The sequence below is a fragment of the Phascolarctos cinereus genome, unplaced genomic scaffold (genome assembly GCF_003287225.1).
Source record: "Phascolarctos cinereus isolate Bilbo 61053 unplaced genomic scaffold, phaCin_HiC Scaffold_726;HRSCAF=1367, whole genome shotgun sequence".
NCBI classification, from domain to species: Eukaryota; Metazoa; Chordata; class Mammalia; order Diprotodontia; family Phascolarctidae; genus Phascolarctos; species Phascolarctos cinereus.
Genome location: NW_027556098.1, coordinates 293140630 through 293196850, shown reverse-complemented (window position 1 = coordinate 293196850; position 56221 = coordinate 293140630). Strand labels below are relative to the sequence as shown.

Sequence of the window (56221 nt, the reverse complement as noted above, 5' to 3'; positions counted from 1 at the left end):
TGACAAGAAATCAAAGAAAGAATGGAATGAGATACTCTAAATAGCAAAAATGTTCAGTCTTTAACCCAAAATGATGTTCTGCAAAGCTAAGTGTAAATCATCGGAGAAAAATTGAACCTTCAACTAAAAAGAGGCATATGAGGTCATACTTTAAAAAAATGAGCAGAATATTTAACTTATAAACATTCCAGATACCTGATAAGTGACAACACAAAAAAGGCAAGTATGTAGTTACAAAGGGAAAAAAAAAACTAATCAATTCTGCTATCTTTAAGCTATCATTTTTTTTAAGAAAAAAATTAAAAATAGGAACAAACAAAAAGAACATAAATTTCCTAAGGGACTAAAAATTTAAGGAAACCTTAAAGAATTAGTTGATGATTTGAAATTAATCAATGGACTAAATTGTTCTCCCCCTAAAACAAATCCATATCTTGGGGGGCCAGGAATAGAACAAAGTAGGAAGATATGTGAGTGGGGAAATGGAAGGCAACAAACAAAAGGGAGCTGAAAATGTACCTACATCTATTCCACAGTGAAAAGATACAGTAATTTCCTTAGTCTTTTCACAAATGGGGAGGCATTATAGAACTGGATAAAAACAATGATGGGGAATGGAAGGTTAGGTCTCACCCCTGAAGAGGAAATGAAAGGTTGCCTCTAAAGAACATTTCTTAGGGGCCTGGGGGTGACATAGTTAAACCTGCACTTTAGTCTCTTTTGACAGCTGAGTGGAGAACCAAATAATACAAAGCAATGTGAAACTACACTTTTTTTAAAAAAGTGATCAAAATGCCCATGCTCTTTGACCCAGAGATCTCACTGTTACATACATACATCAGGAATGTCAAAGTCAGAATTCTAAGTTCCATACATACCACAATCTTAATTATAATAGCAAAGAATTAGAAACAAAGTCAGGTATCAGTGAGTGGAATGTGCAAAGAAGAATGTTAAGCTTGATGTAAGGAAAAATTCCCTAATAATTTTTTTCAGTCATGTCCTACTTCTTTGTGACCCCCATGGACCAAAGCATGCAGGTCATCCTATTCTCTACTATCTCCCAGTCTATGCTCTTCCTGACTCTGGGCCCCGTGCTTTATCCACTGAGCTACCCAGCTGCCTTTCCCTAACAATTAGAGCTGTCCAAAAATGGAACAGGCTACCTTAAGAGATAGTACCTAGTAGCACATACTAAGCAATTAATAAATGCTGATTGATAGTGGTTACCTCTCCACTAATAGTCTTCAAGCAAAGGCTGGATGATTACATTTATGTTGTAGAGGGATTTTTGTCCAGGTGAGGGTTAGATAAAGCCAACTGAGATTTTGTGATCTCTTTCATCTTGCCTTCCACATACTCTGAAAGACCTGTTAGATTAACAATGTAAGAAACACCTCAAGTGAGAACTCCTCTTACCAACTTAGCAATTGTCTTTGACTTAGAGTTACCTGAAGTACACAGAGGTTAAATTACTTGTCTGGGGTTTGGAATCTAGTAAGGGTCAGCAATAGGGCACCATACTACCTCTAAGCCTTATCCACTACAGATGCTTAATGAATTTATTCATTTGAATAAAGGAGATAGTGTGGGCCCATGGTGAGAGTCACTGGATTCAGATAACCCAAATTCAAATTTCACAATTGCTACTTAATACCTTGTGTCCTGTGGTATCACTTAATTTTCCTGTGCCTCAATTTCTTCATCTGTAAAATGAGAAAGCTGGTCTAGATGAATTCTGATGTCCTTTCTAGCACTAAATCTACAATTCTGTGAAGGAATATTTTATAAGATTGAATCCTTCAGGGCAGAAACTGTCATTTATCTTTCAACTCCACCAATACCCAGTACATAAGAGGAACTCAATATTTAATTGAGTTAAAGTTCTTAACTTCTCTTAGGTTGTAGCATACAATAATTATTGAGAAAATATTTTTTGAAGTTATGTTTTGGTGTTTTAACATTTTGGTAATTCCAAACTAACTGGAAACAGATTATATCAGAAGTTTCTGTCAAATAGTTTTTACAAAAGTGTAGATGCTGCAGGGCTGCTAAGGGAAATAAATAGTAGGAAAAGCATCAGGTTCAATTCCGGCTTTATTGTTCCTCTGAGCAAGTCAGTTTATTCAACTCTAACATAAGGAGTTTGGATTACATTCTCTATCAAGTCATAAGATCACAGTTTTAGAGCTAGAAGGCACACAGGTTATCTAATCCGACTGCCTCATAGTACATATGAAGAATTTGACCCTAGGAGAGAAGTGACTACCTTACATTCAAATAGATATTAATAATAGTATCAAATAAGATTTACCTAGAAATGAGGATAAACTGAAAAGAAAGAGAGTCTGGCCAAGTATCACCTTTGGCAAAAGGTCCCTGAAACTACACACAAATCAGTCCTAAAAGAGAATCACTTAGATTAACAGATAATAATGTCCTTAGGCAATTCTGCCCTGACTGATTTTCAAGACAGTATTAATAAATTCTACTTGTAGAGTATAGTAGAAAAAACACTGACTCTGGATTCAAATCACAACACTGATACTACCTGTATGACCTTGAGCAAGCCACTTCAGTGTGGTATAGTGGATAGAGTGCCATGCCTGAAGGCAGGAAGACTTCATCTTCCCGAATTCAAATCTGGGCTCAGACACTACTGTGGAACTTGGGGAAGTCACAAATGGGAAATCACTCCAGTATCTTTGCCAAGAAAATCCCAAACTGGGTCATGGAGAGTCGGACATGACTGAAACAACTGAACAGTAAAAAAGTGAGAGAATCAGATTAGACCTCTAAGATTCCTTCCAGCTCACAAATTTATAGAAGATAATGCCTGAAACCTATAAAATTCAGGAGGGACAAGGTTTCCCTCTCTTTGGAGGTCTTCAATTAAAGAGTGAACAATCACTTGTCAGATTTGTTATAATGAGAATTCCTTTTGTGTATTATTTGAACTAGAGGACAACTGAGTAAGGTCCTTTCCAACTCTCAATTCTGTTATTCTGTGATTCAAAGATAGTAATAACAATCCTTTGCTCTGTGGAATAAATGGAAATTAACAAAGTTAACCTAAAGTGGAACCACACACAACAACTGATTTGCTCTACCACATATGCTATTTTCTTAGCACTAAGGAACTGAATTCTACGAGGCAGGTGGCCTACGATATAACCTATGGCATGTAAAAAATAAATATATATTCTTCCATTTGTTCAACAAGCACTTATTGAGCACCTACGATGTGTAACATATTGTGCTAAGTGCTGGGGATACAAAGACAAAATTAAAAGTCCCTGTTCTTGTTTCTTTCCACTCAGAACACAATATACATATTGTGAATGTACACACAAAATACACATAGACATACATACAATTCTAAAACTGTGACAAATTTTTTTATATAATCCTTTTTCTTTGTAAATTGAAATGTTTGTATTTTTTGATGAATAATAAGTTTATAATATTTTTTAAAAAATATTCCAGGATCCTAGTTCTTGCCCTAAACACATATACCAGGAAAAAAAAAAACAATAAGGTTTCAAGGTTAATTATATTTTTTAATTGTAATTTTCTTACAATATGAAAAGAACTACCAGAGAACGAGGCACATAAGGAGGCTTCTACACTGACAACTCCACAGGTAAACTATCAAAGCAGAGGACTCACTATTTCATTGTATTTGTTTGTTCTTTAATTAAGAAAAATTTATTGAGTGACTATGATGTGCAAGGCACTGTAGGAAACACAAAGATGACAACCAGATAGTTGTAGATATCTTCACACTAGGTGGCATCATATGCAAACATTTATTAAAATTATTAACACACTACAAAGAATACATAAAAACAAATAATTACAATAGACACACATTATAAAAAGGGACATTATTACTTAAGTTTCACAAAACAAATATAATTTAGCTTATAAAGAATATGGTATTAAGATTCTATCACATCAGCATTAGTTTTTTACAATGAACACATACAATAGCTACACTCCTGAAATAGAATCACTTTACATACACTACAGATCACTAAAGAAACCCTTTTGTAAATCACATTATTATAATGTAAAATGCTACTTTCTAATCTTATCTGTCCTAAATTCAGATACTCACTTTTTAGGAGTTTTGAGAAAATGAGATGTAATCTGAAATCTCTTTAAAGACAAGAAAACACCACACTAAATATATATACACGTGCGCGCGCGTGTGTGTGTATATATTCAACTGAGTTACAACATTTAGATTAAGTCTCTCTCTTTTAAATATTATGCTATTAATCTATTCCTCCTGTTAGGGAAATTTTTCACCTCAGCTCATCAGACATAGTCTCTACTTTACAACAAAATTGTAAGAAGCACCCAAAAAAAGTGGCACCATAGTTATGATAAGTTTGGGGGCTCCTGGTTCCCACAGCTGTGACTACACTTACACAGTATTCAAAGCTTCTAGTAAAATAATCACGTTCAATAATCCAAAAATGCTACATAATAGCAGTATGTCTATACACTATCCTTATACTTTCAAGCATATAGAATCATATCCTGTTCTTCCAACACAAAAACATGCACACAAACATATACTCACAAACTTTCAAGGAGTTATGACTATAGTATATGAACACCACGTACTTTAAGAAAATCAAGTTAACTAATACCAAGGCAGAATTGTACATTAATCTGCTACTAAAAAGCCTAATAACACTTTCCTTTCTTCCAAAAGGCTTCAGTGGCTCATGACTGACCATTCTGAAGTCTGTTCCACACAAATTTGGATGTATGGATTCTTTTCATGAAAGAAATGTACGAACTGTACCTTTGATTATACCTCTGCAAATGGGGCATTTTCTTAGAGAAGGAGCACATTCTTTGCATACTACCAGATGACCACAAGGAATAAATACAATAGAAACTTCTTTGTCCATACAAACTTTACATGTTCTTTCTTCTTGTAACCTCCTAAGCTGTTCTTCCATAGGAAGACCTAGAAAGAAAAGAAATAATTTTAAACTAATTACAGTTCTTTTCTTCATCATATAATTCTAATTTCTGGTGTAAGTGAGTCATGAAGAATAAATGTAGAGAAAAGAAAATTAACAGCACCTAGAGTCCCTTTTAAGTATTATAACAGATGCTTGATTGATTTTAACAGCTTTACCTGAAACATCTTCTGTTGGAATATACTTCATGTTCTTTTCCACTAGAAAAAAATATACAGGCATCACCATACGAAATGTCTTTTCCTCACAATAAGAATATTTTGTCAGAGTAATATATAACAACTGGAATAAACTAGACTCTGAGGGAATGTTATATTCATTATAATCATTTATAAGTCAATTTTTTTTTAATCACTTAAGCCTGTTCTATGAGTAATGAAGTATCCTAGGTATGGAGGATACAGGTATTGATATGGCACAAACCCTGGTCTCAAGGAACTTGAGATCTAATTAGGAAATAAATATGATGCAAAGGGAAATATTATGTATGCATAGAAGAGTTTGCACAAAACGCAATGATAAATTTGAGGATGGTGAGATGACTTTCAGCTGTTAGATGAGGGATAGTAGGGGTTTTCAAAGATGGAAAACAATGATTTTACTCTTCTTCCCTGATATTTAGAAATGGATGAAAGCATGAGCAGGGTGACAACACGAGATAGAATAGTCAAAATCAACTAGAATGCAAAGTACAAGAAGACATAGGGCACCAGATTGTGAAGAACCACTATTACAACGGGCTAAGTTTACACTTCTAAGAGATAGTGAATGAAAATTTTTTGGAACAGGGAAGTAAGAGTGTAGTATTAAGAAGATTATATGACAAGTAGATTGGGTTAAAAAAGGAACAAACTGGACATAGGAAGACCAGTTAGGTAGCTATTAAAACAATCCATTCTAGAGGAACAAAGAGTTGGAAACAGTGCCAAGGTACAACAAAATTTGGCAGCTGTGGTGTGGGCAAGGGAAGAGGCAAATGGAGGCTACAGATTCAAGGCTGGTGAGCCTCACTCCAATTCCAAAAAAAATTCTAGAATATATTTTGAAAGGAACAGTTAATGAATATCTAGATAGATAATGATCTCAAAAGCTAACACTAGTAAGCGGTAAACTAGGGTAAAGATATGTGTGTGTGTGTGTGTGTATACATGTATGAACACACTTTTTAATTTATCTGTATCTAGATGCATACACATGAATGTGTGTATATGTATATGTACGTGTGTATATGTATATAAACATACGTAAAAGAAATATAGTTTATCTAGATCTCGGCAAAGTCTCAAACTATTCTTATGGGAAAAATGGAAAGATATGGGCTAAATGACAGCAAAATTAGATGGATATGGATGTGGCTAAATGACCGAATTCATAATCATTAGTAGTTCAAGGCCAACATGGAAAGTATCTTCAGTGGAATGATCCAAAAGTCATGTGCTAACAATTAACATTTTTATCAATGACTTGTATGACCCAGAGGTAGAAGGGATTCAGAACAGAATTCAAACAGCTCTTGGAACACTAGAATACTGAGTTGAATCTAATAAAGTAGCACATAATGAGGATAAATGCTAAGTCTTATTTTTGGATTTTTTCAAATTAACCTCACAAAAGGGAGATTTAGCTGAGAAAAATGACTGTTTTAGTCTATTACAAGCTCAACATAAATCGACAGTGTACTATGCTAGCCTTGAAAACTAAAAACAAATCTTAATTTTAATGTCTAGAATGAAGGAAAAGATAGCTCTTAATTCTGGCCTGATTAAACCACATTTGGATGATCATATCCAGTACTGGACAACACAGTTTAGTAAAGACAATAAAGTCAAAGAACATGTGAAAAAAGGATAATCAGAATGATGAACAGTTTTCAGATAAAGGAACCAGGGATGTTTAGCCTGGAAAAAAGGCCAGAGGTGAGGGACAAGGGGAGGTGAGGGACGGGGGGAGTGGGGTGAGAGGGAGAACAGGGGATGGGGAACAGGAACGTGGTAGCTATCTTCAGAAATTAAAGACTGTCATGGAAGATGTATTAGACTTGTTCTACTTGGCCCCAAACAGTAAAATTAAGCAAGAAAACAGAAAATTTAGTCTTCATACAAGGAAAGCTTTCCTGATAATTAAGAGTTCTCCAGAAGTGGAACAGGTCTCCTTGGGACATAGTGAATTCCCCCTAAATGGAGGTTTACTAACCAACAATCTCTTACTGAATATGTAGTAGCAAGATTCTTGTTGAACTGGATAAACTACGAGACTACTTCCAACTCAAGATTCTGTGATTCAGACTTCAAGATTAAACTGAGGTGACTGTGATAATGATCAGTCTGAGGCATTTGGACTGGATGGCCTCTAAAGTTCCTTTCAAATCAAAAGGCATTATCCTACAGTGTCATCAACAGAAATCCAAAACAATTCAACAAATACTAAGAGCCTACTATTACCTGCAATGTACTATGGACACAAAGATCAGGAAAAAAAGGCAATCTTTACCTTCAAAGAATTTTTATTAAGAGTTGACATGAGAGATATACAAATATACCAAAATGTAAAGAGCATTAGAGGGCAAAGGAAAGACTTAGCCAAATTATTCTAGGAAATTTTGGAGGAAGCAAGAAATTTTAATTAGGGGTAGACTGAGCCAGGCCTTATCGAGGTGCCATCACTTGAGCCAGGCCCTTGAAGGTAAAGATTAGGAAGGAGGCATTATTCTAGGCATGGGGCACACTCCCATGAATACAGAGACCCAGGAGAGATTATAAGGCAAGTTCAGGGAATAGCCAGTAATTCAGTTTAACTGGAAAGAAGTGTCTGAATGGTAGTAATGTAAAATTAAGATAGTAAGGTAAGACTAGAGCCAGGTTGATGAGGACCTTAAAGGTTAGGTTGAGGAGTTTGAATTTTATCCTATAAGCAATAAGGAGACACTAAAGTTGTTGAATAGGGGAGTCAAGGAATCAGTACTGTGCATCAAACAGATGATTTTCAGAGTTCTATGAGGGACAAACTAGAGATGTGGAAAACTCTAGTAGCAGGGAAATTAAAACTATTAGAATAGTACAGTTGAGAACAGCAAATAGAAGAATTAGAAGGGGTGAGGATGAAGATGAATACTGTGGTTTTGGATATATTAAGGTCATCCAGTTAGAACTATCTTGTAGGAAGCTGGAAATGTCTTCTGCACAGTCAGAGAAACGAATAAGATGAGCAATAGTGGGAGTGTAGAAAAAGAACAGAGCCAAAGTCAAAACTGGAGAGAGTCACATTTTAGAAAGAGAATGACGAGATAGGTCAGTCAAAAAATTATGAGAACAAAACAAGCCAACAGAAGAAAAGCTATCCAAAAAAGGGGTGAAGAAATCAACAGGCTACAGAGATCAAGGAAGGTGAAAACTAAGATAAAAAACCACACATGCATTAATTTGATGAAGTGGTCATTAATAACTTCAGAAAAAGCCATTTCAGTTGAGAGGAAGGAGCTAAACTTTAGGAGTCTGATGAGTAAGTAGTGAGGAAATATAGTAAGTATAGATTAAAACTCAGCAATGAAAGAGAGAAGAAAAGCTTGAAGAAATAAGCAGTTATCCATATATAATTTTTTAATTCTAATTCAAAGGAAAGAGGGAGAGATTCTATGTTAGCGAGGAAGAGAATAAAATGCATAAAACAAGTGAGGGTAACTGATGAAGGTCCTAGAGAATATATCAAAAAGGGCTAGCTTTAGTAAGGTATCAATTTCTTTTAATTCTTCATCTTTAAGAAGTATTAGTTAGTTATATATGGGATGGCTCTTTGGGAGAAGAAAGGTGAAAAGGACCAGGGAAAATTTTGGTGATATAAAAGAAAACCCAAAATATGTCAATAAAACTTGTTTTTTAAAAAAAGGCAAGGAACAAAGTTGCCTTTTCTTCTAACACTAGAAAGGAAGAAGTGGTGATGGGTAAAGAGATTTAAAAGAGGATGAGAAGAGGTCTATACACATTGGATAGCTTTAATCTTTTCAGTAAAGAGGGTGAGGCCATTTCTTAAAGCTAAGGTAGAACTGGGGACTTATTTGGAAACTGCACTAGTCAATGTGATAAAGAATATAATTTGTAGTGGACCCAATCAGAATTTCATGATTTCTTCAAACAGTGTTCATCTGTTTGGGAATAAGAACAGGAAATGGATGCTGGGAAGGGATGAAGATTAATAAGTAGACAGGAGAGTCAAGAGTAGAAAAGGAAGTTTACTGAAATGACTTCTTAATGACAGAGAAAAACTAAGGCCGCAAGCAAATTGATGGATTGCAAGAATAGCAATAAATACAGAAAATATTAATATTAATATAGGAATATATAGCATATATATAAATATATAGCATATATATAAATATATAGAATATAATATTAATATAGAAAATAAAGAAAACAATAAATATAGAATAAGTACAAGAAGAGACATAGAAAATAAGAGATTGTTGTCTAAGAGTAAAAATTCCAAGTTTAAGATCTTAGACATGGGTTGGTTTTAAGGTTATGATGAGGTCTAAGCTATAACCACCCAAGTAGGTACATTAGGCAGAAGGATTTTGTCAGAATATGAGAAACTGAAGGACTTGTATAGGTATTAGATCCATCATTAGCTGGGACACTGAGGCCTATAAGGATAGTGCTTGGGGAAGAGGTGGATGGGAAGGGAAATTAAGACTGCCAGCCAGGTAACAGAGGCATGGAGAATGGTAGAAAATTATTCTGGAAATCAAGAAACAGAAGCATACAAGCTCATTAGACAGCAAACTTTGAAAGACGATTGTGTGATGGTGGCAGAACAACAATTTAGAAATGGCAGTGTAGAACAAAGACTATACTAATTCTACCTTTAGGAACTTTGAGGTGGAGCAGTGGAAAAGGCAGCAACCAGCACAGTAAAGGAAGGATGACTGAGATGAAGGGCAACTTAGTAATAGAATAGGGGTTTCAAGGGCATAGCAAGAAAGTACTAGCAGGTGAAGAATAGAGACGGGGGAAGGGTACTGTTGTGACAACAAAGGTGTCCTTTGTTTGACAAAAGAATGAAATCTTTCTTACATTATTCGTATTAATTGATATTCGTCAATGAAAATACCTCTCAACTGATCCACTGTGTTCCTAAAATAATTTTCCTACAAACTTACCAAATAAGTTATTATATAACACAGAATCAATTTCTTTGAGACAGTTTTTAAAAATATTTGCTGCAGCATTTCCTTTGACTAAAACGGTATCAATCAGTTCTCTTGCTTGTAGAGACGTCTGTGTTTTTTGTTTAATAACATCATGTTCCTGCTCATTAATCACACCCGATGTTAAGAGACTATCCAGGATAGGAAGTACACAGGTCAAATGCTGAAACAGAGCCATTCTATTCTTCCGAATTAATGTCAGGTCATCTTTATTGAAAAGAGAAAAAAATCACATCAGACTTAAAACCATATAAATGATATGATTCCAAAGTGTGGAACTCCCAGTGTAGGAATTCCTTCCACCAAGACAGTCGCAACCTGTGACCTGAGGCACAAAAAAATTAAATGACTTGTCCAGCATCACAGAACTTGTATCAGGGGGCAAACTTGAACCTTAAGCTCTGCTTTACTCTGCTGCCTTTGTTTCCCTCTATATACCTTTTTAAGTCTAAACCAGGGTGGGGAACCTGTGGGCTCGAGATCACAGGTTCCTCTCCCTGGTCTAAACCTATGATATCATCAATGTAAAAAACTCTTGGTGGAGAAACTCCCTCTCAAATACAGAGTAGCACTCATCTGTAATTTAAATATGAATACAATAGGCACTCAAAAAAAACACGTTATGATTTTATTTTAAGGTCTTTACCATATACTTCTTTCACAAATTAAGGTTAACAGAACATAGGACTTTTTAAATTTTAAAAAATCACACATATTAGTATTCTGCTTTTATATTTTGCTGATGTTACAACAATATTATGTCTGTTATTATGCCATTTTCTATTTCCATTCAACTGCTAAAAAAATTTTTTTAAGTTACTTCTCAAACTTGACAGGAAAAGGAAATCTTTTTCATACTCCTCAAAAACACTACAAAAACATTTATCTGGAATTTCTCTGCTTTGTGTGGTATAGGTATGAAATTATAGCAATCTATCATTTATATTTAATTGAAATTTCTACTCTTACCTTCTCAATATATTCTATCATCCATTCCCTTAAGAAGCATACTCTCCCCAACCAGAACAATTTATCAATCTCATTTTTGTAATGACAAATATTTGCAAAAAGTTTAAAAAACAAAAATCATGAAAAGAATACAAGATCCTAAGAAAAAGAAGCTTCATAGTGCAGAAATATCATATGAAAAAAATGATGCTGAGTTCAATAAAATTATTATTTTTTAGTTCAATAAAATTATAAGAAATCATAGAATGTCAAGAGTTAGAAGGAACTTCAGAATTTATCTTGTCCAACCCATATTTGAACAAGAATTCCCTCTACAACAAGCTCAAATGGTCATTTCACCTTTGCTTAAAGATCTTTATGAAGAAAACACTACCCCTTTTCCAAGGCAACCCATAACACTTAAGAACTGCTTTTAATTGTTAGTCAGTCAATAAAACATTTATTAAGCACCTACTACGTTCCAGGCATTGGGTGAGGTGTTAAGGATACCAAAAAAAAAAGCAAAATAAAGTCCCTGCTCCCAAGGAGTTCACAGTCTAAAATTGTAATAAAATTTTTTCCTAATATCAAGACTAAATTTATCACTCTTCAACTTTCCTTCATTGTTCCTGGTTCTGTCTTCTGGGGGTAAACAAAACAAGTCTAATCTCTGCCACAGGACAGCCTTTCAAATACTTGGAAAACCACTACCATATCCTCCACAGTCTTCTTTTCTCTAGGCTAAATCCTTCAGCTGATTGTCATAAAGCATGAACTCATCATCCTAGTTGTCCTCAGGATGTTCTCCAGCTTTTCAATGTCATTCCTGAAAATTGGCTACCAGAACTGAACACAGTATCACAAATGTAGCCTGACTAAGGCAAAGTAGTGTAACTATCACCTCTCTAGTCTTGGAACATGATGCCTCTAATGAGGCCTAACAAAGCATTACATAGGGAAATAAGCAGTAAAAGCTGAGATTTGAACCAAGATCATGTATGACTGGGAAATAAATCTGTGAAAGTTAAAATAACTTCCATTTTTATTTAAAGGAAGTACTATGTAGCCATGTCACTTTAAAGTGTGATTTTTTTTTTTGGTTCTCTCAAATTAAGGCAGAAGTTATTATTTTTTCAGTTAATACTTCCTAGGGGAAAAGTACTAAGTGCCATTAGCAACCCTCTGAAATAATATACTTAGTCCTTTTAAATTACTGTGCCAGCATGAGATGATCAAATGAGACACATATAAGTATAACTTGAAAAGCACAATGCAGTAAACCTGTGTGTGTGTGTGTGTGTGTGTATGTGTGTGTGTACACACAAATACATACTTAGTCATTCTAGGTGTTGCTTAAAAAGTCCCTCTCCCTCCATTAGGAAAACCTTACTAACCTTATCCTATATTCTAATTACTATAAATTCTCTATATAACATTTCTTGTGTTATTTTGTGTTTGTTTTAATACTCTTTTGTAGCATTCTTGTTTGTCTGTACGACATTTGTTTTTTCTTCCCAACTATGTTGTAGGCTCTCAAAGACAGGTACTCTGTCTTTAATGTTCTCTTTGTCTCTTTAGGAACAGTGTGGGATAGATAAAATAGCCATTAGATCTGGAGATCAGAAGACCCGCTAAAATATGAGCTCTGTTACTTATGACTAGTTATGTAACCTTGAGTAAGTCAATCAAACCTCTCTAACCTTCAGTTTCCTTATCTGTAAAATAATATCTCTAGTTCATGGTCCCATTCTCTATCTCTATGCCATGAGAAAATATTTATACATTTGTAATATTTCTTTCTCCAATTTCAAATCTGGCCTCAGACTCTTACTAGCTATGTGACCCTGGGCAAGTCATTTAACCTGTTTGTCTCAGTTCCATCATTAAAATGTGAATAACCATCACCACCTCCCAGAGTTACTGTGAGGCCCAAATGAGATAATAATCGTAAAGAGTTCATCACAGTGCCTGGGGCACACAGTAAATGTTTTTCGTGTGTGTGTGTGTGTGTGTACATATATACGTGTCTATATTTTACACACACATACATATATGTGTATGTGTGTCTATATTTTTATTTTCCACACACACACACACACACACACACACACACACACACACACACCCTAGTAACATGGAGGTCTGGTTCTTCATGAGATAAAGGAGAAGGCTTACCAGAGCTGGAGGGAATAACACTGATAATGATGATAATAATACCTAACACACATATACATACACATACACATGTATACATATCTACATACATATACGTGTGTTAGTGATTACCATCATCATTACCATTATTATTCTCTCCAGGTCTGATAAGCCTTCTTTATCTTACAAAGAACCAGATCTCCATATCACTGCCACTTTCTGCAGTCTCGATACTATATCCCCTCTCTCCCACTTTTCAGTATCCCTTTATGTGATATGTTTACCCATTAGAATACAATCTCCATCAGTGAAAACACAACCTTACATGCTTTTCTGGGTATCTTTGGAACTTAGCACAATGGCTAGCACAAAGTAAATGCTTAATGTATATAGGTACCATCCATCCATCTCCAAAGGTCCCTTCCAGCTGTAAATTCCTGATAATACAGTACAGTACTCTACACCAGAAGTGTCAAAAGCATGACCTCTCAAATGAAGCAGGAACCAAGTTAAAATGTAATTGGGAAATGTTTAACAAAATAAAAAATACAATAAAGCATAATGTTAATTTGTAGTTTTCTAAATCAATACCCTCTGGGATCCATTTCTATTGAGTTCAAAACCACTGCTCTACATAAATTCTTGTAAAATAAATTCAAAGGCCAAAGCCAATTGCACAACTGTGACAGAATGTAATGAACGACACTACCATAGAAGCAAAACAGAATCATGCTGAATAAGGTAAATTATGATATTATTTGGAGGTAAAATAGGGGGAAAAAGTAATAACCTCATTGCATTACTTAAAATCTTATTTTTCAAGAAAAGTCATTTACAGTATTATAGGGAAAGAAATGCTACAAAGCTCAAGAAAACTACTTTTCCAAACACTTAGGAGATTAAATTCTACATTAATGTTATGAACTAAAGATTGACTACATATGACTAAAATTCCAATACACACCTGATGCCATTTCTTCAGTTTGTCTCTCTTTTTCCTCCTTCCTTTTTTCATCTTCTGCATTAAGGAGATCTGATACAACCTCATTGACTGTTTTATAATTTTCTCCAGTTGTTAAGATTTTACTCTGAACAATCTGTTTTACTAGACTTCTACTGAAGCCCATTTCCAAAGCAGCTTTAATCACTGGAGTGTTCATCATGACTGCATCTTCAGAATTATTTTCTCCAGGTCCAAAATGAATAACTGAAAATAACATATAGAGGAATAAATTTTAAATTAGAGATTCATAGATTAATATATAGATTAAAAGATACAGTCATAGTATAAACTAAACTACTATGAAAATACAAACCACAACAGGCAAAACGGTAAAGGGGAAAGAACACCTGACTTGAAGTCACATGACCTGGGTTTGGGTCTCAGCTCTGCCACTCTCTAGCTACCGGACCTTGGATAAATCACAATCGCTTTGATTTTAAGATCTTCATCTTCAAAATGGGGATATCAATTGCCTTGCTTATCTCACATAACTATTTAGAGGATAAGAAATCATCTATATGAAGGCACTTAGTGAACTATAAAAACCTCTATGAAAGTATAAAGCATTATTTCATTACTTATTCAACATATATCTAATATCAATTATTAAGTGCAATCCCTGTTCTAGATGATTATTAAAGGTCTGATAAAACATCTCTCTGCTCAATGACCTTACAATCTAGAAGAAGAAATAAGGTATGTGAGTAAAACTATAATCAAGACAGAATCTGTTAAATGTTGTAAGAGGGCCTGAAAGTTCACAGAAAGAAGAGAATGTGCTTCTGGGTGAAGCAAAGGCAGGAAGGAGAAAAAGCATATATATGGATGTGTCTGGAGAATAGCTAGTCTGAGGTTATTGGACTATAAGGTATTTACAGATGGCTGTTATACATAGCCTGAATTAGAATGATGGAAGTGGGAATGGAAAAAGGAGCAGGATTGTATGTGGAAGGGCAAGGGAGAGGAAGAAGCTAGAAAATAACTAAGTTCCTATCCCAAATGACCATTAGAATAGTGTTTTCCACCAACAAAAATACAGCAATCAAGAGGAAAAAGAAGTTTTAGAGGAAGAGGAGCTTGATATTTGGATATGTTGAATTTGACCTAGCTAGACATCCAATTGGAAATGACCAGCAGTTAGATATGGAGGTGTGAAGACAAACATTTGTCAATCAACTGTATGAGCAAAAAGGCAATATGATATAACAAAGTCAGCAGACCTTGAAAATACTGATTAGAATCAAGCTAGCATACTTATTATGTAAATATAGGTAAGTCACTTATCTTCCCTAGGTCACACTCATTTGTAAAAGGGGAGATAGTACTACTGAGCATTACCTCCCTGGTAGTTTATAGGATTATCAATTTAAGAGCTAGAAGGGATCTCTGAGGGCTTCAGGTCCAACCTAGTCTTTTTAAAGGTCAGGAAACTGAGGCCAAGAGAAAGTAATTTGCCCAAGGCAATATACACAGTAATAGAGTTGGGAATGTGAACCAACACTACTGTAGAGAAGCATGTTGTAAATCTTAATGTAGTACAGAAACTTTGTCTTCAGGTGGTAGCTAAACCATAATAGAAGATATTACCAAAAGAGAGAAAACAGAGGGGAAGAGATCTAGGGAAGGAGGGAAGGAAGGATGAAGAAGGGGAGATGTGAGGGGAAGAGAAGTGGAAGAGATGGAGGGGGGAGAAAGAAAGAACACTGAAGAATACCAACGTTTATGGAATAGGAAGAGGGAGACAATTCAACAACAGGGATTATGGACAGAATAATGACATAGGAAAGACAAGCCAAAATAGCAGAGTGCCACAGAAGCCAAAGACAGGATGGCTAACAGAGTAAAATGCTTCGGAGAGGTAAAGGGACCAAGGACTAAGAACAAAAACGTTGAATTTGGTGATTAGTTGTTTGATAGTGAGCTTGGGGAGAAGAAGCAGAAACTAGATTGCAAGGGGGGTGGAAATAGTAAGTAGGTAGTAAGAAAGAGGCAGTAGGTATAAACTACTTTTGACAAATCTGTTGCTAAAACAAAACACAAGATATCCTGCCAAGAAAGCCATCTGAACAAAGGACAGACCCCCCAGCTCTCACATCCAATCCAGTAAAATCCTAAGAATGTACTGTCTCAACTAATGGCCAAGAAATTCAATGAGAAACTACATTAAGTGATTTCTTCCACCCCAGAAACACAAAAGTCAGTTATGGCCCTCCAGCAAAACTAGAGCCAGTGTATGGCTGACTTCTAGCTTGAAAACAGAAACTCTCTACGTACAGAGGCAATAAAAATGGACAATAAAAATGCTCCCCTAAGGAAGCCCCAAGGAGGCCAAAAAGCCCCAGAATAGGTATCCTGGAAACCTGGTGAGTGGGTAGCTATCAGGAGGGTACCAAGCAGCATTGTGCCACTATGCTCAGACTAGGATACTTCAGGTCCAAAGGCTCTGAGGTGCCTAACTTTCTATCCTGAGAAGGCAAAAAGGGACTTCAATCTGAACCTCAAAGATAAAGAGAGCCTGAACCCCAGGTGGTGGACATCAGTGCAAGAACATAAGACTAGACCAAGCACGACAGACAATTACATTCAAAAAGCTCAGCAGCAGGTGGAACCAGGCCCTAGCATGAAGCACTAATTTAGGACCTAAAACTGGAGAGATAAGTAAATCAACACCAACTACTATCAGAAATTATTACAAATATAATTGCATAACAACCATAAGCAGAGACTCACTGGAAAAAAAAATGTATTTTCCACTAAGACCACAGATATATACAGAAGAAATGAAGCAAGATTTTTCCTGAGTAAAAAACTGGAAAGAAATTGAGTAACTTAGAAAAGTGGTAAACCTTACCCATGAAAAGATCTCCCTTAAAATAGGATAAACCAAAGATAAATGACTCTATGAGACATCAAGAAATATTAGAACAAAGTCAAAAGATTGAAAAAAATTAAAGAAAATAAAAACAATTGACTCGGAAAACAGGTCAAAGAATTGAAAAAAATTACTGGACTCTCTTAAGAGCCTGAACACTATACTTCAAGAAATCATAAATGATTTATTACATATCAGAACCTGAAGGCAAAGTAAAAATAAAAAGAACCTACCAATCACTTCCTAAAAGGAACAATTCAAAAGGAAAGTATCAGAACTGTCATATCCAAAAACCAGAGCTCCCAGGACAAAGAATGCTACAAAAATCCTGAAAGGTATTCCAAGTTCTGAGGAATTACAGTCAAGATTGGATTACATAAGACCTGATAGCTTCTCCTAAAAACCAGAAACTACCTTCAAATACAACATAAAAAAAAACCCAAAAGATACAGGCTTGTAACCAAAAACTTTTTGCTCTGTAGGGATGAGCAGAATCCTAGAGAGGTTAAAAAAAAAAAGGAAAAAAAAAGAACTTTTAATGAAATTCAAGATTTTATAGCATTTCTGATGAAAAGACCAAACCTGAATCTGAGAAAAGAAGGAGAATAATAATACCAGGAAGGGAATAATCACAATGGAAGCAAATTTCTTGATTCCAAAATGGTGATAAAACAAAAATAATTAGAATCTAAGAGGACGGGAGGAGTTCATTTAGCCTGCCTTTTAGGCAGCTGTGGTATATAAACATAATGGAATAGTGTGTCATGAGAAATGACAATGATTTCAGAGAATCCCAAATAATTTACAGAAGTAAATTAAACAGAATCAGAAGAACAACTTATACAAAGACAACAACGCTGTTCAGAAAAACAACTTTGAATGATTTAAGAATCAAAGCAATGGGAATCCTCATGCTAAGATGGCAGAGTGAGGAAGGACCCCTCTGAAGTCTTCCCAAATTTGTCTCCAAACATCTAGAAAACTTCCTCAGAAGTATCTGGAGCAGGGAAGTAGCTTACCAGCACAGTAAGAAAGGTCTGTCTCACTGGGATGGGAGGGAAATAAGGTCCAAGAACAGCAGCAACCAGCCTCCACAAAGTTCCAAGTCTAGGGCAATCCACCAGCAAGGCCTGGCCCTCCTACAAACCAGCAGCCCCCCTAGGCAAGTGAGCAGTCTGTACAGTGGAACAAGGCCCCATCCCAGCAACTCACCCCCAGCACAAGTTACCAGCTTGGCCCTGACCCCACTGCTGACCAATAATGAAGCCCCTGCCCCTGGGGCCTACCAGCAGAGAGGCTCTGTTTCCACAGCAACCCAGCAGCAGAGCCCCACCCATGGAATAGGCCAACAGCTAAACCCCATACCCAAGGGAGGTCAACAGGTATATCCCATCCCCCAGTACAAGCCAGAAGAGAAGCCTATCTTTCAGAGAAAGCAAGCAGCTAAGCCCTGAAACCCAGTGAAAGCCAGAAGTAAGACCCAGAGTACCAGCACAAAAAGCCTGGGACAGTACAGAACCAGAGCCCAACTCTCACATGAAAAAACCAAATCACCAAAAAAGGTAGGAAAAAAAAAGAGCAAAAAAAGAACTTGACTATAGAAAGTTACTGTGGTGATAGGGACGTTCAAGGCATAAACTTAGAAAAGGACAATAGTGTCAGAACAGCTTACATGTGAAACCTCAAAGAAAAATGTAATTTGGTCTCAGTTCCAAAAATAATTTCTGGAAGAGCTTAAAAAGTATTTTAAAAAGCAAATTAGAGAAGTAGAAGAAAAACTGGAAAAGAAATGAGAGTAATGAAAGAGAATCATGAAGAAAGAGTCAATAGCATGGGGAAAGACATACAAAAATTTACCAAGGAAAATAACTCCTTCAAAAACAGAACTGACCAAATGAAAAGTAGAAAAGCTCACTGAAGAAAATAATTCCTTAAAAATTAGAATTGAACAAGTGGAAATTAACGATTCTATGAGACATCAAAGATATAATAAAACAAAATCAAAAAAGTAAAAGAAGAAAATGTGAAATTCCTCATTGGAAAAACAATTGACCTAGAAAATCCAGGAAAGAAATCAATGATCAAAAAAAAAAAAAGGCCTTAACATCTTTCAAGATACCAAAGAAAACTGCCCTGATATATTTGAACCTGAGGGCAAAATAGAAATTGAAAGAATCCACCGATCACTGCCTGAAAGAGATCCCAAAATGAAAACTCCCAAGAACATCATAGCCAAATTCCAGGGCTCACAGATCAAGGAGAAAATATTGCAAGCAGCCAAAAAGAAACAATTCAAATATTGTGGAGCTACAGTCAGGATTACATAGGATCTGGCAACTTCCACACTAAAGAACCAGAGGGCTTGGAATATGATACCTCGAAGGCAGGAGTTAGGATTACAACCAAGAATCACCTACCCAACAAAAGTGAATATAATCTTTCAGGGGGAAAAAAGGACATTTAATAAAATAGAGGACTTTCAACATTTCTAATTAAAAGACCAGAGCTGAATAAAAAATATAACCTCTAAATATAAGACTTATGGGAAACATAAAAAGGTAAAAAAGAAAGAAAAAGGGAAAACATAAGAAATCCAATAAGGTTAAACTGTATATCTAGATGGCAAGATAATATTTGTATATGCAGGCAGAGAGCATGGATATAAGATGATTGTTATCCCACATGAAAAAGCTATTATAATGGAGAAGATGAGGATGGGGAGCAGGGTGGTGGGTCATGCTTAAACCTTACTCTTATCAAAATTGGCTCAAAGAGGGAATAACATACACACTCAGTGGGATACAGAAATCTATCTTACCCTCTAAAGAATTTTTTAAAAAGGATAAGGATAATAGAAGGGGTGAAGGTATTGATAAAAGGAAGGGTAGAGAGGAGAAGGTGGTGATCAGAAGTAAAATACTTGTGAAGAGAGAAAAAGTGGTGGGTAACAGAGAGGAGGATAAACAAGCGAAAAATAGAATGGAGGGAAATAGTAATCATAACCAAAAATGTGAATGATATGAATTCACCCATAAAACAGAAGCAGATAGCAGAATGGATAAAAAGCCAGAATCCTACAATATGCTGAACAGAATTTACTATGCTTCAGATGAAGCAAAGAAAGCAGGGGTAGCAATCATGATCTCAATCAAAGGAAAAGCAAAAATAGATCTAAGTGAAAGATAAAGAAGGAAACTATATCTTGCTGAAAGGTACCATAGAAAATGAAGTCATATCAATACTAAACATATACGCACCAAATGGTATAGCATCTAAATTTTTGAAAAAGTTGAATTAAGTTATAGGAGGAAATAGATAATAAAACTATACTTTCTCCAGAGATCTATCATATCAAACTTTTCTAGAATTTTATTCACCTCCTTAACATCTTTCTTGTTTATTTTTTGGTCAGATTTATCTAGTTCTGAGAAGGGAATTACACCCAAAGGGCTATAAAATGGTACCCACCCTTTGATCCAGCAATACCACTGCTAGGTCTATATCCCAAAGACATCTAAAAAAAGGGAAAAGAACCTATTTGTACAGAAATATTTATAGCAGCTCTTTTTGTGTTAGTTAAGAATTGGAAATTAAAGGGATGCCCACCAAGCTGTGGTATGTGATTGTAATGGAATACTACAGTGCTATAAGAAATGACAAGCAGGATGATTCAGAAAAACCTGGAAAGACTTTCACAAAGTGGTACATAGTGAATGGAACAGAACCAGGAGAACACGTACACCGCAATAGCAATATCGTTTGTTGAAGAACCATGAATGACTTGGTTATTCTCAGCAATACAATGATCCAAGACAATCCCAAAGGACTAGAAGCATATTATCCAACTCCAGAGAAAGAAGAGATACTGACTGAATACTGACTAAAGCATGGTATTTTCTACTTTCTTTTTTAAAATTTTATTCAAATCTTCTTGTCCAAAATGACTAATGTGGAAATTTTTACATAACAGCATATGTATAATCTATATCTGATTGCTTATCGTCTCAGAGAGAGGAGAGAGTATGAAAGGAGGCAGTGATAGAATTTGGAACTCAAAACTTCAAATAAAAAAATTGTAGAAAAAAAACTTGCAACCACAAACTGATTATGTGGCAAGGTGTCTGGCGTAGTAGAAAGAGCGTTGAACGGAGTCAGAAAACCTGGATTGTCTTTCTAGTGCCACTCTCTACCAGCCATATAACCTTACACGTGTCACTTATGTGTTACATTTTAAAAAATATTTTTATTGTGAAATAGAAAATTATCAATAAACATGAACATTTTCTTATTAAAAAAAAGGCAATGGTTAACCATGTCTTTGGACATATGATGAGACATGTTACCCACTTCCTGACACATGTCAAAGAGACATGAATTTCTGGACATGCAAATCGTATAGATTAATTTTGTCTGGCTGCGTATAAGTTACAAGAGTTTCTCTCTCTCCTCTCCCTCCACTTTCTTTCTCTTAATTAGGAGGAGACAGGCAGGAACAGTGGTGACCAAAAAAGAAAAAAAAGATGAACCACTGCAACTTTTTTAAATGCAAAGAAAAGGAAGCTCAGAAGGAAACAGAGAAGCAGGGCAGTTTGAAAAGTAACACTTGGAATTTATGTACTTTTTTTTTTTAAAAAGCAAGTAACGTGAATGGAAAATCAGTTTCACAAAGAACCTTTTTGTGTGTTCTTTGTGTTTGAATGTATGGAAGTACTCTAATGTTTTAAGTTCAGGATTTAAAAAAAATAATAGTAATAAAAGTAAAAAGACAGTCATGGAATAATAGTTGGAGGAATAGGCAGGGCTGAGGAAAGCATTTTTTGCGGGGGTGACCATTCAAGTCAAGACCTGCAACATGTTTTTAGGGAGAGTACTCATGGAAGAGGTAAAGGCTGAAGATAGAAAAGCAGAGAGGGCAATAAAATGGCAAGATCCTGATTAAGACAGGAGAGAAAAGGACCAAAAACACAAGTGGAAAAGCATAGGTTAGCCTCAGAAAAGAGAATACTTTAGAGAGAGGAAAGGAGGAGGAACAGAAGAGTGAAGGATACAAAAAAGTTTTGTGGTAGAGCAAAGGGAACATAAACTCACAGTATTCAGAAGTTAAAGGGATCTTGGAGATCATCTAGTCTGTCTCATTTTATAGATGAAGAAATTAAGGTCCAAAGAGGTATAAAGTTACTTGCTCAAGGTCACTGTGTTAAAATTATTTCTTGTTCTGGTCCTCCTGACCACCTCACCCCACTTCTAGTCAATGTGGTACAATAAGAAGCCAGTATAAAGGAGCAACAGCAGGAAATATGATTGCATTGGGGAACCTGGAAGTCACACACAAACTGTCCCAAGTATCAAAGGAGCATAATTTACAAATTGTATCATATATTAACCAAATTCACATTCTGGTAATGATATGTGCCAAATCAGGAGAAGCCAAATAGACAATGTAAATCTCAGACAAGTTCTAGACATCCACAGAATACCAAAAGGTACTGATAATTTTGAAGCAATGTGGACATGTTTAGCTTTTAAAGTTTTACTAGCAATTCTGAAATGACCTGGATATGTCCACAGATTAACCCTGGATAAGAGTTAGTCCATTCCCCCCCACTCAAAAAAAACTTATAAAACTCAGACCTCAAACTCCTGCCCCCGCCCAAGCACTCTTCCATGGGGTCCATGCTGCTAAGTGCTCCTAATGCTAATCCATGGTTACATGGCTGATTGTGCCTTTCTACCCTCCCCATCTTCCTCTCCACACTGCCTGCCTTCCTCCACCATTCCATGCCATCCCCACACCATACCCCTTTTATTGCTTGTCTCTGCCTTTATGTGCTTCCTGCCCCCATGTCCTATGTGCATATTATTAAAGTGTGTTTGCAGCCCCACTTCCCACTGCCATTGTGGACTTTCCCAGTGAATACCCAAAGAACTGGACATGCCTGCCCCCAATTCATAAATTACCGCTTCACTCATGAAGTAAATAATAATGACAATGATGATGATAATGATAACAACAATAGCTAACACTTATATATTAATACTTACTATGTGCCAGGCTTTGTGCTAAGTGCTTTACAAATATATAATCTCATTTGAGTCTCACACCAACCCTGAGAAGTAGGTCTTAGTATTATCTCCATTTGACAGATGAAATTTTGGCTAACAGAGGGTAAGTGACTTGCCCAAGGTCATACATATATTAGAGTCTGATTCTGAACCCAGATCCTCTCACTCCAAATCTACTGTTCTGCTATAAGACACTGTCTTAGAGACAATTCACTGAATAGCCTAGACCTTCCTAGTAAAAGAAAAGACAAAGTCATCTGCTATGAGTAAGGAAAGGAGCTTACAAGTAAGTTCAGGAACCTGAGGAAAGTGGAAAAGATACAGAATGTTCACTGTCCAAAATTTAATTTTTAATGTATTATTTAAAATAGACATTGCTAGAGGTAGATTTCTACAATAAGTACAAGGAAAAATTCCTATCCTTGCATTCAAAATACAAAATATATGACCTCTTATGCAATTCTTTACATAACGTGCTAAAAAGTGAAAATTCATTTTGCAATCACTATCTCTGCAGAAATAACTTATTCTTTTCCTTAATGTGTCTATACCATTAATTTGAGGCTTATCTAACAATACAAAATAATAGATGATATCTTTGTGTATTTGTGTTTTGTCTCCCCAACTACAATGTAAGTAGCTTGGGTGACCGGTTAGTGTCTTATACTTCTCTGTATTCATCCAATCAAAGAGCCCGGAGCCATATGCATAATACGATACATAACCAAAACTCCATGTCTGATTTATCTTTTTTAAAATTCATTTCACAATTCTGTTACTTTCATTCTTATTTTTTTTTCCCTAGGCCTTGCTTATATAAATTCAAAGTATTATTTCACATACTTGGTAGATCAGCACTTTCATCCCCTGGAACATCTGAAGTTGACAACAGCTACAGAAGAGAAGACAGAACAGGAATCAATGTAAATTTCAAATTATCTGCATATAGCAAAAAAGATAAGAATTCAGTACCCTAAACAATCATCACATCAAATTTTGGAAAAACCTACACAACAGTATATTTTGTGTGTGTGTGTGTGTGTGTGCGCACGCGCGCGCATGTGTGCATGAGCGTGTGTGCCATGTCCCAAAAGTCTGAGCTAATAAAACTTAAACTGTAATAATTGAAAAATTGCATATTTATAAGTCTATATGTGTGTCTCGGATAATAAATGCTGAATTCTATCATATGTTCCCATTTACAGCTGTTTTTAACTAACCCAATTATAGGCAGGGCTAGGGGTAACACTAAATACCCTGAAGAGAAAGATTTAGGGGGGCAAGTGGTTAAAATTAAAAGTATAAGAATATTTCCCATTAAGCTTAGCAAGTCTTATTTAACTGGCTTATATAATACAGCTTCCAGAAAACTCTTTCTCTAATGCATCAGGTAGCATAAGGCATGACCCTGGACACTCAAAGGCTATGCTAATGGAAAAAAAAGCCCTGGAGGGTCCAAGTTAAGATAGCCTTCTAATTTCTGTCCAAAGTTAGACTGTGTCATCTAGGGACCAACCAATGGATGGGAAATAAGTAATCATCAAGTGATGAATATTTTTGACGCAACTAATGAAGACTGTTACTTAAGGTATGAAGGTCTGTCTTCTGTTCATGAGAAAAGTATACTCAAAGTTGATGAAATCATCCACCTAGCAATATATTCTTTAAATCATACACTATTTGGACCAACATTTCAACTCCTCCCACCAAATCAGAAACAGTTTAAAATTTATTTTTCTAAAAAAGACAAAGGAAATACTAATATCCTTTCTCTAGTCTCCACAAAAATTTTAAAGTCAGCCTATTCTGTGAGTTGTCCCCTTAAAAAAACCATTATTCCTCATTGTAGGACGTATAACGTATGTATCATGGGTATGTCTTTACCTTCTAAGATTCATATTTTGGAACTGTAACAAAAAAAATGACAAAATGTAAAATATGTGTACTCTCTCTACTAGCATGTATCTTGAACTTCTCACATGTTCTCATACTGTGTGGGTCTCTTCCATGTCTTTTTTTTTTCCCACTCCATTCACCCAATGACCTGGAGACCTTTCTTTAATCCTTTAAATATCAAGGATACCAAAGGATACTCAAGCTGTTATTTGCTCCTAAAGCTACTTAATTTTCCAATTTTACATGTCCTTTATAATAAAATTTTATGTCATGGTTCATAGCAATTAATCACTGATAATAGGCTAACAAATTACTTATACTCGCTATGCATCTTCCCCTAGGTCACCTGCACTCTTTTATTCTCATGAGTTTGTGGTACCTCATAGTACTAGTGTCAGACACACATTTTTGTGGGAATAGACAGTTTGGAAATATTGAAAGTTCTGTGCAATTCAGTCTAATCTCCTGCTCCTACTACTCAATTGTGAGCCCAGCTCAATGACCATCTAGAGTATTTCTTTGAATTATAAATAATGATTAATTCAATGGGCTGCCTTCCTAATTATTTGTCACCTGAGAAAATATGCAATTTTCATTCACTTGATTTTTCCAGTGAAGACAGTTAAAATGATCTCTCAATTTCTTACATATTCATGAAGGAAGCTTTGCATGTTCTAAGGGCTTAAAGCACAAATGTAACAATATCATTGATTTTTCTCTAAAAAATATCAAATCACATATTTTCATAATCATCAGTTAAGAATTACTATCAGTACGGCAATAACAATAACTCTTTTTTTACCTGTTCAAGGAGATGAGGGTACCTGGCTTGAACTTGATCAACAAACTCTTGTCCTTTCATTCGTATCAAATATTCACACCTAAAAGATTAAGAGAAAAGAACATTTAAAATTTTTGTTTCATATGTTAAAAAATAAAAAGACAAGATATGATTCTTCCAAACAATTTACTTCTTAGGTCTAACCTGGATTTTTAAAAGAAATATTAAGTATTTCAGACCACTAATGTACATAATAATTCATATTATGAGGTCTGTTTCACTTTAAAAGATGAAATCTTTAGTATTTAGTATTTATTTCCAGTCAACAATTCAAGAATGACATCCACAAGCTGGAGAGATTCCAAAAGTAGTCAAAGACATGCAGGAGCCAAGATACTGGAGTAGTAGTAAATAACCATAACTCTTCCATATTCACCTTCAAATTACCATAATACTACCCCAAACAAATCCTGGAACAGCAGAACCGGCAAAAAGACACAGTGAAACAATCTTGAAACAATCTTTGAATCCAAGAAACTTGTCAGCAGGAAAATCTATCTCACTTGGGATAAAGGGGGAATGCAGTCCAGGACAGGAATCATCCCAGCAAGCCCCACTTCAGCATACCAGCAGTAGATCCTGAGCCCCCATGCAGTAGAGGAGGCAATACCAATACCAGGATCCCCCACATGCCTGAGAATAACTAGTGGAACTGGCAGACTCCAGCTTTGAGAAGCAACATCACTTCAGTTTAGCCCTGGGCAAACAGGCAACTTCTAGCAACCAGACCAGCACATGCTTCAGTGTATCCCCGGGGAAATGGTGAAACTCCTCACTAGCCTCAGCACACACCAGACACCACCACTAGGACCCCAACTTAGCACTAAGAAAGCTGCCAGACCCCTAAGGCCTCCCAGCAGCACCAGTCACTGCCCACACTATCCCCTACCCCTTCAGCACAACACCAGACATGAGGGTCCCCCGTGGGCCTCAGGGCAACATCAGTGTAGGACCAGGTAAACAGCCAGGGCATGCAGTCCCTGGCACAAGAAGCCTGAGGCAGTGCCCCTTCCACCCCAGGTACAGAGATCAAATTTAAAGAAAAGAAAAAAGCCAAAAAAGATGACCAAAAAAAAAAAGAATCTGACTATAGAAAGTTATTAAGTTATTAACAGAGAAGATCAAGACACAAACTCAGAAGAGGATGATATCAAAACTCCTATGGGCAAAACCCCAAAGAAATATGGGAAGTAGTCTCAAGCTTAGAAAGAACTCATGGAAGAGCTCAAAAAGGGACTAAAAATCATTTAAGAGAGACAGAAGAAAAATTGGGGGAAAAAATGAGTGATACAAGAGAATTATGAAAAAACAGTCAACAGCTTAGAAAAAGAAAACAATTGCTTAAAAAGCAGAATTGGCCAAAGGAGATATAAAAATTCACTGAAGAAAACAACTCCTTATAAAGTACAATTGCAGGGGCAGCTAGGTGGTGCAGTGGATAGAGCACCGGCCCTGAAGTCAGGAGTACCTGAGTTCAAATCCAGACTCAGACCAAACACACTTACTAGCTGTGTGACCCTGGGCAAGTCACTTAACCCCAACTGCCTAAAAAAAAAAAAAAGGACAACTGGCCAAATAGAAAAGAGAGTACAAAAGCTAACTGAGGAAAATAACTCCCTAAAAGTTCAAATTGGGCAAGTGGAAGCTAATGACTCTATCAGACTTTATGAGAATCAATCAAATGAATTCAAAAGAATGAAAAGATAGAAGAAAATATAAAATACCTCATGGGAAAAACAACTGACCTGGAAAATAGATCCAGGAGAGACAATGTCAGAATAATTAGATTACCTGAAAGCCAAATTCAAAAGAGGACATGGACAGCATCTTTCAAGAAATTATCAAGGAAAATTGCCCTGTTATTCTGGAACCAGAGGGTAGAACAGGCACTGAAAGAATCCACCAATCACCTCGGGGAAGAGATCTCAAAATAAAAACTCTAAAGAACATTATAGCCAAATTTCAGATCAGATCAAGAAAAAATACTGCAAGTGGCTAGAAAGAAACAATTCAAATATCGGGGAGCCACAATCAGGTTTACAAAGGATTTAGCAGCTGCAACAGTAAGAGATCAGAGATCATGGAAAATAATACTCCAGAAGGCAAAGGAGCTAAAACTACAACCAAAAATCACATACCCAGCTAAAATAAGCATTACACATAAAGGAGAAAATGGTCATTCAATGAAATAGAAGGATTTCAAGCTTTCGTAAGGAGAAGACCAGAATTAAACCAAAAATTTGATCTCCAATATCAAGACCCAAGAGAAACATAAACAGGTAAAATGGGAAAAGAAAACATAAGGGATTCAATAAAGCTAAACTGTTTACACCCCTACATGGGAAAATGATACTTGTAATTCTTAAAAATTGTACCACTAATAGTACAGCTAGAAGGAATATGCGTGCAGAGAGCTTACAGGCATAAGGTAAATCTGAAGAAATAACAAAGCATAATTAAGGGTTGAGAAAGAGGAGTACACTGGGTGCAGAAGAAAGAGAGAGGTAGAATGGGGTTAGTTATTTCACATGAAGAGGTGCGAAAGACCTATTACAGTGAAGGGAAAGATAGGAGGGTGGAGACGATGGGCATTGCTTAAAACTTACTCTCATCAGTACTGGCTCAAAGAGGGAATAATATACACAATCAGTCGAATACAGAAATCTATCTTACCCTACAGGGAAGTAGGAAGGGAGGAGATTAAGTAGGGGGGAGGGGGACTGACAGAAGGAAAGGCAGACTGCGGGAGGTGGTAGACATAAGCAAAACACTGGTGAGAAGGGAAAGGATGAAAAAAGAGAGGACAAACAAGAAGAAAAATAGGACAGAGAGAATTACAGTTAGTAATTGTAACTGTGAATGTGAATGGGATGAACTCTCTCATAAAATGGAAGTGGACCAGAATTCTACAATATGTTGTTTACAAGAAACACACTTGAAACAGAGAGACACACACAGAGTAAATTAAAGGCAATGGGCCGGAGTAGAATCTATTATGCTGCAGCTGAAGTAAAAAAAGCAGGGGTAGCAATCCTGATCTCAGACAAAGCAAAAACAAAAATCGATCTAATTAAAAGAGATATAAGGAAGGAGCTGATGGGAGTCTGAATGAAAATCAAAGTATACTGTTTTCACTTTATTTTTTTCATGTTTTTCTTTTGGTCTATTCTTTCACAACATGACTAATATGGAAATACATTCTACATGACTGCACATATAGAACCTTTGTCAAATTGCTTACTACCTTAGGGAGAAGGGTAGTGAGGGATGGAGGAAGAAAATCTGGAACCCAAAATTTTTAAAAATTGGTAAAAACTGTCTTTACGTGTAATTGGAAAAAATACTATAAAAAATTAGAGATATTAAGGGAACATTTCATGAAAAAATGGACATGATAAAAGACAAAAATGGCAGGGACTTAAGAGAAGTAGAATCAGTGGGGGCAAGAATATACAGAACTACACGAGAAAGATCACTAATAATCCTGATGATATGGTTACTTATCTACAGCCATACATACTGGAGAATGAAGTCAAGTGGTCTTTAGAAAGCACTGCTAACAAAAAGGCTAGTTAGCGGAGAATTCTAGTTAAGCTACTTAAAATCCTAAAAGAGTATGCTGTTAAAGTGCTGCACCCAATGTGCCGGCAAATTTGGGAAACTCAACAGTGGCCACTGGATTGGAAAAGATCAGTTTATGTCCCAATGCTAAAGAAAGGCAAGACCAAAAAATATTCAAATTACTGAATGATTATGCTCAATTCACATGCCAGTAAGGTTATGCTTGAGATTCTGCAAGCCAGGCTTCAGCAATATGTGAACTGAGAATTACCAGAAGAGCTGGCTGGTTTTCAAAGAGGCAGAGGAACTAGAGACCAAATTGCCAACATTTGCTGATCCATGGAGAAAAGCAAGGGAGTTCCAGAAAAACATTTACTTCTACTTCACTGACCACACTAAAGCCTTTGACTGTGTGGATAACAACAAAATGTGGCAAGTCCTCAGAGATGGGAGTGCCAGATCATCTTACTTGTCTCTTGAGGAACCTGTATGCAGGCCAAGAAGCAACAGTTTGAACTGAACATGGAACAACCAACTGGTTTAAATTGGAAAAAGGTTTGACAAGTCTATATATTGTCACCTTATTTAATTTATGTGCAGAATACATCATGCAGAATACCAGGCTGGACAAATTAAAAAGCTGGAATTAAGGCTGCTAAGAGAAATATCAACAATTTTAGATATGCAGACAACACCACTCTGATGGCAAAAAGTAAAGAATTTAGAAGCCTCTTGATGAGGATGAAAGAGGAGAGGGTAAAAGCTGGCTTGAAGTTTAACATCAAAAAAACTAAGATCTTGGCAACTGGTCCTATCACTTCCCGGCAAATAGAGGGAGGAGAAATTGAAGCAGTGTCAGATTTTATATTCTTGAGCACCTTCAGCAGATGATGACTGCAGCCACTAAATTAAAAGACACTTGCTCCTTGAAAGGAAAGCTACGGCAAATCTGGACAGCATACTAACAAGCAGAGACATCATCTTGCTGACAAATGTCTGTATACTCAAATCTATGATTTTTCCCAGTACAAATGTATGGCTGTGACAGTTGGACTACAAGGAAAGCTGAGCGCCACAGAACTGACACTTTTGAATTATGGTGCTAACGAAGACTTCTGAGAGTCCACTGGATAGCAAAGAAATAGAATCAGTTGCTGTGGTTATCGTCCAGTCTTTTCAGCTGTGTCCAACTCTTCGGGATCCCATTTGGGGTTTTCTTGGCAAAGACGCTAGAGTGGTTTACCATTTCCTTCTCCAGCTCATTTTACACATGAGGAACCTGAGGCAAACAGTGTTAAGTGACTTGCTGCCAGTCACACAGCTAGTAAGTCTCGGGCAAAATTTGAACTCGGGTCTCCTTGACTTCAGACCCACTGCTCTAATCCATTGTGCCACCTAACTAAAAAATCAGTCAACACAGAAATTAATTCAAACTAGTCAAGTATGGAAGCTAAAGCTTACATACTTTGGCCACATAAGAAGACAGGATTCATTAGAAAAGACCCTGATGTTGGGAAAGATTGAAAGCAAAAGAAAAAGAGGACAGCAGAGAATGAGATGGATACAGCACAACGAAGCAACAAACAGGAACTTGGACAAACTTTGGGAGATGGGAGGAAATAAGGATCTGGAGTGCTATATAGTCCACGGGGCCACAAAGAGTCAGACACGACTGAACAACAACAACAAAAGTCAGTATGTGGCCCAGAGGAATCTGTTTCTATTTGTTATTTTTTTCCTTTTTCTTATTAATTTATTTTAAACTTAAATACACAATAAGAAAAGAAAAACATTATAAACTTAATACTAAAACTTTAAAACAAAATAAGAAAAGGAAAAAAGCATGCCATGTACATAGCAGAACGTATGAGAGGATTCAAAATATACAGCAATAAATTTCCACTTCAAAACGCTATATAATAAATACTACATTGTGTTCAGAGCTGTTCATCTTTTCTTTGCTTCCTTGTAAGTTTTCTTTTGCTCTCTGCTGTGCACTTTTTATTTTGTTCTTTTTCTCCCCCTTCTTCCCCATCCCTCAAGAAAGATACAATTAAGCATGGATATAGAAATATATGTGTATGGATAGACATACAAAAATATATACAAATACATACGTACACAGATATCAACAATCATACTCACATACAGACATACACATTCATATCCATCTATGTTAAGACTACACTATACTTACTTGTCCTTTGTTTCTCTGAGGATGGATAACAACTTCCTTCATACAGTCAAGTCTTGCTATATTTTTCTAAGTCTGCCAGCTCATCATTTCCTACACCACAGCAATATTCTCAATCTTATACTGCCTAGTTATTTTAAATAGTCTACTCTAAAACAATATTAATTAATATGGCTGACATATAGTGTGGTTTCCTATTTTTCTCTTTTAAGTAAATCTATTTTAGCTTTAACTTTGTCTGAAATCACGATTACTACCCCTGCTTTTTTTCCTAATTCTACTCCTGATCTTTATTTTGTTTGTGTTATCTCTTATTCCTATCCCTCCTGACTCTTCTATTTTACTTCTATCCATTACCTCATATTACTTAACCTATTCCACCTCCAAAGATTCCTCCCTTATTCTCTCCTCACCACCCTTTCCCCTTGCCCTCTTGTGTCTAACTGAATTCAGAAGACTTTTATGTCCTTCCAAATATGTTATTCCCTCTTTATCCCATTCCCATTAATCTGGACACCCTTCATCTGTTTCTATTTGAATTGAATACCATGGATCTAGTGGAAAATCGGTTGCCTGTTAACCACTACTTTATTAAACAGAGGTAGTGAGGTACATAGCTGGTACGCTATGTATAAAAATGTATACTATAGTAATTAGTTTAATTGTTAATTTAATTAATTATATTAACATTATATACATGCACACACATATACACACACTTAAAAATCAATAGGAGCCAGGATAAGCAACTCAACTACTGATATAAGTGATATGCATGCCAACCCCAATTTTTGGAAAAGATTTAACCTGAAAATTTCAATTTCTACCACACAATTTTTAAAGTCACCTTTTTATTATATTTACTTTCACGATTTACCCGCCTTTATCACTAAAAAAGAGAAGGGAAAAATAATGTAGAGATATTGTTGTAACAAGCAATAAGTCCTGAGAAAAAAGCAGTATAAAGTATAAATTTCCCCCCTGGAAGGCTACTGCAACTATAACAGAAATTTCCTTCTTAAAAAAGTTTTGAAGCAGTTTAGAAGATATGAACAGTACTTAGACCTTTAACTTCCTCATCTGTAGAATGACAATAGACTAAGGGGAAAAAAATTCATTTCAAATTCCAGTTAAATAGTAATTAGCTCCTAATTCCTTAGGTCTACTAGGTAAACAGGTAGAGTTATATTCTATGAAGAGGTTTTTCTTTCCCTTCACAGTAAGCAGTAACAATAAATAACACTTCAGCAATCTAAACCCCATAAAACCCAACCATTCTATTTTAGCTAGTTTTGTCATCAGTGCTAATTACTATATTTTTACTGAGAGAATTAAAAATGCCAATTTTGAGAAGTTTCTAGTTGGCAAACTGCTAGATAGCCACTTCTAAATTAAACACAATTCACGGCAATATTCATAATAAAAATATTAATTCATTTACTTAAATAGTGCTTTGAGATGTATAAAGCACTTTCTTCAAAACCACCATACTCTGGAGAGGATCCACCCAAAGACAAACTACAATTGCATACTATAACAAGACATGGTCTGTGATCTGCACTAGTATACTCAATACCAGTAAGATGACAAATTCAGCTAAATATTTAAGAACAAATGTTGATATCTATGGGTCATTTTAAATAGAAACCACAAAGATATACAAGAAAAGTCTAGAAAAAGGCCATTACTATGTACTAGATTACAATGTAATCTAGACTCATTTTAGTGATGAGGGAAGTAAGACCTAGAGGTTGACTTGCCCAACATCCCAAAACTAGTTGAAGAGAACCCAGTTCTCTTAGCTCTAGGATCAGTGTTTTTCCACCACACATAATGCCACTAATTCGGTTCTTCCTAAGTTACAGCAAACAATCAATAGCAGGGCACATACATTCAAAATGTCTGAGAAATAACAACTGACACACAACACAGCAGTGTGGGCCAAACAGTAAAGAAGCAAACAACACTGTCTTACAGAACCACTGTATTAGAGAGCACAGTACAAATCAAGATTACTCTGAAGTTTAAAAAGCAATTTAATTATATTTAGTATTATTAGCTGCCTGTCTTAATAAAAATGTCATATTTTAGGAAGATTTCCATAAAGAATGATTTAGATGGAAAATGATTGCTGTGTGGTAAAATTCAACCATTTGGAAAACTCATACCACAATATATGATTCCTTCACCATGTGACAGCTAAAATTAAGGAAGACTGCAGCACAAAGAACTGAACATGATCAATTTAGTAGTAAAGTATAAATTTACCAACAAATAGGATCTCAGTTTCCTCAGCTAAACTAAGACTCCAAATGAGGGGGACAGCTCTTTTATCATTTTGGGGACACCAGAATCATAGATGTAAGAAAATATGATTGGATGGAAATTGGGAATGAGAGCTCACAACAACCCAGTCCTGTGATTAAGAAAATTCACTGTTTGAGTCCACCTGCCAGGTCAGAAATAGCGGACCCAACTTCCTTGGATAACAAAACAGATATCCTTCAGAAATAACAAGAGAACTGGCCTTCTACACTTAACTCATTATAGGACAGGTGAATTTCTGAATTAAGTTCAGAGACGACAAATCACAACTTAGGCATTTACAAGAAAAAAATCAATTAAATTATTTGTAAATACAATCAATTAAAAAAAACACATAACTAATCTGGTTATTTCAACCATAATATGTACATGAAGCTTTAATGTAATTCATATTTGAATCTGATCATTCAAGTAAGCCTATTTCTCTTAACAGAAATCTTGTGAAGCAATCATCAGAGTACTTGCCTTGGGAACCATTTGGCATGTTCCACCCAAGGATCATCTCCTGATTCCCAACACCTCAGTCCACCATCACAGCAAAAGCATTTGACATCATCATTTCGACCTAACAAAAAAAATTGAACCAAAACTTGAATGTGCATAATAAATTATAATTTACAGATGAAAACTTAATGGCTAAGACTTACGAATATTTCTTCTACTGAGTTAGGTTTCTTACCTACATAATAAAAGCCAGCACTTGCAAGCTGCTCTGGATGAACTGGAATTTGAGGTGGCCAGGTCACAAAGGTTTTCGCACGGGCTGCATGGGTTTGCATGCTCAAATTAGAGACACTCAACCTTGATGTTTCTTGGATTTGATTTTCCAGGAAAGGACAGTTAGGAAAATGTCTCCGATGTTCTGACATGGCATCATCTTTTGGTTCCCAATTACTCAGTTTCCCACCACAAGCAAAGCAAGCTACCATGTCTCCCGGTCCTATGTAATAAAAACCAGCTCTTGCCAGATCTAATGGTGACAGAAATGTCAACGGCCATGTCTGATAAGTAAGAATTCTGGCATCTTCAGTACTCATTGAGTAACTGTAGGGGCTGGTGTTCAGAGGGGACAAGTCCTCAGCTGCTCTGGAATTCACAGGCTCCAACGGAAAACTGCAATAAGAACCACCGAAATATCCACTCTGTCCTGAACTGGAAGATAATGAACGAGTGGCATTATTCATAGAAGAAGAAAATGTAGACTGAGAAGATCCCAGATTAACTGCAATTAAATTCTGAATAAAGGCACAGCTAGGATAAAGCTGTTTATGTTTGTCAATAGCATTATCTCCCTGTTTCCAATTATCCAGCATTAAGCCACAACAGAAACATTTAACTCTGTCGTTCACACCAGTGTAATAAAATCCAGCCCGAGCAAGACTTCTTTCTGAGATTGGAACATTGACTGGGAAAGCAGAGTATGTAGACATTCTGTAGAGTTCACACGATAAATCATATTTCATTTCATGTGCGTCCCTGTTCATCAAACGTGATAACAGCACACCGTCCTCTACTGAGTTCATAATTGAGTATTTAGGAAATAAAATGGGACAAGTCTTTCTCTGGGAGGTAGTTTTGTGCGTGGGTTGGTAATATTAGTTATACATTTAGCTAAAAACATACAAGTGAATTTTTTCATCTTACACTAAAACACTGAGATCTGAGTAAATTGTATGCGTTATTGGATGTCCAGCATTAGAATTATATCAAGTGACCTCTGTAAGAAGTACGGTAATTCTCTCTGGTCACCTGAATGGCATCTAATACTGTACTTTGGATTTAATTAACTCTTTCAGGCTTATAGGATGCTATTTTATCATCATGTCCCTCGTTTATTACAATGCTACCTCAATGGACTGAAACTTGATGTACTTTTAAAGATACATACCTTAAATGCACATTTGTGTTCATATACATATATATTTTCTATATTTCAAAAACCTTAAGTTGGATAAAACTCAAATTACCTATCTTTGCTTTTTGTAGGAAGCTGTAAAACCTGATCATTAAAAATATATACTGTATTAAAGAGAAAAAAAATTGTTTTAGATCCTATTTAACACTTATTTTCCTAAAGCCATTTTACAAAGAACCAAAAATATCTTAAACACTTGAAATCAACTTTATAGTGTTAGAAATATTTTAAATTATATTGCTAAATTGAGGCCATGCTTTAAAAGTTAATGGAATGCTTTACAGTCTAGTATCCTTTAACTTCACTTTCAAAGTCCAATACACACACAAAAATTTGTACACTAAATAAAGATAGATATGGTTTCACGTGACCAAATTTCACTTGCCTTCTATATCTTGTCACTTGCTAAACTGCACACAAGTACTGATTCTTCTGTTTTGAAGTAAAATGTTGCTGATTCATTCAACGTTTTTTCAATATTTTTCAGTCTTCTACTTCACTATAACTGGTACTCAAATTTTCTACAATTTAGGACCACTGGATGTTACACTTTTCCTACAAACTTCAAAAAGCTATTTAATTTCTATAACAGAAGCTTTTCTTTGCATTTAAAAAATTAAATTACAGCATGTTATCTGGGGACCACATATATAGAGTGCTACCATTTTTACCTAAGGATATGCTACGTCACAAACAGCTACAGAAAAACCTCACAGTTTTTTTCTATATGCTTAAAAATTGTTGCCCTATCAAAAAATTATTGTACAGATGTTAATGCATCATTAACTCTGAAAAGGTACTTTTAAATCATCATTATTTAATATCTATAGTCAAGCACAAAACTACCTCCCAGGGTTTAGACTATGTCCCTTTAAGAATTCTAGGTCTCCATACTGGAATTTATTGCTCTGAAGAAGAAAATGAAAATGTCTACAAAACAGAATCTTCTTTGATGTAAGATCTGAAAATAAAACATATGAAAAGCTATTTTAGAAAATATACCATTTGTTGATATTAAATAGAATGCAAAAAAACCCTGAAGCACAACAAATTCTAGAAATGACTTCTTAGAAGAAAAAGGAATTCCATTTCAACAATTTATTAGCAAAATGTATTAATTGTTCACCATGGGAAACAGCTGGTACCTGTAGGCAAAAATAACAAGAAACTCAAGGATATCTTACTTCCAGAAAACATGGAAAACAGGAGAAATCCTTCCTACCTGATATCTCCTTTGCTGCCAAACTGTGGGTCCTTTTCTTTTCTCCTCTATCTTATAGCTTGTTAAACTCATTAGCTTGTACATATGGGTTTAACTGTCATCTCTATGCAGATAACTTTTACCAAGGGTGGGGAACTTGCTGCCTCAAAGTCACAAGTGGCCCTTTAGGTCCTTAAGTGCAGCCCTTTGACTGAATCCAAACTTAACAGAACAGATCCCCTTAATAAAAGGATCTGTTCTGTAAAACTTGGACTCAGTCAAATGGCCACACCCAAGGACCTAGAGGGCCACATGTGGCCTTGAGGTTGCAGGTTCCTCACTCCTGTGCTAGATCTATATATTCAGCTCCAATATCCCATGAGCTTAACTCAACATGATTTAAACTTAACTCATTATCTTCCCCAAAAAAAACTTTTCTTTTTTTTTTTTGGTGAGGCAACTGGGGTTAAGTGACTTGCCCAAGGTCATACAGCTAGTGTCTGAGGCTGCATTTGAATTCAGATGCTCCTGATTTTAGAGCTAGTGTTCTCTCCACTGTGACACCTAGCTGCCCCCCAAAACCTTTCTTCTCTTCAAACCACCATTGCAGCATTATCCTCAATTCTTCATTCTCTCTCACTCTACCTATCCAATCAGTTGCCAGGTTTGCTCCTTCTACCTTCACAACATCTCTTTCATCAGACCCACCTTTCCACTTGTGCAGCCACCACATTCTTTCACGCCCTCTTCATCTCTCGCTAAGATCACTGCAACAGGTTTTCCTGTCTAAAATCTCTCATAATTCTAGCACATTCTACACTCTGCTACCTTAAACACATATCTGACCATATGACTTGACTTTATCAACTCCAAGGATTTCCTATTGTCTCCAGAATATAAACTCCTCTGTTTAGATTTTAAAATTTTACATAACCTGCCTTCAACCTGGCCTTTCTGGCCTTGCTGGACATTACTTTCCCCCCTTCACTGAAACCAAATTGGCCTTTTCTCTATTTCTTATTCACTACATTGCAGAGTCTTTATGCACTCGCTGTTTCCCATGCCTGGAATGTACCTCCTTATAGAGTCTCTTTAAAACGCAGTTCACATACCATGTGTGTGAAGCTTTTCCTGATTACCTGCAACTGCTAGTGCCCTTCATTCCACGGTACCTTATATCAAACTATTTTGGATGTTTGTCTGTGTCCTGATGAGTGAATGTCTATATTTATTAACTTGTTATTTATATATATGAATTTGTTGTCTCTCCTTTAGAATGTAGGATCATTGTGAGTGGAGATCATTTCATTCTTTGTACTTTTATCCCCAGCATCTAGCACAATGTCTGGCACACAGGCATTTGACTGAATGACCTGTATGGGAGGTACAGCTAAGGCAGCTAGGGAGTAATGGATAGAGCACTGGGCCTGAAATCAGGAAGACCCGAGTTCAAATTCAAACTCAGAGATTTACTAGCTAAATTTATACTAACCCTGGGCAAATCATTTAACCTCTGTCTACCTCAGTTTCCTCAACTGTAAAACGGGAATAATAGCACCTACCTCCCAAAGGTGTTGTGAGGATTAAATAAGATATTCCTGACAGAGTAGGTGCTTAATAAATGTTTGTTCCTTCCTATTGGGTACAGAATTTTTCTATTCCACAGGCTTACATAACCACATTATCTATCTGGTCAATCAACATTTACCAAACAAATGTGTTCTATGTGCCAGATACTGTGGTAAGCACTGAGCATGCTTAGTTGAATGAAAGTTTAAAGATGAAGGCTTAAAAAAAATGTATACTGGTCTCCCTTCTAGAAGACAGAGTAAAGGAATTAGAGGTATACCATATCCTTCTTATTATTACCTGTGTGACCTTGGGCAAGTCACTTAACCTCTCTGAGGTCAATTTATCATCTATAAAATGAGGAGATTGAAGCAGATGACCTTCCAGCTCTTCCCTCATCTCCCTACTCTCCAGGTTACCTATCACAGAGAAGTTTTCCTTTAAAACAGACAGAATGCTTTTACATAAAAACAAAGATGAAAGGATTTGAAGAGGTAGAAGGGATTTTTGCCCAATATTGGGAAGTAGAAAAATAGGACACACGTTGGGCTGGGCAAGAAGACCGCTAAACACTCCCGGTAAAGATATTAGGCTTTTCCCATAAAGAGAGTTGGATCCTTTAAGAAAGAACCAGCTGCTTCTCCTACAAGGAACTATGATATGTATCCATAGTTGTAATCAAGGCAGAGATCATCTGGAGGAAGATGAGACAAGTAGTGGTGGTTAGTGACTAACTCCCCATCTGAAAGACCACAAGGCAGCTATTTGTAAACCTGACACTAACAACAGAAAAATCTGCAATCTTCATTGAGCAAGTATTCAAGACATGACACAGAACTTCATAAGATAATGTTAATACTGATGACTACTGCCTACTTGGGTTGTGTAAAACAAATGATAAAAGATTGCTGAACGCATTTTATTAAATATTATGAATAGTTCTGGGCAAGAAACTGAAGAGTTTTTGATATTTTCATCACTATTGTTTTAAGAAAGCATGGGCTTCAAATAAGAGGTAAATGTAGAAGCGAACAGTATTGATTTCTCAACACCTTAAAATACAGAAATGAACTCCTGGCAAGGGACAACATGCTGATAAAATGTTGCTAAGAATATATTTGCCTGGAATCTTATAATTCGATAAAAAGGACTTTGAACTTAAAAAGAAGAGGAAAAGATACAATTATACATAAACACATACACATATGCATGTCTACCAAATTTCTGGAGAGTTTCTACTATGTAAGACAATGAATACAGCTAGACAAAGCCTGTTATTCAAAAGGACAATATCCAAGAAAACAGCCTTCAGTAAAAATTATGGCCTCAGCTACCTTTACACAAACACACAAAGTATGGGTAACAAGTAAAGTGAACAAGCTAGTGCCCCAACTCTAGCCTAACACAAATCACTGAGATTTGGCAGGAAGTGTGCTCCATCACTGGAATATGGCAGTCAAAGGGAATGCCGTATTCAAAAGGCACAATTGGAGTAGCACTATATATATATCTAGAAGACAGACTCATGTATATTCTTGTGAAGAAATGCAGGAAAAAGAAGATGGAAAAAGAGCAAAGAGCACTTGGGTACAAAGGGATTAAGAGAAGTGATACTGTCCTTAGTTTACTAGAGACCACTGAACAAGAAAAAGAAATATCAGAGAGCGAAAATACCACAAGTCAAGAGAATATAGTGATAGAAGATTTCAAATTTCTAAGTATCTGCAGAAGCTCTCTCTGCCCAAAACAGAACTCCAAAAAACTTCTTGGTTTGCCTTAATAATTTATTCCTTCAAAAGGTTGAAAGAAATAGCAAAAATCAACTTATTCTGTATCTGATTCTTACCAACATGGAGATTTCATTAAGGAAGACACTGTGTTCAAATGAAGGTTATAATGTTGTTCAATTCTGCCATCACACCATATCTGGAGTACTGCATTCAGTTCTGGATACCACAAGTTAAGAAAGACATTGATAAGCTGGAAAGAATCCAGAGGAAAGCAAACAGGATGGTGAAAAGCCTTGAAATTATGCCATGTGAAAATTGGTTAAAGGAACTGGGGGGTTTTTGCCTGAAGAAGATGAGACTTGGGCAGTATACATCTTCATATACATAAAGGGCTATCACACAGAAAGGGTCTATTAGACTTTTTCTGTTTGGCCCCAAAGGGCAAAACTAGGAGTAAAGGAAGTTGCAGAGCAGAATTTCAGCTTGTAGTAAGAAAACGTCTAGCAATTGAATGGCTTTATGCTTTAAAAGTAGAATAAGTTGCACACCTCAGGACTTGGCTTTCACTGAAGGTCTTCATACAAAGGCTGACGACTGACTATTGTTAGGTAGAGTATAGATCTCTATCGGCTTCTCTGTAGCACCTGACACTACTGACCATCTTCTCCTAGATATTCTAACTCTTCCCTGAGTTTTCACAAAAATACTCAGTCTCTGTTTTCTTCCTCCCTATCAGTCTCCTTTGTTGGTTTATTATCCATATCACACCCTTCAATTGTAGGTTTAACCCAAGGTTTTATTCTGGGGACCCCAACTACTCCCATGGATTTATCATAACTCTGCAGATCTACATTATCAGCCCCAACTAGTTTTTTTCTAGAGCTCCAATCTTACATCAAAGTGCATACTAGTCATTTCCAAATCAATGTGCTCCAAGGCGTATCCAAATTTAATATGTCTACGACAGGACTCATTTTCCTCCAAAGCCACCCCTCTTCCAAAACCTTTTCTATTTCTACTGTGGGCACCATCTTGAGTTTGTAAACTTGACATTATTCTTGACAGTCGCCACATATCTAATCATTTGCCAAATCTTACTGTTACTTTGTGTACAACATCTCTCCCATCCAATCTCTCTACTCACAGAATCAGAACCTTAGTTCAGGCCTTGTCACCTCTCCCCATAATTTGGAAAGCCTACTAATTAATCTCTCTACCTCAAGTTTTTTCTCACTACATTCTATCCTTCACATAGTTACCAGAGACTCTGCAAAAAAAACAATTATGACCACATCACACCCCTACATAAAACTCCACTGGCTTCCTAGTGCTTCTATGATACAATATAAACTCCTCTGTTTAGCTTTTAAAGACCTTCACTACATGGTACACAACCTATCTTTCCATCCTCATTGGCCATTATTTCCCCTCCCACGCTCTTTGATCCAGCCAAACCAGACTTCCTTTGTAGACAATTACAGTGACAAAAACAAAACAAAACAAAATAGATTCTAATTTAGGAGGAAAAAGCCAAACAATTTTCATATCCAGGAAACAAACTATTTCTGAATGATGTCCCAAGTTCTTCCTGCTCAGCACTTTTAACCAACACTTTCACTATCTGTATACAGATCTACCATCCATCTCTAAGAGCCACTTTGTAGGAAAGAATGGCAACACCATCCACTCAATCTCATAGGCTCAAAACCTAGGTGTCATCCTTGACTTTTCACTCTCTCTCTATCTCTCACATCACCTATATCCAAGCTGTTGCCAAAGCCTGTCAATTTCACCTTTGCAACATGTCTCAAATACATCCCCTTCTCTCCTCTAATATTCTCACCATCCTGGTGAAGGCTTTTATCCCCTCACACATAAACTACAGCAATAGCCTGCTGATTTGTCAGCCTGTCAAAATCTCTCCCTACTCCAATCCATCCACCATTCAGCTGACAAAGTGATGTTTGTACCATGACTATATCATCCCCTACTCAATAAACTCCACTGGCTCTCCATCACCTCTAGAATCAAATATAAAATTCTATTAGACATTCAAAGCCCTTGATAATCTAGCTCTACCCTACTTCTACTTTTCTAATCTTCATTAACCCAAACCTGCCCCTCCCTCCCCCAATACTTTTTGATCCAGTGACACTGGCCTCCTTGCTGTTCCTCTTATGAGACACTCCATCTCTTGGTTCTGAGCATATTTTTGGTTGTCTCCCATGCCTGGAATGCTCTTCCTCCTCATCTCTGCCTCCTGGCTTCTCTGCCTTCCTTCAAGTCCCAAGTAAAACCCTACCAACTCTAAATCTATAAGCCTATGAAAAACATTACTAAATTCAAAGCTTTTTGTCATGTATTCCCTCAATCAATAAATACTAAATACTTACTACTCTGTATATATTTGCATATATCAACTGTATAATTATGCCCTATATATTATTACATGTACTAGTCTCTCTCATTAGAATGAGAAAGCTCTTTACAGACTTACTTTCTTTGTACTTTATATCCTTAGCATCTAACACAGTGCTGGGTACATAGTAGATAATTAATTAGATGCTTACTATCATTTGACATTAAGAAGGAATCTTCATGCCAAAAAAGCAAAGAACCACTAACCAATCTTTCATACTGCTGCCCAAATTTTTCTAATGCACACATTCTGATCATACTATCTATCGTCCATTAAAAAACAAACTTCATAGGGGCAGCTAGGTGGCCCAGTGGATAGAGCACTGACCCTGAAGTCAGGAGGACCTGCATTCAAATCTGGCCTCAGACACATAACACTTACTAATTGTGTGACCCTGGACAAGTCACTTAACTCCATTGCCTAGCACCACCCCCCTCCAAAAAAATACAAAAAAAACCCAAACTTCATTTTACAGAGTATCAATTCCTTATCTTGGCATTCAAGACCTACCACATCAAGCTCCAACCTGTTTTCCCCCTTTACAAATGCTGCTACAAACCAGCCAATATGAACTACTTTCTATCCTCTATCTGCATCCTGCCCTTACTCATTTCTAGGCATTTGCATGTGTAGTCTCAAGGCCTAAAATATATTTTCTCCAACTCCCCATCCCCCACAACGCCAAATCTATTTAAATTTCTCCTTTCCTTCAAGGCTCTATTCAGATACTACCTCCTTTTCAAATTTCTCATAGCACTTGGATTCTTCTTTATACTTATCAATCATCCATGTATTTGTGCCTGTCTCCCCTCCCTCATTTATTTATAAGCTCCTCCAGAACTAGTGCAGTGTCTTGCATATTTATTAAGTACTTAATAAATAAGATTAGCTCACATTTATATATTACTTTAAGGTACACAGAGCATGGTCCCCACCAGGCAGGTAGGCGGTACAAGTATTATTGTCATTTTACACATGAAGAAATAATTTTAGAGAGGCTAGGCGAGACTTGCTCAAAGTCATAGTATCAAAATCAGAATTCAAAAAAAGGTCTCTAGTGTCCAATTCCAATATCCAAAGTGCGTGGCACACAGTAAGTTTTTAAGCAATTTTAAAAATTATGCTAAACTACAAACTCCAGTTTAAATTACTACACATGCAATCTCCCTCATCCTAACAGGTAGTGTGATAGTGTCAAAAATCCTTAATTTGGAATCACAAGACCTAAGCTGGATATCCTTTTGTGACAATGGACTAGTCACTTCACCCCTCTGGCCATCAATTTCCTCATGCCAATCAATCAATAAACATTTATAAAGCACTTACCAGTTGCCAGACCCTGTTTAAAAAAATGACCAAAAGTCTGAAATTTTTAACCCCGGGTCCATGAACTTTCAAAAACTTTCCTGACTGTATTTCGATATAATTGACGTCTTTTATCATACTGCGTATTTTATTTTCTGCATTTAAAAATAACGATACGAGGTGTTCATTAAACATGACCAGATTGCCAAAGGAGTCCATCTCTCTCTCTCTCTCTCTCTCTCTCTCTCTCTCACACACTCACACACACACACACACACACACACACACACACACACACATACATACATACATACATGCATACATACATACATACATACCCACTACAAGGAGATGATCTCTAGGGGTCCTTCCATCTCTAAAATCTTATGAACAGTATACGTTGCTACTAAAGATAAAGGTAAGGGGCGGGCAGGGAGGAACGGGTTATAACTAATATATTCATTCTAGATCTCTGTCACCAAACGAAAACGCTGCGAACACTTGGAAAAATGTAGTCAAGTTGAATTAATATTTATCAAGCGCCTACAATGTGTGAAAGAAAAGCGGCGTTGCCTGGTATTCCCATCTACGAGCTGGGGACCGGGAAAAAAACCTAAAATTAAATTAAAAATCAGGCAGCTGGGAAATTCCTATGAACCTCGCAGAACGGACAATTTCCCCCTCGGGGCAGCCCCGACCAGCCTGCTTGCCAGCCCTTGGGCCCGCGGGAGGTCCGGCCTAGGGACCCCGCCCCTCCCCTTAGCGTCCCCTCCGACCCCCTGAGGCCCTTCTCCAGACAGGGTCCCGCCCAGGGGCAGCGGCCGCCCCACGGCCCCCGCCTTACCCCCGCGTTTCCTAGGGCCTGGATGCCCGCCTCCCCTCACACTCGGACCGCTGGGATCCAGGGAGAAAAAAAAGGGCCGTACTCACCGCAGTCCCCGGGGGGCGTGGCTGGCAAAGGGAGAAAGGGACGCAGGTCCGGCTTCCTAGGCGGCCTCTCACGGGCCTCGGCCCGTCTGTCCTGGAAAGCTGAGGCTGTCGGGGGCCTAGGGCCAGGGGCAGTCGTTAGACCCGCACCCCTCTCACAGACAGGCGCCCCCGGCCCTCTCCTGGCGGAGGCTGACGTCGCGCTGACGTCATCACACCCCCTCCTGCCTGGAGTAGAATGAGAAGCAGCTGCGCCAACCGCCACCCAGGGGGCGGGGGCGGAGGCGTTGTGTGAGTGGACTGAGTTGCAGAGCAACGAACTCGATGGGGATGAAATGCCAGGCGTCGCGGTGCGAAAGAAGCCGCCGGCAATTGGCTTAAGCTGGGTCAAAGGCTAGGCTGTGAGAGTAAATAAAACCCACACGTTTTTTGTTGTGAGTTCTCCACCACCACCCTCGATTATGTGGGATCACCTAAACAGCGCTTCGCTCCGCGTTTTTTTTCACCAAAGCAAATCCTGGCCAAGCGTAAACAGACCAAAATGGGCACGAGTCGTTTTTGAACGATTAACAAGAGCCGCCGTAGGGCAGGTGAGGGCCTGCGTCTTCCGATACCTGCGCATGCGCGGGGTGCCCCGAAGACGTCCTCCGCCCTTCTGAAAAAAGACTTATGCTTGAGTCTTCTTTTTCGGCTTATGTAACGTTAACGCTCGCACTTAATTCATTCGTCCAATTCCTAGTTCATCTTTTTGAGGACGAAAACAAGCCCTTCTTTTTAGGGGAACTTGCTGAAGGACACAAACTTGTTCCTGTTAGGCCTGGAGTAGTAACCAGTCAGCCAGGGGAATTCCAGGACTCTCAACCATTTCCTGTTTCCTATGTCTTGTTGGCCCGATAGTCACTTAACTTCCTGTAATAGAAAAGAAATGTCACATCCCCCTAGTGAGCAAAAACAAGAACCTCGACATCTATTGAGAATTGGTTCTGAGTTTCATTTGTCACATGTAAATGACAAAAACACCTAAGTCGGGGGGGGGGGGGAAGTCATATAGAAAGAGAATATAGGATCATAGTGCAGGAAAGGGACCTTGGAGGTCATCTAGAGAGACTGATGCTTTCATTTTATAGATAAGAAAACTCAGGCCAAAAAAAGATGAAATTACTTCTCTGAAGTTCCAGAAGTAATGACTGTAAACCTGGTTTTCTGACCCTGAATCATCTGTTCTTTCCGCTACACTCACTGTCTCTCATGGCTTCAACTATCACCACATCTCTAGTTTTCCTGGATCCCTCTAAACCTGTATATTGGACTAATCTTAGGTATCCAACTGACACCTCAAATGGAAGTGCTAAAAGTGAATTAGTCATGTATTATATTTATTGCATACGTGTTATCTCTTCTACAACATATCTGTAAGCCCCTTGATATTAGGACCTGTGTCTTATTCGTCTTTATATTTCCCTCAATCCCTAGCAACTCCTTTACTATTAAAGCCAAGTAATTATTTGCCGATGGATTGGCAGTTGCCAAAAGGAGAAGCAGACCTACTCTTTGTAGAGCCATTATCATGTTAGCTATTAACTTTGATGCCTTAGACAAGGGTGGAGAATCTCCGACCTTGAGGCCACATGTGGACCCCTAGGCTCTCAAGTACAACACTTTCACTGAATCTAAACTTCACAGGATCTAGAAGGCCACATGTGGCCTCAAAACTGAAGGTTCCTCACCCGTGCTGGAAGAAGCAGAATTAGCTGATTCATTGACAAGGGACTGTTAAAAGCCATTACCCAAAGTTACCACTTTAGACCACGTTGAAGCTAAGCAGATCAGCTGAAGGGCAGCCCTAAAAGTTTATTTATTTTTCACTATGGAGCATTTTCATAGTCAAAACAGCTACTTTAGCTAAACCTTTCCACTACTCTGAACTTCTCCATGGATTCATAGTTTTTTAAGACCTCCACCTCCACCCCACCCCACCCCCACTTTCTGTGCTCTTTCTCTGCTGCAATTCCCATTATACTTCCTCATAGTAACTACTTCCTGTAGTTTATCTGCTACAATTCTCCCGTTGCCATTCTAAAGAGGTTTTGGGAGCCAATGCCAAGGCAGAATTGCCTGGAATGAATTCACGCAGTCAAGCCTTCTCTTAATCAAGTGGCAAAGAGTTTATTGTGATACTTTAGTAAAAACCGGCAAGGATTCTTATGAGAACCTGCAAGGGACTGAGGATGATGGTAGGGTTTCTTTTCTTTTTGTTTTTGGCTAGGCAATGGGGTTAAGTGACTTGCCCAGGGTCACATAGGTAGTAAGTGTTATATATCTGAGGTCGGATTTGAACTCAGGTCCTACTGAACCTAGAGCTGGTGCTTTATCCACTGTGCCACCTAGCTGCCCCTAATGGTAGGGTTTATATGGAAGAGGGACATGGGAAAGGAATGCCAGGGCTACTAATCTAAAGGTCCAGGTGTCTTTGGGAGCTATGGATGGGAAAGTGTAAGGAGTATGCTAGACATTGAGGGAGTTGTCAGAGGCAAGGACCTTGGGGATCTGGAGGGAGGAAGAGTCCTTGGGCCAGCCAGAGACAAAAATCCTTGGGCCAAGAACCCCTCTGACTGTTCTGCCTGGAGAGACTTGTATGGACTGGTGCTGAGTGGGGTGAGTGGGACCAGGAGAACATTGTACACAATAACAGCGACATTGTTCAATGACTAATATTGGTGGACTTGACCCTTCCCAGCAATACAAGATCTAGGACATCTCCAAAGGTCTCGTGATGGAGGGTGCTATCCACATCCAAGGAAAGAGCTGTGGAGTTTGAATGCAGATTGAAGCATACTATTTGCTATTTTTTTTCTCTTCTGTTGGGTTTTATTTCTTCTTTCTGGTGGTTCATCCTATTGGTTCTAGTTCTTACTTGCAAGATCACTGATATGAAGATGTGTTTGGTAAGAGAGTATATGTATAACCTGTATTGGATTGTATACCATCTTGGGGAGGGTGGTGGGGAGGACAGGGGAGAAGGATTTTAAACTCAAAAGCATATGGAAGAGATTGTTGATAAATCAGGATAAATTAATTTAAAAAAAATTTAAATTAAAAAAGAGAATGTGTTCTGCAACAAGAGAAAACTTTCTGACAGGACAAGGGCCTACTGAGAAATTGGGAGGCTTCCAGAGACATGAACTTAGGGCCGAGGCCTGAGCACCCCATCAATTCCAGCTACCAAACAACTCCTTTAGAACTATCCCTATCCAGCTTACAGCAGGCTATTCGAAGACTATGGGTATAGTGCAGCCCTGCTTTCTCGGATAATTGATTCAAGGTCTGAGGAATTTCCTTTTGCTTTTGGAGAAAAGGCCCTGGCAAGGCCCTAGTATGCAATCTCTTTCTAATCCAATCCCCTTGAAACAGTAAGAATCACATGGATGTCTGAAAGGCAATGTTTTCTCCAAAGAGGCATCATTGGAACCAAACTGATTCTTGCAAAGGCCTACACATTTACCCCAGCCCTACAGCTAGTATAACCATGTGTCTACCATAATAAGTATCAGAACACTAACTTTAGACAAAGTATATACGTAAGTACAAGCATTTTTTTTTTATTGTTCAGACATATCCGACTCTTTGTGATCCCATGAGCCACAGCTTGGCAGCCCCTTCTATTCTCCACTATCTCCCAGGGTCTATACAAGTTCAAATTCATTGCTTCTGTTACACTATCTATCTCATCCTCTGTCATCCCCTTCTCTTTTTGCCTTCAATCTTTCCCTGCATCAGGGTCTTTTATAATGAGTTCTGTCTTCTCATTATGTGGTCAAAGTATTTAAGCTCCAGCTTCAGTATTTGACTTTCCAGTGAATAATCTGAATTAATTTCTGAATAGCTCTGAATTTCTAATACTTCTCAATTAATTAAAATGTATTGATTGATTTGATCTCCTTGCTGACCAAGGTAATCTCAAAAGTCTTCTCCAGCACCGCAATTCAAAAGCATTGATTCTGCTGTGTCAGCTTTCTTTATAGTACAACTCTCACAGCCATACATTGCTAACGGGGAAAAAAAAAACACAGCTTTGACAATATAGACCTTTATCTGCAAGGTGATATCTCTGCTTTTTAGTAAGCAGGTATTATAAATGAAAAATCTTCCTCCAAATCTTTTTGGAAACAAAATAAATCCCAAATCTCAGAAGTTATCTACTCTAACCTGAACAGAAGTCCCCTCTAGAAATAAAAAGGGCTTTAAACTAAAAAAGGCAAGGAAAGAGGGAAACTTCTTATATATCCACCAATATATGTCATAGACAGTAGCTACCCTGTAGGAAGAATAGAAGTAAAAATTCAGAAGAGACAAAAATCTGAGGGGAAAAAGCCAGCAATAAACATGTGACTACAGATGTTTATGCACAAATATACAAAATATAGGTAACAAGAAAGGTAAACCTGATCTTATTTGCTAATTTGCTGGGTGAACCCCCTGTGTCAAACTTATAGAAAGGCATAGGAGAGTCACACAGGGTGAGTAAGTATGGTCAAGAATTACACAAGGTGGAGATAAGAACTCACTATTTGACAAAAACTACTGGGAAAAGTGGAAAATAGTATGGCAGAAACTAGGCATAGACCAAAATCTTACACCATGTACCAAAATAAAGTCAAAATGGATTCATGATTTAGATATAAAGGCTGATCCTACAAGCAAACTGTGAGAACAAAGAATAGTTGACCTCATATTTATGGAGAATAGAATTTATGACCAAACAAGAGATAAAGAACATTATGAAATGTAAAATGGATAATTTTTATTACATTAAATTGAAAATTTTTTGCACAAAGTCAATGCAACCAAGATTAGGAGGGAAGCAGAAAACTTGGAATTTTTACAACCAGGGTCTCTGAGAAGGGCCTCATTTCTAAAATATATAGAGAACTAAGCCAAATTTATAAGAATACAAGGCATTCCCCAATTGATAAGTGATCAAAGGATATGAAGAAGCAGTTCTCAGATGAAGAAATTAAAGCCATCTATAGTCATATGAAAAAATGCTCTAAATCACTATTTATTAGAGAAGTGCAAATCAAAACAATTCTGAGGTACCACATCACACCTATCAGATTGGCTGACATCACAAAACAGGAAAATAATAAATGTTGGAGAAGATGTAGGAAAATTGGAACACTAATGCATTGTTGGTGGAGTTGTGAAATGATCCAACCATTTTGGAAAACACTTTGGAACTATGCCCAAAGAGCTATAAAAATGTGCATATCCTTTGACCCAGCAATAGCACTTCTAGGGCTGTATTTCAAAGAGATCATACAAATGGGAAAAGGACCCACATGTACAAAAATATTTATAGCAGCTCTTTCTGTGGTGGCCAAGAATTGGAAATTGAAGGAATGCTTATCAATTGGGGGATGGCTGAACAAGTTGTGGTATATAAATGTAATGGAATACTATTCTGTTATAAGAAATGATGAGCAGGCAGAATTCAAAAAAACTTGGAAAGACTTGCATGAACCGATGCACAGTGAAATGAGCAGAACCAGGAGAACATTGTACACAGTAACAGCTACATTATGGTATCACTGACTTTGATAGACTTAGCTCTTCACAGCAACGCAAGAATCTAAGACAATTCCAAAAGATTCATGATGGAAATTGCTATCCACACCCAGAAAAAGAACTATGGAGTTTGAATGTAGATCGAAGCATACTATTTGCTCTTTTTTTTCCTTCTGTTTTGTCTTGTTTCCTCTTTCTTGTGGTTCCTCCTATTGATTCTAATTCTTCCTTACAACATGACTAATGTGAAAATATGTTTAATAGGAATGTATATGTTTTGAGGAAGGAGGTGGGGAGGGGAAGAAAAATTTAAAACTCAAAAGCTTATGGAAGTGATTGTTGAAAACTAAAAATAAACAGACAATAATTTTAAAAAATTACACAAGACGGTAAAAGAAAAATCTACCTGAAATCATATTCATCTGAATGTTTGAGTGTAGCATTTTAAAGTTTTTGAAGTTCTTTATATATTGTGTAGAGCCTCAAAACATGCCTGTGAGGTAGGTACTAAAGATATTATTATCCCCATTTTACCAATCAGGAAATCAAGACTCAGAAAGCTTAGAAACTTACCTATGGCCATTAAAGAAATAAGTGAGATTTGAACCCAGATTTTCCCAACTCCAAATCTGACAAATACATTGTACTGAGTATGTCACTATCTTGATGACAAATCTTCAATGAATTTTTATTGCCTAAGATAAAACACAAACTGTTCAGCTTGGCATTTAAAGCCTTCCTAAATCCTAACCCTAATCCTCCAACTCTAGTTCCAATGCTAACCTCAAATCCTAACCCGAAACTCTAACCCTAACCTAACATACTTAGAACAATGTATTTGTGAGATTATTTTTCCAACTGTTTGAAGGATGGGAGAGCAGAAACACTGAAAGCACAGAGACCAATTAAGAGGCTAACTATTAAGAGGTAATGAGGGCCTGAATTAGGGTACTAGCTGAATATAGACAAGGCCGCAGTTGCAGAAGATCTGGGGATAGAAAGATTCAAAAATGGCTGGCAGTTGTGAACCTAAGTCACAAGAAAGATTGTGGTTCCCTAACAGAAAGAGGAAAGTTTAAACAGCTGGCTCAAAGGAGAAGAGGCTATATGAAGACACAGAATGGTTTTGAGGTGTGGAGTAGGGAAGAAGTACCTTTTTAATGGATAGATGACTTTGATTTTCTCAGTAAAGTAAGGAAGGAGAAGCAGCATGGGCTGTCAGGGAGAAAAGTTCTTCAAACAGCTAATAAAGGAATGCAATGATAAACAGGGGGAAAGAAAAGGATTACAGGTCAGTAATGAGGGCCCAGTTAAGATTAGATAACATTAATTTTGGGGAGGCCTAATTAGCATGCTTGCATTACTTCTCTCAGTAGAATTCAGCCATATAGGAATAGGAATGAAGAAGGTGGAAGGTGGGGATAATCCAGGATTGAGGTTTGTCAAGGTATGAGCAGCAAAAGTATAAAAGGGCAAGGTATTCAAGAACAGAGGGCAGTTAAACCTCTCAACCACAGGACAAGACTGAAATGAGACTGGAGAAAAGTTAATAAAATGCCTCTCCTTTCATCATTATACAAGTAGAGAACTATGAGAGTTGTGTATTACATATGCTAACAGACCCAATATGGATGTTAGTTATGCTGAATTTCTTTTTTTTTCTTTTACAATCTTTGTTCAAAGGATGGTTTCCTAGATTGCAAAAGAAGGAGGGTTATATTCAGAAATGAGATGCAAGAAAAGTGAAGCAGAGCAGAGGGTGAGAAAGCAAGAAATTATTGAGGGATTGTAGACAGTCATGAGGGTGAAAGTTAAGTTTAGGACTGAGGCAAAAGCAGAAATGGAAGTACAGGATCATGACTGTGGTAATTAATGGTTATAGTGAGATCCAAAGTATGGCTGTCTCTGTGGATAGTTGAGGTACTATCATTGGAATTATTGAAATTGATGACCTGGGAGGTGAGCATTTTTGAAGGGACATAAACATACATATTAAAGTTCCTAAATATAAAGGGAGGGGTTTGAGTGAACTATATTTTGAGGAAGAGTGAGCTGGAAAGGTAGATGGAATAAACCTCAAAGGAGTAGCCAGACTTGGAGCAGATGATCAGGGATATTGTGTCTTCCAAACAATAGAGTTTCCATGAGAATAAGATGAAAAGTTTAAAAACAAGAAATTTAGGATGAAGGGAAATTTGTTGATAACAGAACACAGACTACCAAAAGTATAATAGAAAGGGAGGGCAGAAAAGAGTAAGGACGGGAATGGGTAGGATTGAGCTAAAGTATGGTGAGCAGAGAATGGTAGCAGGGGAAGGAGGTTCACATCTTGAGATATAGTGATTCTGAATTATAAGGATTTGAGGTACAGAAGACTGTCTTTTGAACAAAACAGAAGTTTCTGTATGTTTTCATCATTGCTACTAATTGAAAGTAGGGGACTCATTCTAGATAGGTGTATTTAAGAAGAGATTAAATGGGTTAAGATATTGGTGTTGGTATTTGGCAATTAGATTTGGATTTCTAGATCGTGGCTTAAAATATAGGAGTGATACTTCTTTATCTTGCTGTATAGAATTGTTGAAGAGCTGAAGAACAAATGTCATGAAGTTTAAAAAAAAAAGCAAAAGAGGATTGAGTATTCACATAAAAGACAGCTTGAGTTGTTAGCAAAATTCGAGACAATATTATTTAAAGAAAAAATAGTTTGTGAGGACTTAGGAAGAGTAGTAACTCCAAGAGCCACACTGGACTCCTCAAGAATAGGCCATGTTATGCTCAACTCATTCCCTTTTTGTCAAAGCATTACTACAGTAGATCAGGAGAGTGCTATGAACATTATCTATTCATTGAAAACCTCAAAGTCCCAAGTGTCTGGACCTTTGCACAGGCTCTCTGACAAGCCTGGACTGCACTCCCACCTCCCCTCCATTTTGTAGAAATATACTTTATATGTACATTTTTTTTCCTCCTTGAGGGCCAAGAAGGAAATAGTCTATTTCTATCTTTGTATTCTTAGCACCTGGCACAGTGTCTGGCACATAGTAGGTGTTTAATAAATGCTCGTCAGGGCAGCTCAGTGGCACAGTGGATAGACCACTGGCCCTGGAGTCAGGAGGACCTGCATTCAAATCCCATCTCAGACCAGACACTTGACACTTACTATCTGTGTGACCCTGAGCAAGTCATTTAACCCCAATTGACTTACCAAAAAAAAATTTTTTTTAAATGCTTGTCGATTTTCTGAAAGGGTAGCCATTAATGGTTTGATGTCAATGTGGAAAGAAGTCCCTAGGCTTCAGAAGTCAAAACGCTCTATCTTTGTCCTCATTCTGTTCAAGATTTTTATTGTGACTTGCATGAGTCTTGGATGGAATCCTAATCTAATTTTCAGATTGTACAAACCAAGAAGAATAACTACCACATTGGATAATGGCACTGAGATCCAGAAAGCATAGCATGGAAATGATTACACTGACAGTTTGTATAGTAAAGACATTTGGACCAGAGTAGCCTTTTGGGATTACTTTATTACATTATTCATTATTGATTCATTACATATGAAATTTCTCCCTATATCATGTTTTATTTCCCGTTTTACAAAGAGGTAGAGCACAAGAACGATGAAACACTGTATTTTTCAGTTCCCATCATAAGTCGGAAACGTTAAATAAAAACTCTCAAAAGTTTGTTAATTTACAAATTGCACACTGTGAAACGTGAAATTATTACAACTCCTCTAATAGTCTACATTCCTTTCTTTGTTCAGGAGCAAACTGTGATACTTCTTCTCATCTTCCCACCTTTCTGTCCTTCCACTCAATGTGTAAGCTACACAAATTTCTTATGACAATTAAAGAATAGTAATTCAATGTGATAATTTATTTTGGGTGGGAGAAAGGGAAAAACGAGTCAGAATAGAAGTTAATCAGGTACAAATAATAATAATCTTTAGTTCTGAAGGTTTAAAATGACATCTCAAATTCCTCAGCTATGAAAGTTTGGAAGATAATTGATTTTTCTTTATGAAAGAAACGTACGAACTGTGCCCTTGATTGTACTTCTACAAATAGGGCATTTTCTTAGAGAAGGTGCACATTCTTTGCAAACTACTAGATGTCCACAAGGAATAAAGACAACTGATACTTCTTTGTCCATACAAACTTTACATGTTCTTTCTTCTTGTAATCGCCTCAACTGTTCTTCTATTGACAAGTCTAAAAAGAAAAAATAACAATGAAATACAATTAGCTTTTTCACATTAAAAACAAGAAAAAAGCAGACCATTAATATTCATTTTAAGTAATAATATTATTTTACCTGAAACATCTGTTGCTGGAATATAATTTATGTTCTTTTCCACTAGGGGAGAAAAAAAATGAAAAAAAGTATTATCATATTAGAGATCTGCTTCTTAAAATATAGGCCACAGAGCATATCTTCAAAGAATATGGTAGTTAGAAGGAACCTCAGAGGCTATCTACTTAAATGAGAATCTCTACAAATGGCAGAAAAGTGATCTTTAAGTTTTTTCTTGTAAGAAAAAATAATAGGGCACCCAGTATCTCCATTGTATCCTATTCTACTTTTGGATAATTCTAATTATTAGGGAGTCTTTCTTTACATTGAACCTAAATCTGCCTCACTGTAACTTCTACCCATGTTCTTAGTTCTGCCTACTGGGGTCAAATCTACTCCCTTTTCCATAAGAGCATCTTTCAATACCTGAAAGCAGCTATTATGTCTTTCTTAAATCTTCTCTTTGAAGGAACACCCTGCCCTCTATCTTTGCAGAGGTTGGGGACTATGGTTGTGGAACACTATATACAATGTCAACCTTTTTTGATGGGTTGGTTAGTTTTGCGGAACTGTTTTTCCTCCTCTCTTTTATTCTTTGTTTCAAGGATTGGCTTTCTCCAGCCCTTAGCACAAAGCCTAACACATAGTAGGTGCTTAATAAATGCTTGTTGACTGACTGACCCTGAGAGAGGAAGGAGGAAGAGATATATTAGATAATATAGATGATGTAAAAGCAAAATATAATCAATAAAATTTATTTTAATTAAAACATTTTTTTTTCTGGCTAAACATTTTTTATATTCCTCCAACTGATCATCTGAATATTCTCTGGCTTATCTATGTCCTTCCTAAAATGTGGTACCTACCCAGAACTTAATAGAATAATTCAGATACGAATACACAGTACAGTGGAACCATCATTTTTCCAAAGTGTAACAACTGAGATTCAGGTTGAATATTGTAAGTATTTATGATATTCAAATAAGCCATGATGGGAATAAAATCCTTTAATCTTGTCACAAGGGAAATGCTTAAACTATTGACTATTACTTGGGTTAAAATGATCATAGATATTGATGAATATATATGGCCAATGATCTGTAATGTTTTAAAAAATACTTTTTCAGTAAACTCACCAAACAAATTCTCATGTAAGACTGGGTCAAAATCTCTGAGACATTTTTTGAATATGTTGGCTGCAACATTTCCTTTAACTAAGATGATATCAATC

The 56221-nt window shown here is 37.0% G+C and overlaps 2 protein-coding genes across 9 annotated transcripts in view; both read right to left on the bottom strand.

Annotated features, from left to right (window-relative positions):
- Positions 1-3539: 3539 nt before the first annotated feature.
- On the bottom strand, positions 3540-46000 carry LOC110215022 (baculoviral IAP repeat-containing protein 2-like). 7 transcript variants are annotated; one of them, XM_078156835.1, is made up of 10 exons: positions 45130-45999; positions 40592-40725; positions 34740-36936; positions 34526-34625; positions 25942-26020; positions 24087-24135; positions 14270-14512; positions 10156-10410; positions 5162-5203; positions 3540-4987 (listed from the first exon to the last, which is right to left on the bottom strand). In XM_078156835.1, exons 3-10 carry the CDS (start codon positions 35581-35583, stop codon positions 4794-4796), a joined length of 1806 nt encoding a protein of 601 aa, XP_078012961.1. In that variant the 5' UTR covers positions 35584-36936; positions 40592-40725; positions 45130-45999; the 3' UTR covers positions 3540-4793. The 7 variants fall into 7 exon arrangements, with proteins under 7 accessions (XP_078012961.1, XP_078012962.1, XP_020851850.1 ...); XM_078156836.1 differs by having other exon boundaries at positions 40592-40691; XM_020996191.2 differs by lacking the exon at positions 40592-40725.
- Positions 46001-54203: 8203 nt separating this feature from the next.
- Positions 54204-56221, bottom strand: part of LOC110215023 (baculoviral IAP repeat-containing protein 2-like) — a 15338-nt gene continuing 13320 nt past the window's right edge. The window contains exons 7-9 of one of the 2 annotated variants that reach the window (XM_020996194.2): positions 56127-56221; positions 55012-55053; positions 54204-54908 (exon numbers count right to left, since the gene is read on the bottom strand). The exon at positions 56127-56221 is cut by the window's right edge and continues 160 nt beyond it. In XM_020996194.2, coding sequence (XP_020851853.1) covers positions 54715-54908; positions 55012-55053; positions 56127-56221 — 331 coding nt within the window. In that variant the 3' untranslated portion in view covers positions 54204-54714. The remainder of the gene's footprint in view (positions 54909-55011; positions 55054-56126) is intronic. The other variant, XM_020996196.2, reaches the window with a different exon arrangement.

What these genes read in the sequence shown, in the direction of transcription:
- LOC110215022 (XM_078156835.1), bottom strand. Translation starts at nt 35,583, where the DNA reads ATGAACTCAGTAGAGGACGGTGTGCTGTTATCACGTTTGATGAACAGG. An exon ending in TGCTGGCTTTTATTATGTAG is followed by an intron (nt 34,626 to 34,739) that starts GTAAGAAACCTA and finishes TTTTTTTGTTAG; the next exon opens with GTCGAAATGATGATGTCAAA. An exon ending in TGAAAGTGCTGATCTACCAA is followed by an intron (nt 14,513 to 24,086) that starts GTATGTGAAATA and finishes TGTTATTTTCAG; the next exon opens with TTATTCATTTTGGACCTGGA.